This window comes from Diceros bicornis, unplaced genomic scaffold (assembly GCF_020826845.1).
Source record: "Diceros bicornis minor isolate mBicDic1 unplaced genomic scaffold, mDicBic1.mat.cur scaffold_241_ctg1, whole genome shotgun sequence".
NCBI classification, from domain to species: domain Eukaryota; kingdom Metazoa; phylum Chordata; class Mammalia; order Perissodactyla; family Rhinocerotidae; genus Diceros; species Diceros bicornis.
The window spans coordinates 403,744-475,832 of NW_026691121.1; the positions used below are offsets into that span (position 1 = coordinate 403,744).

At 43.8% G+C, this 72,089-nt stretch overlaps 1 protein-coding gene and 1 pseudogene across 2 annotated transcripts; one reads left to right on the top strand and one right to left on the bottom strand.

Moving 5' to 3' along the window:
• The first annotated feature begins 665 nt into the window (after nt 1–665).
• On the top strand, nt 666–1,922 carry LOC131402727 (actin-like protein 9; annotated as a pseudogene).
• Nucleotides 1,923–4,984: 3,062 nt separating this feature from the next.
• LOC131402735 (uncharacterized) lies at nt 4,985–29,081 on the bottom strand. 2 transcript variants are annotated; one of them, XR_009218925.1, is made up of 3 exons: nt 28,912–29,081; nt 26,751–26,950; nt 4,985–5,589 (listed from the first exon to the last, which is right to left on the bottom strand). XR_009218925.1 is itself a non-coding variant. In XM_058537307.1 (3 exons), exons 2-3 carry the CDS (start codon nt 26,797–26,799, stop codon nt 5,116–5,118), a joined length of 435 nt encoding a protein of 144 aa, XP_058393290.1. In that variant the 5' UTR covers nt 26,800–26,950; nt 28,912–29,081; the 3' UTR covers nt 4,985–5,115. The 2 variants fall into 2 exon arrangements, 1 of the variants encoding a protein (XP_058393290.1); XM_058537307.1 differs by having other exon boundaries at nt 4,985–5,501.
• Nucleotides 29,082–72,089: the final 43,008 nt, after the last annotated feature.

The following is a 72,089-nucleotide window of genomic DNA, read 5'->3' on the forward strand; positions in this document are numbered from 1 at the left end:
GCCTGCACTTAACCACTACACCTCTGGGCCAGCCCCTATTTTTTTTCCCTTACATAAGTTTTAAGTGGTAAGATTATGGGTGACTTCATTTTCTCATGCTGTGTTTTTCAGCCTGTTTTGAATTAAAAAGTAAAAATGACAACCAAGTTTGAATGTGATGGATAAGGCGCTGTTATTTAGTATATTTCTAAAGCCACACTAGCTGATCACCTTCTGATGAATATTCTAAGGATTAATATTTTAATATTCTAAGGAGGCATGTGGCCAGCTCTCCCATAGGACGCTGTAAATAACTTCAAGACAAGGCACCAAGAGAAAGATTCCTGGGTCTTACTGGGTTCTGGATCAGGGAGCTGGGTCAGACATGCCTCCTCAGGAACTCTCTATCCTCCTCCTTCTCCAAATTTGGCACTTTCAGGGGAATCCAGAATAGATAAGTGTCCTGGGAGCTTTCTGGGACAAGGAGGGGTCCTATCCCCACCCCTTCATTGTGACGTCTTCTAAAGGGGGCAGAGGGCAGGGTGATGTCACAGACCACTGGCCGGCCCCTCTCCCTCTCTGCCTGTGCCTGCCACAGGCCCGGCCTCACCTTTTCCCCCCACACCTCTGCACCCCAGAGGAAAGGGGTCAGCTTTGCCAAGCAGGCCACCCGGCCACCTGCAGCCATGGATGCAAATCACTCCACCCCCTTGGAGCCCCAGTCCTCTCCAGAGACCCCCAGGTCTGGCCTGACACCCTGCTCAACCCTGGGAAACAAGGCCTGCAGCAGGACACCAGCCCCCAGCACGGTGGGCGACAGGTTGCCACCAAAGACCGGAGCGGTGGTCATCGACACGGGCACAGGCACCTGTAAGGTGGGCTTGGTGGGGCAGGCGAGGCCCACTACACCGTGGCCACCATCGTGGGCTGCCAGCCCCAGAGGCCGGCCCCCACCGGGCAGCAGGCGCTGGAGACTTTCATCGGCGAGGCCGCGCGCGCGCGCCCCGAGCTGACGCTGGTGCAGCCGGTGCGGAGCGGCATCGTGGTGGACTGGAGCGCGGCCGAGCTCATCTGGCGCCACCTGCTGGAGCACGACCTCCGCGTGGCCAGCCAGGACCACCCGCTGCTCTTCTCAGACCCGCCCTTCAGCCCCGCCACCAACCATGAGAAGCTGGTGGAGATGGCCTTCGAGTCGCTGCGTTCCCCCGCCATGTACGTGGCTTCCCAGTCCATGCTGTCCTGTCCGTCTACGCGCATGGGCGGGTCAGCGGGCTGGTGGTGGACACGGGCCACGGGGTCACCTCCACGGTGCGGGTCTTCCAGGGCTACAAGCTGCCCCACGCCACGGAGCGCCTGGACCTGGCGGGCACCCACCTGACGGCCTTCCTGCCGGAGATGCTGCTCGGCTCCGGCGTGCAGCTGGGCCAGCAGGACCTGGACACCGTGGAGGACATTAAGCATCGCTACTGCTACGTGGCGGCGGACTTGCTCCAGGAGCAGGCCCGGCCCGAGCAGGAAGACCGGCAGAGGCTGGAGCTGCCGGACGGGCGGACGGTCACGCTGGGCAAGGAGCTGTTCCAGTGCCCGGAGCTGCTCTTCAGCCCGCCCGCGATCCCAGGGCTGTCGCCCGTGGGCGTCCCCACCATGGCCACACGGAGTCTTCTCAAGGTGCCCCTGGAGGTGCGGGCGGACGTGGCCCAGAACGTGCTGCTCTGCGGGGGCTCCTCGCTCTTCGCGGGGTTCGAGGGCCGCTTCCGCGCGGAGCTGCTGCGCGGTCTGCCCTGCGAGGCCCGCGCGGTGGTGACGGCCCAGCCCAGCAGGAGCTTCTCGGTGTGGATCGGGGGCTCCGTCCTGGCCTCGCTGCGCGCCTTCCAGTCATGCTGGGTCCTGCGGGAGGAGTACGAGGAGCAGGGCCCCCCATCGTGTACCGAAAGTGCTACTGACGCGGGGCAGGGGTGGGGAGTGTTGTGGGCAGTAAAGCTTCCGCTACCCAGCGGGCTCTGTCCTCCCTTCCCTCAGGGCCCGGCCGCGTCCACTCCTGGACCCACCCAGACTCGCCTTGCTCTGACCCCACACGCCCACCCCACCGAGATCTGCCTCCAAAGACATCCTTGGTTCTGCCCTCTCCTAACTCACCTCCCATGGTCCATCCCATGAGAGACCCCAGTTCTGATTCCCTGAACCCACCTCCCCCAGGATCAAGGCCCAACACACCACCATGTCCTCACCCTGTCAAACCCGTCTCCATGATCTGTGTCCCCCAGGGCACTCTCAGGTTGGGGCCCCACCCAAGCCCAACCCCAAGACATCCCCAGATTCTAACCCCTAATCTCCCCTCCATCATCTATTTCTTTTGATATATAGTGCCCCAAGATTCCTCTGGGCTCTAAGCTCCCCAATTCACCCCCTTGCCATGTCCATCAAGGATCCTCAACCACCCCCATACCCTGTTCCTCCCCAAGGAACTGCACTGGGCACTCCAAACCCCCTCCCAGAATCTTTCCATGAGTGTTGCAACCCCTAGGTGCACCCTCATAGTCTGCCCCCAATTTCTAATCCCCCCAAACATAGTCCCGAGATCCATTTCCCAAGACATCCCCGGTTCTAAGCACCTCAAATCCACCCCCTCATTGGTTTTCTCTTGTCTGTTTAACCAAAGTTCTCCTATACTCTGATAGTACGAGCACCCCCAAAATTCTCCCAAGTGCTGAAACCCCACATTCACCACAAAAATCCAAGTTCTGACCATCACGGGTCTCCCCTATAATGGCCCACTAAAGGATCCCTCGTCCAAATCCCATGCCCCAAGTGCCCCTCCCCCAAACTCTGCCCTCCCCTCACAGTTTGCTCCCCTAGACTCTTTCCATCCAGGTGCTCCCACAACCGATCCCCCATTCGTACCCCCAAAGAACACCATGTTCTGAAACCCCAAACCCCCAGGATGACGCCACTGCTCTCAGCCCAGCCCCTTGTTCTGCATCCCTCCGAAAATACCCCTGCATGGTCTGTCTCTCAGTGTACATCCTGACCCCAGTCCTCAGCCCTGGAATCCTCCCAGGAAGGCTTTGGCCCCCAGGACCATCCCATGATGACCCCACTAATGCCCTAGGTCCCTCCCCTGTGTTCTGACCTCCCAACTCCCTCCCCAAATACAGTCTCCCACGGTCAACTCATGATGAACCCCCAGGACACCCCACCCTGGGGTTTTCAGACTCCCACAAAAAAAAAAAAAAAAAAAGGATGTTAGAAGATATATGAAAAACCCAAAACAAGAACCCCCAAGAGGTTACAAAGTGATGAGGAGGAACTGCTTTTTCTTCTCACCAGGGGGCAGCGCGTCCAAGCTCAAGGGGCTGAGGGCTGCACCAAATTTAGAACCATGACGACTGCATCCCAGAGCTCAAAGCAGACCCACCCCGTACCACGGGGTCAGGGCGCTGCCAGCCACACACACACAGAAGGGATGTGGGACAAGCCGAGTCCCATATGCAACTGGAAGTGAGGAGGATGCACAAACCCCCACCACTCTTGGGCTGCTGACAAACCCAAAGGGCTCTCATTTAGACCAGACTAAGGTTTCCCCAGCCCCAAACCTTCCCTGGACAGAAATTTCCCCTAGAACTCTCCAGAAATGTGCCCCACCCATTTGCACACTCTCAGGGGTGGGGAGCTCACTACCTCAAGTCTGTTGTTAGAAATCCCACCTCCTTCCAGGAGTTGTAGGTAAACCTCTGTGCTCTCTGCTTGCCACTCCCCTACCCGGGGCACTGAGAGCACCAGAGAGGTCCCCCCACCCGTATTCACACACACCCCTGGAGTCTAGTCTCTCCCAAGCCCACCGTCCCCAATTTCTTCCACTTCTGGTTTTAAGTCATTCACATATTCATTCCACAAACATGCATTGACCACCCACTATGTGCCCAGCTCTGGGCTGAAATCTAAGGAAACCACAGTGCATCACTTGGGATGTACCATGGAGGACAGGACATGCGAAAGATGTCTAATGTCACTGTCTTACTCTCAGACGACATTTGAGGGACAGCAATTGTGTCTCCTTTATTCACTGAGTTTACTAAGTGGGGAGCAGGTGTCTGGATAGGAATCGGGAAAATCCAGTCTCAGCCAACAGTTACAGTTAAATCAGTAAATTCAAAAAAGAAAAGTGAATGGGGTGGCTTCCCATCCATCAGCTGTATTACTCCCTATAAAAGGTCTCAAAAGCAACCTCTGTGCTTTTTTCCCCCCTCAGCCAAGAAAAGCATCCATGGAGCTCAAGTTTGAGGTGAAACCAGGCTCAGGGTCCACCTGTCCTCGTTGATCCGTGGATTTCTGTGTGAGCAGGTGAGTACCGTGTGGACCTGGTACCGACAGGTTCCATCAGCCTCCGCTGTGCAGAAGACCTGCCAGTGGGCTTTCCTGGGCTTGGGTTGTCACCACAAGGAGTCAGGAAGACTTTCGGGTTAAAAATGAAATTACTCAATTTTTTATAAAATACTCAAATGTTTAAAATCTAATTAGAATTCTTCTTTGCATTTGGTCCAAAACTAAGGTGATATAAAAAGATATACCTTACAAAGTCTTGCCCTCACCTTCTTTTCTTTCCATCCCATTCTCCTTCCTCTAGCCACCTATAGGTAATTACTTTTATTGGTTTATCATGCATTCTTAGCGTTCTGGATTTTCTTTAAGTAAATGCAAGCAAATATATTTTCATTTCCCCTTTTACTTATACAAAACATTGTAGTACTCTATGCATTTTTCTCTGCCTTTCTTCCTTTAACATATACTGGAGATTATTCTATTATTAGTGCATAGAGTACTTTGCTCTTTTTAGTGGTAAATAGTCTTAAAAACCAAGAGCTGGACACTAGGTATGCTCAGTGCCTCTGGAGTATCATTGCTTCTAAGACCTTTCAGTGGATATAGTAGTGTCAACTTAAAAAGCAAATTTGCCTGTTATTTCATCTGAAATTGAATTTACTTGGGAATAGCCAAAAGAGTTGCAATTCAGGATATACATGCTATGGCAAACCACAGGCAAATCCAGAAAAGAAAGGAGGGGAGCTGCTTTTATAGAGAAGAGCAGGAGTAAGGAGGGGCTGTTCTAAAGGAAAATCCATTGGGAGAAAGTAAAGGTCAAGGCAGCAAAGGCTTCTCACTGGCTGAGCTGCGGCGTTTCTCGATGGCTGAGCTGCGGCGTTTCTCGATGGCTGAGCTGCGGCGTTTCTCACTGGCTGAGCTGCGGCGTTTCTCACTGGCTGAGCTGCGGCGTTTCTCGATGGCTGAGCTGCGGCGTTTCTCGATGGCTGAGCTGCCGCGTTTCTGGTTGGCTGAGCTGCGGCGTTTCTCGATGGCTGAGCTGCCACGTTTCTGGTTGGCTGAGCTGCAGCGTTTCTCGATGGCTGAGCTGCGGCGTTTCTCGGTGGCTGAGCTGCGGTGTTTCTCGGTGGCTGAGCTGCAGCGTTTCTCGATGGTTGAGCTGCGACGTGTTTCGTTGGTTGAGCTGTGATGTTTCTCATTGGCTAGGATGTTGTCAGGTGGAAAAAGAAATCTTGCTTCAGTAATAAAGCAGTTTTACTTCGTGTCCAAGACACAAGTCTCTGTCACTTCCTGCTTGGTGTAATTGACAATATGTGAGAGGGTGTGAGAGCTCCCACTACAGGCCTTCCTGACTTCAATTTAGTTAAGGTTTCTTTTATCAATTTCTGCAGCAGAGAATACGTAATTTTTAAATCATGAGTTTAACATGATATTTCTAATTCGATTTAACTTTACAATGGTTTTTTGCTTAATTTTCTTTGATTTTATATTAATCTCTTATATGTTATACTAAAAATATTGCCTCTGAATAGCATTAATTTATTTACTTAATGATATTCTCCTTCAGTGTATATAAAAAATTACACCCAGAAGAGTCGCTGTCTTTACGTAGCAATCTCGCTTCTGGAAATATACTCTGAATGTAAACCTCCCAAAATACAAGACCACATCTACACACGATGGTTATTCACAGAAGCATTATTTCCAACAGCAAAAGAAGAGAAACAACTCAAATGTCCTTCAGGAGGAAACCAGCTGAATTAGCAATATACTTAGTTTTAAAGTCCCGTGAAAGCATTCTTTTTCAAACTCTGTTGTAGTCATGTTTCCAATTTATATGCAAATTCGGTTCATTTAGTTATTTGTTTTCCATTCTGAGGATTGTGGTTGTATTTTTAAAATATGATTCTGAAGTCAAAACTGTATAATGAGCCATATTTAGGGAATTCTAAATTCAATTCCTGTCTCCTCTTCTCAATTATTGTCCTACCCTTCTTGGTTAACGTTTGTATTCATGTTTTATCCTTTCAGCGTTTCTTTTGCAAATATGAGAAAATAGGTGTGTGTATATGTAAAAATATACATATGCAAAATATGTGTGTATATATGTACATATATTTATATATATTATATAAAATACATTTGTATTTTACATACAATTACATACAATACATATACATATAAAATGCAAATGTATATACATTTATATGTATACATATACATATGTATATATCCTGGCCTTTCCCTTCTTTTAAAAAGGAATCATTCCATACACTTTTGTACCTTGATGTTTTTCTCCTTATATTTATTGGGGATAATTATCTCTACAACTACCTAGAGATCTTATCACTTTTTAATGGCTGCATGAGTCTTCACTAGGTGAATATCCCATAGTTTATTCAACCAGTTCCTATTGATGGTCATTTGTGTTGTTTCTACTCCTTTGCTGTTATAAATGTCACAATGAATAGTCTTAGAGGAATATTTTAGTATTTCTGTATCTTTGAGATGGATTCCTAGTAGTGGGAATGATGGAGAAAGGATAAATATTTTTGCAGTTTTGCTTGATTATGGTAAATTTTCTTCTGTAGGAGTTGTACCACAGCAGTGTATGAAAGTGCCTTTCCAGGCAGACTTTCCAACAAAGGATTTTTCTTGATCTGAAAGATAAGAAATAGTATCAGTATTTACCATCTACATCTCTGTTCTGTGACTAAGATCATTGATGATTCTACCAAGAGTGTTGTCCTTGAAATGGAAGTGGTGGAAACCAGAGTGTCCTGTGTTGGGGACATGAGGAAATGAGACAGAGAATGCAAACACTTTGGCAGTGATGAGGGAGAGAGACTGGGAAGTAACTGGAAAGAAAACTATGCTCTTAGGATAGGTTTATTTCCCCGCTACAAATACTGCATAGGGTTGAAATGGTGGGAGGAAGAGTCCAGGAGAGTGGGAGAGCTGGAAGGGGAAGGGTAGATAAGAGATCATCGATAGGCTTCAGATCCTAAAAAGGCAGGCGGGATGGAGCAAAGCACAGAGCTGCAGAGCACGGCCTTACAGAGAAGGGGAGACGGCTCCTGGTTTGTAACAGCAGAGGGAGGAAACCGTGGCGCAGGTTGTGATTTTGGTGACAAGACAGGAAAATGGACTCCTTAGGATGATTGCTTTGAGAAGTAAGAGGCAAGACCATCTGCTGAAAGTCAGAGTGTATTCATCGATACCTATTGCTGCATAGCAAATTATCCCAAACCTTAGTGACTTAAAACAACAATAACCATGTGTCATCTCACAGTTTTTGTGGTTCTGGAATTCAGGAGCAGCTTAGCTGGAAGGTTCTGTCTCAGGGACTTTCATGAGTTCACGTGAAGATATCAGCTGGGGCTGCAGTCACCTGAAGGACTGACTTCCAAGGTGGTTCACTCACATGCTGGCACGGTGGTGCTGGCTGTTGGAGGCCTCAGTTCCTCTCCACGTAGGTCTCCCCACCAGGATGCTTGAGTGTCTTTGCAACATGGCAGTTGGCTTCCCTTAGAGCCAGCAGTCCAAGAGAACAAGGCGGAAGCTACAGTGCTTTCTAAGACCTAGCCTCAGAAGTCACCTCCACAATATTCGGTTGGTCACACAGGTCAGCCCTAATTCAATGTGAGTGTGACAACCAGGAGGCTCGAATCATTGAGGGCTATTTAGGAAGCTGCTTACCATAGGGGAAAAGGTGAGCATGTGAGAGATTTAGAGACATTAGAGAAGGTATGATGACTAGGAAGCTTCAGAGACTTGTGGGATTGTCCTACAGGGTCAAGAGCTCTTTGCGTGGTGGAGACCATGTTTTTCTGGAGGTGGCAACGTGACATCTCTTGTGCAGGCTGGCCTGCCCAGATGTTGCCACGGAGCAGGCAGATTATTGGAATCATGCTTGGTTGGAGTTCTGCTGTGCCAGCGTGAAGATAGGGGGTAGGGATAAGGAAATATGTTGAAATGAGACACAGTGAAACACAAGTTGGGTAAGTATGAAGTGAAAAGAGAAGGTAGTAGATGGACAACAATAAAGTAGGAGAGTGGGTAGACTGGAGCCACGTGTGGTAGAACACATGTCCTGAAAGGAGGAAATGAGTGAGCAGGGTAGATGTTTGGGAGTTTGGGTTCAGAGAGAGAAGTTTCTGAACTATTGTTCTAGATGGTAGAGCAGTGTTAGGTGATGACAAAGCCTGGGGTGGTGCCCATGGAAATGTGTGGCCAAGATGGAGGGGGACAAACTCCTAATACTGTGAGAGTCATCCTCATGGACGCTGACGTCATCCAAGTGAGGTGGGACTGGAGGTTGAAATAACAATGGGAGTCAGGTGCCAAAGTCTCCGTGAACAGGGGTTGTAGCTGGGACTGTGATTGTGACAACCATGCGGATGGGAAGAATGTGCCCTGAGACTCAGGGAAGCCAAGGACTTAAAATGGGGGGAGCAGTAATGTATTGGTCATACCACTGGGGGCAGAAGAAGACAAGTTTTGCCATCACATGGCCCTGAGTTCATCACCTGCTAAGCAAAATAAAGGCCCAGTATCAAATATATTATGTTTGAAGGAGGACATGACGGACGGGCTAAGACAGATTCGTCCTCAGTAACCTAGAGAGGGAGAGAGGCTGTGAATACTTTGTATTTTCCCATTTATTCCAGGGCCCTGTCCTGAGTGCTCTGTGGGGATAAGAGGAGGAGCATCCTGGTTCTCCACTGCCCTGTTGTTCACGAACATTTACTGAATCACAGGATGGCGGCCATGGTTCTGTCCCCGACTTGTGGTAAGTTCTTGGGTCCTTACAGGCCTCAGAGTCCAGGCGCTAAAGGCCCCTGCACCACAGGGGAGGGGGCTGAGCAGGGGAGGTGGGAGTGGAGCCCCAGGATCCATGAGGTCACTGATATCTGATTATGTGGTTCTTGGGATTTGGGACTTCAGTGGTTTGAGTGTCTGTGGAGATGTCACCTGTGTGGTGACTGTGTGGGATCTCATGAATTTTACCTCTAATTCCTTCTATAAACTTGATGAAGTAACAATGATGTCCCTCCGAACCTCAATTTCTTTATCTGTGAAATGGGAATAATCTGTGAACAGAGGGCATCCCTGGATTACTGTGACTCCTTCCTTCTTCTCCAGCTCAGTCTCCCCTGTACCCAGCCTCTCCTCGGAGAAGATACACAGAGGAGGAAGGTCTTGTTCATGGCTTCCTGGCAAGCTGGTTACTGGTAAGTCAGATATTCCTTTCTCCAGATAATTATTCTTTTGACCAGAAATTGGACTTATCTTTTGTGGCCTGGAGCCTCACAGGCAAACCAGGTCCTCAGGCATCCCAGGATCTCCGAGCATCTGATGGAGGGTGAGGGGCTGCCCAGAAAATGTCAGCCTATGTCAACAATTTTTACATTTTCAAAGCTTCCTCCGGGGTCACCGTCTATATTGTGTTCTGCTGAGACTTTTAAAGGAAAGACATGACCGTGTTCTGTACTCAAGTAATTTATGACGGCTACTAGTGAGTATTTCTCTGTTTTCTGCAGTGTCCCAGCCTGTCAACCTTGGAGATTGAGAGAAATAAGATTACAGAGCCCACAGTCTTACTGGAAAAAGACAACCGTGTATATGGTGGACATGCATCTAACCTTGGGAGTGGCTGGAAGTAAGTAGACAGGAGACGAGCATTGAGGGCTGAGCCTGGAAGCAAAGGAGAGCAGAGCTCAGCACCTGCCCGGACATCGTGTGTTTTGGGTTCCTCTTCCCTAGTTCTGTCATCCTCGGCCCTTTTCCTGTCAACATTGGTGAGGGTGGTCCTTGGCTAAGCCATGATGTTTGTGATGGTTTAAGACTTGGTGACCTTCGAGGATGTGGCTGTGGAGTTCACCCTGGAAGAGTGGGCATTGCTGGATGCTTCTCAGAGAACACTGTACAGGGATGTGATGCTGGAAAACTGCAGGAACCTCGCATCTCTTGGTAAGCCTGACATCATTCCTGCATTTATTTATTGACTCAGGTAACAAGGCTTTTTTTAATTCATGTAACATTCACAAAACAGAAAGACTGACCATTTTAACTATTTTAAATATACAGTTCAGTGGCTTTTAATAATGTCACAGTCTTGCGCAACCATCATCACTCTGTAATTCCAGAACCCTTTTATCACACCCATGATCATTAAGTAGTTACTCCCCAGTCCTGCCTACCCCCAGCCACTGGCTACCACTAATTTACTTTCTGTCTCTGTGGATTTACCTATTCTAGACATTGTATATAAATGAATCATACAATATATGGCCTTTGGTGTCTGGCTTCTTTTGTTCAGCATGTTTTTAAGATTCATCCATGTTGTAGTGTGTATCAGGCTTCGTTCCTTTTTATGGCTGAATGTATACCATTGTGCATATATACCACTTGTTGTGTATCCACTCATCTGTTGATGGACATTTTAGCTATTGTGAATAGTGCTGCTACGAACATTCGTGTACAAATTTTTCCTTGAACAGTTGTTTTCAGTTCTTTCAGGTATAAACTTAGGAATGGAATTACTGGGTCATATAGTCATTCTATGTTTTAACTTTTTGAGGAAGCTCTAAACTGTTTGGCAGAGTACCTGTTGTCTTGACATGAGTACAGCCATGATTGGCCGCTCCGTTGACCTACAGCCACCAGCACAAACAGAAATACAAAGCTGCTTTCTGTGTGGTGGGAACTGGCCCTTCTCCCACAGAGTGAGTCACAAGTTGTAACATTTCAAGGCTCTTGGAGCGTCGTAGCACGGGATGGACTGGCCATCTGTGCCGGGCTGGGACGATAACCAAAGAGAACAATACACGTACACAACTACTGGGCTGGGATGTTACCCAGGGGGCTCAGTGCACGTAAGCCACTGATAACCATTTTGTGCATGGGAACACTAAATGCTTGCTCTGCAAACTCTGTAATTGCTTACTCTGAAAATTACTGATGGTATAAAAACTACTGGAGACTGAGACCCGGAGAGATTTCCACCTGTGGAAGGGACACCTTGCCCAGGACGTGTGATCCTTGCCCAGCCACGTCGATTGACAGGGCTCTCCTGGCAGTGGGGCGTGGATGTTGTGAGTAACTGATTTGATGTGAAGTAATTGATTTGATATGAAGCAATTGATTTGATGTGTTCTCTTTTCGGTCAACCTGGTGTTTCTCTTTCCGGTTGATTTGTGTCATTTCTCTTCAGCCGATGTGGGTGTTTTCCCTTTCCAGTCGGGCTGATGTTTTTTTTCCCTCTTAATATTTGACCTATTTGATCTGTTTGCAGACTGTCGCCTTTACTATCCTCTATATAATAAAATATACCTTCAGTCCATTTGTTTGGAGTGGAAAGTGTCTTTCACGTCTCCGATCGAATCCCCGAACCTCTCATAACACCTGTGCACCATTTACATTCCCTCCCACAATATGAGAGGGTTCCAATTTCTCCTCATTCTTAACCACACTTGTTTCTTTTCCTTTTTTTTTTAATTAAAGCCATCCTTATAGATGTGAAGTGGTATATATCTCAATGTGGCTTTTATTTGCATTTCCCTAAAGAATAATGAGATAAGAATCATCTTCTCTTATGCTTGTTGGCCATTTCTATATCTTCTTTAGTAAAATGTGTATTCAAGTCTTTTGCCCATTTTAGGGGGAACAGGGTTGTTTGTCTTTTTGTTGTTGAGTTGTAAGAGTTCTTTATATCTTCTGGATGCTAGACATTTATCAAATATATGATTTGCAAATATTTCCTTCCATTCTATGGATTTCCTTTTCACTTTCTTGAAGGAGACTTTTGCTGCATATAGAATTTGTGGGTGACAGTTTGTTTTCTCTCAGAACTTTGTTTATTTATTTTTTTGTGTGTGAGGAAGACCAGCCCTCAGCTAACATCTGCTAATCCTCCTCTTTTTTGCTGAGGAAGACTGGCCCTGGGCTAACATGCGTGCCCATCTTCCTCTACTTTATATGGGACGCTGCCACAGCATGGCTTGACAAGCGGTGTGTCGGTGCACGCCCGGGATCCGAACTTGCGAACCCTGGGCAACCGAAATGGAGCACGCGCACTTAACTGCTACACCACCGGGCAAGCCCCAATAATTTCTATCTTTTTGATGGTCTCTATTTGGTAAGAGTTCCATTTCCTTTAGTTCTTTGTACATGGTTTCCTTTATCTCTTTGAGCATACTTAAAATAGTTGATTTGAAGTCTTTGTCTGGAAAGTCCCTTCTTTGGGGACAATTTCTGTTAATTTCCTTTTCCTGTAATGGGCCAAGCACTTTTGTTTCTTTGCATGACTCATTTTTTTTGTTGTTGAAAACTGGACGTTTGGCATTATAGTCTGGCAATTCTGTAAATCAGATTTCCCCCCATCCCTAAGTTTTGTTGTTGTTGCTTGTTGTAGTTGGTGTTGTTTGTTTGGTGACATTTCTGAACTAATTTTGCAATGTCTGTATTAGTCATGTGTGGCCACTGAAGTCTCTGTTTTCTTAGCTTAATGGCCAGCTAGTGATTTGTCAGAGATTTCCTTAAATACCTAGAACCCAAAAACGCACAGTCTTTGCAAATGGTCTCTGTGTATATTTTGGAGCGGGCTTTCAAAACTCAATCAGGCGACTGACAACTCTGTCTTAGCCTTCACTTCCTGCTTGTGCAGAGCAGGAAGGTCAATCAAAGGTGAGGGCTTAGTGCCTTCTCAGGTCTTTTCGGAGCATGCACCCAGCCCTGGGTATGTGCGTGGTCTTACGTATACCTAGGAATATGTGGGAGCTTTTCGAAGCCTTTTTTGTCCGAAACATCTTATTCCCTGCTTTCCTCTTAGACTTTTTGGTTAGTCTTTTGTTTGGTTCAATGGTTTTCCCTTGCCCCAGGCAGCAGTGGCTAATACATTTAAATGTGTTTGGCACATGCCCCAGCCCTCCACCCTTCATAGCCACCTCAGCACTGAGAGAGTTTGGAGTTAGACAAAATAAAAGCAAGCCCTTTGAGCCAGTCATTCAGGGAGCCACCAGACAGGTCAAAACAAGCAACCACAGCTCTTTGAGAAGAAAATCCGTTCTGCTCCCTCCAGTAGTAGGAACACAGGCTGCTGTCTTCAAGGTGACTGCCATGGTGGGGAACAGGTGATGGGCCAGGGTCAGTTAAAGTGTCACAGAGCTCTCTTACCAAATTCACTTCTTTGTTTTGATTAAGCATTGTTCTGGTTGCTGTAAACTACTTATAACTTTCCAGTGTTCCAATCAAGTTGATTCTGACAGTTTTTACCAGTTTATTTGCTGGTGTTTTGTAGAGTGTTGGACTTTGAGAGTTACCTACTCCACCATTGTCACTGACATCACTTCTCACAAGTCTTTCTTAAGCACCTTTATGTTCCTGGGTCTGTGCTAGGAATTAGGAATATGGTGGTGAATGAGGTCTGTGCTGGGAATTGGGAATTAGGGAATTAGGTCCCTACCATCCTGGAGCTTGTGGTCTAATGCCTTCCCTATCAACTGAAGATCTACTCCTTGGCCTGACTTCATGTTCTCCATGGATAAAAGCTTTGGAGCTTTTAAGTCTGTATTTGAAACTGGGCATGAACTTCTGGGACCAGTTATCCCCTGTCACCCTGGATACTGACTGAGGATGCTTACATTTTTTTTTCTTGGTGAAAGATAGTTATACTATATTTGTTAGAATTTAAGGATAATTGTACTGCTGCTCCTAAAGTCACACCTGCTCATCTATAGAAGTGTGGGCCTCAGTTCCATGGTGAGGCTTCTTGTCCCATGCAGAGTCCCCTACATCATATGTCTTTTCTCCATGTATAGGGAATCAAGTTGATAAACCTAGTCTGCTCTCCGAATTGGAGCAAGAAGATAAAGTGAGGACAGAGGAAAGAGGAATTCTCCCAGGCACCTGTCCGGGTGAGCACTAGGTATATATGAGTCTTTGTCAGGAACCTCTCTGGCCTGTGGCTTGACAGTTTGGAGTATTACATTAGGAAATGTCCATCAGAGACATTTGTAAAATGCCCTTTTTTTCCGACAAGAAGGCCAAAAACGTTTAGTATGAGCCTCCTCGTGGACCTCCTTTGCTTTTTCTTTAACTTTCTGTTCATTATCTCATACTTTACTTTGGCCTCAGAGGGGGGAAAAAGATCTCTCTCTTCCTTCTTAAATTTAAGTCTCATATGAGCTCTTTGTCTAGTTCCTTCTCACTTTACATTCCTGACAATTCCTTCTTTCCATCAGCATCAATCTCAATCTTTCTAGAGTCTTCTTTAATACAAACCTAAAATTTTCACACTCGTGTCCCTTTCATTGCAAACCTCCTGAAAATCTCTAACCCCTTCGGGTCTACCTTCACTAACATCTGCATTTTACCTTTTCTTTCCTTTATCAACTTAAATTTCTTTTCAATTTGTTTCGGATTTGGAGACTCTTACTTAAAGTCCAAGGGTTAACTTCTAAGCAGCATGTTTTTAGAGAAGAACAATCTAAAGGTTTAAAAATGGTAAGATTTTTGATTTTCCACAGTAGGAAAATGCCATAAATTAGAAAAGCCACAAAGTTACCAAGGGATTCATTTTCCCAAGAAAAAGTTGTCCCTCTGGAGAGATACCCTGAAACTCTTGTGAATTTGGAGAGAAGCATAAGTTATCTCCAAAATGTTTTCTTCCCTGAGTGTTCACAAAAGTAAATGTTTCCATAAATGTGACTCAGATATTGAGTGTTTCAAACATAAATTTGTCTTAAACTTATCAGAAGATGTTCTGTGAATCTGATAAGGACTTATGGCAAAGCATCCATCTTTTTTAACTTCTGAGAACTCAAACCAGCAGACATCATATACAGGCACTCAAAGTGGCAAAAACACCAATTATAATGATGTTATACATAGCAGAATTCCTGGAAGAAAAATTCCTATGATAGCATTGAATATTAAAAATATTATAAATTATAGTTAGCATTCATTTCTTAATCAACAGGAGAGAAGTCATCTTGGAGTGAAACTCAACGAGTGTAATCAGTGTTTTAAAGTCTTCAGCACAAAATCTAATCTTATTCAGCACAAGAGAATTCATATTGGAGAAAAACCCTATGATTGCAATCAATGTGGCAAATCCTTCAGCAGCAGTTCTTACCTCACTGTTCATAAGAGAATACATAATGGGGAGAAACCCTATGAATGCAGTGACTGTGGGAAAGCCTTCAGTAATCCCTCATCCCTTACACTGCATGTGAGAATTCACACTGGAGAAAAGCCCTATGAATGTAACCAGTGTTTTCACGTCTTTCGCACTAGATGTATCCTCAAAAGGCACAGGAGAGTTCATACTGGGGAGAATCGTTACGAATGTAATCACTGTGGAAAGACTTCAGCATGAGCTCCTCCCTTACTGTCCACAATAGAATGCATACAGGGGAGAAACCTTATGAATGTCATGATTGTTGTAGAGCCTTTAGGAAAGCTCACATCTGACACAGCATGTGAGAACTCATACTGGAGAAAAACTGTGAGTCTAATGAGTGTGGGAAATCCTTCACCAGTAGTTTCTCTCTTACTGTGCACAAGAGAATACATTACAGAGAGAAACCCTATGAGTGCAGTGACTGTGGGAAAGCTTTAAATAATCTCTCATCTGTTAAGAAACATGTGAGAACTCACACTGGAGAAAAACCCTATGAATGCAATCATTTTGGGAAATCTTTCACCACTAACTCTTACCTTTCTGTGCATAAGAGAATTCATAATAGGTAGGTATGAATATAGTAACTGTGGGAAAGCATTCATTGATCTGCCATCTCTGGGGCATCTTCGGGACTCACATTGGATGTATAAATTATTTGTTTTGTAATAAATTATCCCTAAAATTTAGCAGTTCAAAACAACAAGCATTTATTATCTCACAATTTCTGTAGGTCAAGAGTTAAGGAATGGATTAGCTATGTAGTTCTAGCTCAGGATCTCTCATGAGAAGCAAGATGTCAACCAGAAATGCAGTCATCTAAAGTCTTTGGGACTGAAGGGTCCACTTCCAAGATAGCTTACTCACATCCCTGGCAAATTAGTGTCAGTTGTTGGCAGGGGTCCTTCAGTTTCTCCTTATGTAGGTCTCCCCATGGTGCTGAGTATCGTCACAATATGGCAGCAGGTACCCTCCAAAGGAAGTGATCCAAAAGAGCCCATGCAGAAGCCGTAAGTCTTTTATGACCTAGCCTCAGAAGGCCATATTCTCTCTTCATCTGGATTGTGTTGGTCACCCAGACTGATCCTGCCACAGAGTGGGAGGGAACTACACAGGATATGAATACCAGGAGACAGAGATCACTGGGAATCCTCTTGGAGTCTGGCCTTCAGTGAAGAAAAGCCTTCAGCACACCCTCATCCTTCTAATCTGATCAATATGGAGTAGCATTCAATAACCCACACGTTAACTCACTCTGGAGAGAAGCCTTCTAAGTGCACTGTATGTGGTAAAACCTTCAACACAAACTCTGACCCTACTGTGTGCCAGAAGATGACCTACTGGGGAGAAACCTAAAGAATGCAATGGCTATAGGAAAGCCTTTGGTGATAGCCCTAGGGAGTCACGTCACAATTTACACTAAGGGAAAACTCTATGAATATCATCAAAATGGAAAACCCTTCAGAGGACCCTCATCCCTTAAGACACACATGAGAAACACACTGCAGAGGAACACCCTGTATATAAGGAATGTGGAATGGCAAACACTGGCACTCTCCCCTCTAGTCTACGCTGCTCTGTGCTTGGGGAGGTTGATGGACTATATCAAAGAGCTCATTTGCCTTAGGCTTCTGTTTGGGTTGGTCAGTGGGGAGCCCAGTTAGGAGATCAGAGGGTTGGAGGAGAGTGACTCCATGCCATGACTATATCCCTGCAGGAGAACTGGGGTCCGGGTGTTACCCTTGAGCTCTTCTCAGCCCCTGTGGTGCAGCTGTCTCCCCTTTCCCCACTATGACCCCAGACTCACTCCCTCCCCTCCCCTTTTCTTCCTTGCTCTTCCAGTGACTGAATATGCAGTATCCCTCTTTGGTTTCCCTACACCCTAGTCCTGTTAACATGAATCATTCTGGCCTAGTGACACATCACTGCACGGAGAGCATAATGAAAAGTCTGTACCATTTCCTACAGGGGCCCCAAATAATCAGGATTCATCACATCACTGACCTCACCTTCCACCACTCTCCTATTTGCTCCATCCACTGTAGCCATACTGGTCTTGCTGTAGCTCCCTCACCCCAGCACAGTTCACTGTCAGGGTCTCTGTACTGCCTAGACTGATATCCCCCAATGTAGCCACATGGCTCACTCTCAGTTCACTTAGGTCTCTGCTCAAGTGTGCCCTGAACACAGAGGCTTTCATTCTCACTCCAGATAAATGAGCAAGTCTCCAATTCCCACATTTCTTATCATTATTGGGAGATATTCGTCTCAATAGCACGTATCACTTCTCTGTCTCCTACCTTTGAAGTGGTGCAGACTGTATCTCTCTGTATTTACCATATCCACCTGATGCTACAAATATTTAAGGCTAAGGTCTCTTTCTTGATTACAAGCTTCAGAGAAGAATCTCAAATTTTAGTATTTGATGGTATCTACCACACAGTACTTGCTCAATCATCTAAATTAAATAACTATCTGAGGACACAGAACTGTAGTTCTGAAAGCAGCAACAACAGAGATGTGAAATAGCTAACAGAAGGTTTTCATTAAGAAAAGAGCCCCCTACTATTTTTGTGCCTTATGCCTCAGCTCTGAGAGATACTGTAGACATTAGATCCCAAAAGCCAGTAGCGCGTAATTACCCAGAACTTTTTACGTCTGTGTATTTTAATCCCAAAGATAACTTAGATCTCACTTAATCTATCCACACCAAGGAAACTTTTGAACGCAGTTTAACATTTACTTAAAGCTGACTTTTGACTAAGCAGTCACCTCATATCACAGGGACAGATAATATACTCTTAATTATGAAAAGCAATTTTCTCAGTCATTCATACATAAGAACTTGATTCTGGTACAAGAGATTCCTAGAGTACCTCCTTAAAATCTGTGGTTCTGACCAGTCCATTCACACGGACTGTATTACACTCCCAGGGGTATCCCTCAATACAGGTAGCATTTATTCAGCTATGCTTCCTTTTTTCTCCTTCCTCCACCTGGGACTAAACCACACAAAAACTTCAGCAGAACACTGAATAAACCTCAGGGTAAAGAACTGCAAAGCTAGGATGTCCAACACACTCTCTTTATTAGGGAACTTGCACATCATTGTTGGGGACTATGACCTCTGTAAAAAACCTTCCTCTCCATCATGCCTCTGGATACCATTTGTTCTTCCTTCTTTCCAAACTACATCATTTCTCATCATTATCAAGAGGACAAAACTTAAAGAGCTCTGTGAAAACCTGCCATACAGCCCACTACTTTAGTCCAATAATTTGCCCAATTCTATTTTCTTTCACCTCACTTGCATACCTACATGCCCCATGAATTTGAATATACTCACTTCCTTGACTGTGTATTTAAACCTGGCTATTCCATTATCACCTCTAGGTCATAATATCTTTCTCCAAGTTAATTTATAATTTTAAAACATGGCAAGATACTGAATGACTCCAGGTGAATAGCTTCATATATATGCATATGAATTTACTATGCATACAAATCTCCTGGGAATATTGTTAAAATGAAAATTTTGATTCCATAAATCTGGGACACACAGGGGAACTTTTAGATGACGGAATCATTCTGACAGTACTGTGGCGGAGAATAAATGATTCTATGCATTTGTCAAAGCCCACAAAACCGTGTAGCACAGAGTGTATGTAATACGTGCAAGTTTAAAAAAAATCAACCCATGTGACTGAGTATCCCAGGATGGAATGCAAACTGTGACAAATGAATCTAACATTATTATAAATTTACGATATCACCATACTGAAGGGGGCTGGGGGGCAGAAGCTAACTTGAGTAACTTTGGAAAACGGGTGTTTTGACTAGAAACTGTAAGGCTAAATATAATAGGAACTGTACACTGTACGTAAACACTGTATTCTAGTTGGTAAATTTGTTTCTTCTGTGAGAATAGCCTAGAAATTCTGCACCTGCTTTACCCATATGCTGAGGGTGAAGAGTATGGATGGTAGGTAGAGGATGGTGGGAACCAGGTTTCTCTGTTGGAGATAGAAATTATAAAGGAGCAAGAAAGGAAGGTTAGGATGAATCCTGTAGTTCAGGATTATAGCTGGAGACATCAGTACAAACTCAAGTTTACCTTAATATGTATACAGATGGACAGATACAGAAAGAACTATAGATATGCCGACATACGTGGTTTACTATATACACATACGTCACTAGCTCTGTCTGCTTTGTCTGCTGAGAGGGCCTAGAAGTAGTGACACCTGAGTAGCAATGAGCATACCCCGCACCCAAATCTGCTTTCTAATACCCTTTTCTCCAATAAAAGGAACCAGAGCTCTTTGGAGAAATGAGTGACTCGAGGGCAAAAGAATGGGAATGTGTCAAAAGGACACGGAAGCCAACTCGAAAGAAAGCTCACAATGGGCAAGGCTAGAACAATTTGAGCAACAAAATAAATTTACTGGATTATAGCCCAAAATATAAAATACATATACATAAGTCCATGCTTATATAAATGAATGAGTGACTAAAGGGGGGGGAAATGACTTCTCTACAGAAGAATTCCATTATAATATATGCAGACACTCCCTCCCAGCAGGAGATGAACTTAATTCCCACTCCCTCCACCCCCTTGAGAGTGAGCCAGACACAGTCACTTGCTTCCGAAGAATACAGCACGGAAAGGGAAAAACAAACAGTAACTTTACAGTGGAGAAACCTGGCAAATACTACCTTGGCCAAGTGATGGACGTTATCATCAACAGTAATGTCACGTGGATATTATGCTCCCCATACGATGTGACTGGAAGAACACTTCATCTCTGTGATATTTGTGCTAAAAACTGATAACCCTAGTTGATCCTAACAAAAATATCAGACTAATCCAAACTGGGGGACATTCTACCCGACACCTAGCCAGTACTTCTGATGACTGTTAAGGAAATCAAACAAAGGCTAAGAAACTCTCACAGAACAGAGAACACTGGAGAGAGCTGACAATTAAACATAACATGGTACCCCGGGTTGAATCCTGGAATAGAAAGAGAGCATTAATGGAAAAGTCAATGAAATCCAAGTGAAGTTTGAAATTTATTTTTTTTTTGGTGAGAAAGATTAGCCCTGAGCTAACATCTGCTGCCAATCCTCCTCTTTTTGCTGAGGAAGACTGGCCCTGGGCTAACATCTGTGCCCATCTTCCTCCATTTTCTGTGGGACACTTGCCACAGCACGGCTTGATAAGTGGTGCATACGTCTGCGCCCAGGATCCGAACCTGCGAACCCTGGGCCACGGAAGGACAGCATGTGAACTTAACCACTACACCACCAGGCTGGCCCCAATAGCTTTTTTTTTTTTTTTTTTTTAATGGTTATAAATCTGGTTTCTCCTTCTAGAGAATGGGACTCATAATACTGTGAACATCACAGGAGTTTTGTGAGGATGAACTGTGATACATTCACATAATGCACCATGTACTGTGCACCATGCCTGGCTCAGTCAGAGTTAAGAGCTCAATGATTATTGGTGGCATTATTGTTTCTAGAGCAATGAAATGTACCCAGCCTCTTGATGGCAGGGCCTATGACACTGTTCTTTGGGAGTTCCCAAAAAATAAAAACGATGTATAACAACATCAGTAACAAAAAAAGCGGCAAGGTGCTGAATGAACCGCTTCATATATATGCGTATGAATTTAATATGAAGACGAATTACTGGAGAATCTTGTTAAAATGAAGATTCTGATTCAGAAGGTCTGGGCTAGGGGCCAAGGTTTTACATTTTGAACAAGCTCCCAAGTGACGCCAATGCTGCTGGTCCAAGGACCGAAATTGGGGCTGCAACTTTTGTATTTCTGCATGTTTTTAAATTTTCCTTAAAAAAAATACAAAAAAGTTTTCTCCATCTATTCTTTATCTCTTCACCACAAAAAATACTCTTATTTTTAAACCCAACTATATCATATGTAACCCACCAGTCGTCAAGATCTTAAATAAGCAACTATTTCAACAGTACAGTCTTCCCCGCTTATACGCAGTTTTGCCTTCCACAGTTTCAGTTACCTGCAGTCAACTGTGGTCTGAAAATATTAAATAGAAAATTCCCAACTTCATAAGTTTTAAATTTCGTGCTGTTCTGAGTAGCATGATGAAATCTTGCTCCATCCCACCTGGGACGTGAATCATCCCTTTGACCAGCGTATCCACGCTGCATAAGCTACCTGCCCATTAGTCACTTAGTAGCTATCTCAGTTATCAGATTGACTATCGCAGTATCACAGTGCTTGTGTTCTAACAACCATGGACATCATCTGCTTATGACATCCGACCATCAACATCATCATGGCTCAAAGATCCTCCTCATGTATTGTCAGAAGGTCAATATTAACCTAGCGCTACATCACAATGCCTAAATCATTCACCTCACTTCATCTCAACATGTAGGCATTGTATCATCTCACGTCCTCACAAGAGGAAGGGTGAGTACGGTACAATAAGGTATCTTGAGAGAGAGAGAGAGACCACATTCACAGAACTATTTTTACAGTATATGGTTATAACGGTTCTATTTTATTATTGTTGTTGTTAATCTCTTACTGTGCCTAATTTATAAATTAGACTTTATCACAGGTATGAATGCATAGGAAAGAATATAGTATATACAGGGTTCTGTATTATCCGCAGTTTCAGGCATCCACTTGGGGTCTTGTAACACATCCCCCGTGGATAAGGGGAGGCTACTGTATAAAAAAGGGGTAACTACACATTAATGTTTGCCCCCACATTATCTCATACCTATGTAGATAAAAGTAATGTCTTGCAAAGTCAAGTCATATACAATTCTCTTAGCCTTATCAGTTAAAAAAAGCCTAAATACTTTACAGTAACCTAGATTAACCACAATCCTAGGAAATTGTGTGAAAATTTTAATTTGGTAAATTCTATTTGGAAACAGAGTATCCTATTACTAAGGCTTCTGCTTAACGATTTATTGAGTTTTCAAAGGATAAGAAGCGATCTTAGATGATCTTAGATTTAGTAGCATATACAGGATATTTGAGAGAAAAAACAGGAAAAGATGAAGAAAGCACATACTGAACTGAGAAATAGGGAATAACAAAAAATGAGATGTAAAAGAGTCATACTTTCCTGCAATTAATGACATCACAGAAAATTTTAAAAACCAGTTTCCTTAACTCAATGATTTCTAGCCATTCTGGCTTTGTGATTTCACACTTTCCCATCCTCCTTAAAATGTTTCTTAACACAAACTTTGGAAATTTAAAAAATGACATTTTTTTTAAAACTCTGAGATAACTGCAAAATAAGCTCAGCAAACACCATTTTAACTGGTATTGACTTTAAAAAGTGTTCAAATTTATTTAGTGAAAGAAACTAACTGATTTTGATGGCAAGAAATCTTTCTGGTATGTGTATACATAAACACAATGTTTCCAAACACAGTATACCATAGTAGAATTCAACAGGACACTAACAGACCCATGGTGCAAACTGCGCCCTGTGTTCAAATTAACTCTGAATCGGTTTTCCTTAAATGTCACAGGTCATTGAGGCTCCAGGGCTTCTCAAAGCCTCTAAAAAGCCTTTAAACTCTGAATTTCTAAAAAGGAGGTTTTCATTGAGAACATTTCCAGTGATCATAGTCCCTATTCACTGCCTACCCACAACACTTTACAAGCTGAGATCCAAAGATTCTTGAACCATAAAATGATAATTAAAATATTTTCTATAAGCCAAGGAAATTGAAGTGTTACAGGTCAACAAAGCTCCATTGCCAGCTAGAGATTAATTCTAAATGGTTGAGACCATTACAGCACATCACTAACAACCTGCCTCACCCTGTAAGAATTTTTCAAGAGCATAATAGATAGAGACTAATTAAAGTGATTCAAATAAATTCTCAAATTTACATGGACAAACATATTATTAAAAATTTAATCTACAGGCAAGCAGAAAAATTCTTCTGAGTATTAAGCATGTATCAATCATCCAAAAATGAGCAAAATATGACAATATATTTCTGGTCTTTACCCATAAATCTAGTCCTGGAGTAAATCATCATTCAAGATAATTAAAAAAAAAAATATCTACCCAGGATTTGAAAAATTTGGTTGCAAATAACAACACATCCACACAGTGAGGAAGTGATGCTCTGAAATCTTCCAATAGTATCTTCAGAAAGCTTAACTTCAGTTACATAATAAACTTTGTGCTGAGCTGAAACTGATGTACAGGTGCATCCTGACCCAGATTTCTTAGTAAATAAGTTTCAAAACTGTCCGTTATAGCACAGCCCAAGAGACATTTTCCTATGTATTCTTCTTCCCTTCAGTCAATGGTTATAGAGAGCTTTCTACATGGAAAGAATCAAAAAACCATTTTTTTAGTAGAAAGCTAATTATACCAACCAAAAATGCTAAATGACTTCTTAAGTCTATTTCATTTCATAAACTTCATTTTCACAAAGGAAAAAAGAAACGCTAAAGCAAAAATACATTTAAAAATTCTAGCCAATAAAAATCAAATTTTACTTTAAAAACTATTTACAGTGTACGTTAATTTTAAAAGTAGAGCATATTTCTCCTCTCATCACTCTATACTAACATTCATAGTTACTGAAACTTTTGTTGTTTGCAAGAAAATCCCTATGTCTATAAAGTTCACCTCCTCACTCTTTTAACTAACTAGGCACAATCTCCCTTCTCTGTACTGCCTTGTTATAAAAGCTTTGGGGAGGGGGTCTCAGGGTTAGTAACAATGACAGTAGAGCAAAGGAAAAGGATAGCATAACAGCCGTAAGGAAGAAAATGAAAGCAAAATAGAAGCAGGTCTTCCTCCTCCTGATAAACACCAAGGCAGTTGAAAGAATTAGATAACTCGACAATCATACTTCTCAGAAGCACATACCTTGTATGGTAGAAATGGTGACTCAGAATAATTACAGAATATGCTTTGCAATTATTTTAAATGAGTATGCATTATAAAAGACTCCTGTAAGTAAATCTGCTTCCACAGGGTTTAACTTTTTTCAACTATACCATCTAATTTGACTTACTACTCACCTTTGCTTTAGATATGGCAGTAAAATATATAAAAGATTACTCGAACAGGTAAGCGGTCAGAATACAACAGCACGCGATCTCTCCGCATACTCAACAAGAGGATTTACTCTCAAGAGGCTTACTTCCTATTTTCCAGGTAGCTTTGTTCCTGTGTCTCCTCTAGGTATTTCTACCTATCAACCATTTCATTGCTCACTAATGAATAAGACAATGCGGGACAACGTGACTCTCCTATTCACTTACTATAGTCAATATACCTGTAGAGATCTGAATCAAAACTGAGATTCAAAAGTCTTCTAATTTACCTCTCAACTCTGGTGATTCATAAAGTTTTAGATAACAGAGTTTGACTAGAATCACCAGAAACTCTGTTATCTAAAATTTTATTACACATTGTAAAAGTGATAGGATGAAACTTCAAAATCATTTAGTTCAACTCTTAATTACTTTACAGTTGAGAAATCATTCAGAGAACTAGTTAGATGATGTCAACTCAGGTTTTGTAACTCCAGACCAACACTTGTTCTGCTAAATCATGCTGCTTTCCGTGTAACTACTCCTTCTTCTCTATGATGTTCTTGTTATCCAAACAGTGCACCTGTGAAAGCTGATAAACTCAAGTATTCCTAGAATGACCAGAAAATCCCAAGTCTCAGGTCAAATACATATACCACTGCTTCATTTTCTACCCCAACATTTTTTCTGAAACCCTCCTAACTGCCAAAACTTTCCTGTTTCTTGTCCATCACTTTTCTCTATCACTATAATTAATGTTTTAGTTATCTAGTACCCTATGTTACATAAAACATAATGCTAATCATAATAAGCAAATATTGAGTGCTCATTATATCAGGAACTATATTAAGACCTTTAGATGTAGCATCTCACTTAATCCTCAACTTCAAATAAGATAAATAATACCGTAATCCCCATTTCAAAACTCCAAAAATCAAAGCCTCAGAAGTTAATTTTTTCTTTTTCTCTCTCTCTCTCTTTTTTTTTTTTTTTTTTTGCTGAGGAAGATTGGCCCTGAGCTAAGACGTGTTGCCAATCTTCCTCTTTTGGCTTGAGGAAAATTCACCCTGAGCTAACATCTGTGCCAGTCTTCCTCTATTTTGTATGTGGGTCGCCGCCACAGCATGGCCACCAATGAGTGATGTAGGTCGGTGCCCAGGAACTGAACCCGGGCCACTGAAGCAGAGCACACCAAACTTAACCACTAGGCCATGGGGCTGGACCCAGAGGTTAAATAATTTGTCCTAATTCACAGAGCTAACCAGAAGTAGAACCGGGATAAGTAATCAGGCAGTCTCACTCCAATGTCCATATTCCTGATCTCTACATACAATGAGTATATATAACTACATGCACTTTATTATTAATATGCAGATAACTCAAAATTTGGGGGCTACAGAAGAATTTAAAGAGTCTTTGTATTTGAAGAGGCTTCTTTCACATTAAAATAGCTTAATATGGCTTAATCCCATAAACTATATCTTCCTTAAAAAGACATGGCCCAAGTAAGAACTCTTAACTCACTCATATATAATTAAAACTCAAATTAAAGAAAATAGGAGGAAAAAAGAGTTGCAACAATACTTTAACAAATATCCAGATCAGCACTGTCCAAAAGAACTTTTTGTAGTGATAGTAATGTTTTCTATCTGCACCGTCCATCATGGTAGCCACTAGCCACATGGGACTATTCAGTATTTGAAATGTGTCTAGTGTGACTGAGTAACTGAATTTTGAATATCGTGTAATTTTAATTAATTTACATTTAAACAGCCACATGTGGCTAGTGGCTACTATATTGGACAGCACAGGTAGAAGATAAAATGCCAGAAAAAGATGAGGAAATAAATTCTTATTGCCCTTATTTAGAGAGTGCACTAACAGTCAAATCAATTTAAATCTCTTTTCCTACTTGTTCTAGCTTCAGTTATTAACCCAAACAATATATACCTCCAAGGAGATTTAAGTAATCCAAACTTCTATACTTAAATTCTTCTTTGTGTATCTCAAAGGAAAAAAATAATTAAAACCTGTATTATCAACAAAGCTCCTTATATTAGAAACTTTTTACTGTTTGGATACCTAAGAGGAAGAATTTGAACCTGAAAACTGCCATCTACTAAGAAAACTAAAAAGAGTCACACAAGTTTTCCATTCTCTTCATAATAAATACTTGATAATAAAGTGCTTACCTTGATTCTCCACTACTGTTTCTAACACTTTCTTCATCACTGTGTCCATTCATTGTAAATATCAAGAAGTTTTAAAATAAAATATAAATCTTCCCAGTTTAAAAGATGAATATAAATACTGACTCCTCCTTGAATACCAAAAATTCACAGACGAATTTTCTTCAACATTCACAGGTTTCCTGGGACCCTTTTTGATTCACCTAAAGAAAACATATTAAGAAAATAAGAAAACTTCCTGTAGAGAAAAAGATAAGTCTATTTAGAACTTATACAAATCTACCTAGGCCAATCAGAAATACCTACGCTTCCATTAACTACATTCCTGACTACTTACTAGAATTTATAGCACACCAGTGCTTATTTTTGACAGAAGAAATCAGAATATCTGCTGAGTGACAAAACTTTTAGACTAACTGCAGCTGTGTAGCGATACATATATACACATTATGGATAACTAGCTAACTAAAGAAAAATGGTAATATATAACATATATATACCTTCCAAGAATAGAAAACGGAGTCTTATTAGATATTTTGTCAAACCAAGTAAGGGGGGAAAAGGTTACCTTTAATCAAACACTAATTCATATCACCAAGAACTTCATACACTTGAATGAGGCAAAGTTTGGAAAATGCTCACATAAGAACAGAAGAATAAAAGGGTATCATACAATCTTCGCAAAAACTGTACAGGTCAAAATAAATGTGTACTTTCACAGGTAAGCCGACAGTGGAATGATAAAATTTAAATAATATTTATCCAGGTTGGACTTGCGGAGATTCCATTAAAAAAAAAAAAAAGGTAATGGAATATACACTATGATTTTTTAAGTAACGGGTTTGGGGCAGAAATCACGGACCAAGACACAGCATTCCCACCTTTCAAGATTTCAGCACAACACTGGAGAGTCACCTACAAGCCATCCGCGAATAAACAAAGAGATCTCTGGCAGGGGAGGGAGAGGAAGAAGCGGGGGAAGGAGACGTCAGATCCTTCCCCAGCCAGAAAGGACCCAGATAGCCGACTGAGAGCAGAGCTGTCCTCCGACCTCAGCAAAGAGAATTCAGTCCTACGATGATCTCCATTCCACAAAAAAGAGGAGGAAAACAGGCTGTTGCCAACTTAATCACAGCAAACTCTACATCTAGATCGAGATTTTAATTCTCCAGAGACTAAGGTCCAGTAGACTCTTTGCAAGAACTGGTTATCCAAAAAGTAACTCTTCCACGCAACATTTATTCCTCATGTTAAAGATTAATTCCAACCCGTCAAAGAGCTTTACTGTTCAACAAGTCTTAAAAATCTAGGGACTCTAACAAACCGCCTCTTTCCCGAAAGTCTCTCTGCGTTGAGAAAGTTCACTCCTCTTCGTTCTTTCCTTTCCACCTTCCTTTCGCTCCTCAAAACGGCTTTCTCTGGACATTCTAACTTCCTTTTCCCCCTCATCTGCCTTCTCCGAGTCAGTCCTCTTTCTGAGGCCCTGCTCACAGCCCTGAGTTCTGCAGCTCCAGGCGCACGCAGCTCTCTCCAGCCTTTCCCGCGTCTCAACAATGAAGTCAAACCTCCCCAACCCTCCTCCCCTGTGCCCGGTCCTTCAACAGCTGCTCTGTTCCTGCTGAGTTTCCGAAGCGGGGCTCGAAAGGAGGCTGGAAGCCTTCCTCCTCCCTCCTCCGTCCATCGCAGCTTCGCTCCAGTCAGTCTCCCGGCCGGACGCACACTCCCACCCCCGTCCCTCCCAGGGCCTCCCTCCCGGTCCCCGAGTCTCTCTTCCCGCCTCACACTTCCCGCCGCCCCGCTCCGCGCCCTCCCGGGCTCGCCTGGGCCGCCGCCCCTCCCCCTCGCCGCCGCCCCTCCCCCTCGCCGCCGCCCCCCACGTGCCGGGACGCCGGGTCGCGGCGGGGGCGACGCGCCGGCCAAGCGCTCGCCGCTCGCGCTCCGCGGCTCTGCCCTCGCGGCCCCGCCGCGCCCACGCCGAGGAGGCCCGGGCTCCGCCGCCCGCCGGCGCGCGCCACTCACGCGCCCCCCGCGCGCCGAGCCCGGCCGCCGCCGCCGCCGGCCCTCGCAGAGCCGCCCCGGCCTTCGCCCGGCGCCCCCGCCCTCCGCCCGGCCGGCTCCCGGCCTCCCCGCCACATCCTGACCCGCAAGCCGCCCCCTTTCTTACCGGCGGCCGTGCAGGCTTCGCGGGGGCAGAGGGAGCCCACTCAGGTCTCCGCCGCCGGGTGAGTCCTCGGGCTCCGGGCGTCTGGGGGGAAGCAGGAGTCCGTGAGGGGGAGGGGGAAGCCCCGGCCCGCGGCTCCCACGCGCGACCCCCTGTGGAGCGGATCCCATAATCCATTCATGATGGAAGCACCAACTGCGAGGGCAGCTAGAGCGAGAAGGAAGGAGCCGTCGTCGTCGCCGCAGCCACGCGCGCGCTCCCGCTCCCGCCACTTATCGGCTCCCGGCAGCCGCCATAACGCCGAGAGAACAAGCGCAGCCGTCTCCGTCGTAGCCGCCGCCTCCTGCACGACGTAAGCCCCCTGCTCACTCCCTTTCCCCACTGGGCGCGAGGAGGACTGACTAGGGCGCAGGCGCGAGCACGCCAAACCGCTCCTGCCGGCGCGCGGGCGGTGGGAGGGGCTACGTTGTGGAGTCGTGGGCCGTAGGAAGAAAGCGATTGGTGCTGAGGTGGGGCGGAGAGCGAGTGCGCGCACGCGCGCCGATGGGAGCCGTACGCCAGCCGCGCGGAGGCCGCCGGACTCTGGCCACAGCCGCGGGCCGCTGATGCTGGCTCTGGTGCCCTCCCTCACCCGCCGCGAGTTGAGTTCCGGGAAGTGGCAGCTAGAGGCTCGCTGCGTGCGGGTGTGGACGCTGCTGTCGCTCGGGACAGTTGCGCAAGGACTTTGCGGGGGAGAGACCGAGAGGAACCGGGGAAGCAGAGGGATGACGAGATGCTGAAGACTGTGTTGGGGCTCGGGGAGCCGCAGAAGCGCCGCGCTGGATAAGCCCAGGGGGCCGGGTCGTGCGTGGGGTCCGGTCGCCCAGGCTTCGGCCCGCATCTCTCTCCGGCCTCCGACCCCATCGGAGCGCCTGAGGGGAGAGGTGGAGAGGGGCCCGCTGCGTCACACTGGGCAGCCTGGGACCCCAACTGTTGGGCAGCTGTGGTCACCTCCGGCCGCCTCCTACGCCTAGGCGACCTGCGACAGAGGCTGCCTCGCGGGCCCGATGGCCCGTGCGGGCGGGGCACCTGAGGAGACGGAGGGAAAACAGAGACGGAGTTGCTGACATCCTGTGACACTTCTTGATTCCTTTGTGGGTTCAGGAGAAAACTCTTACAACCTTTCTAGGTCCCTCCCTGGAGGACGGGAGGAGGGTGCGCTGCCGAATGGCGACAAAAAAGCTGCTCGAAGGACGTTGATAACTGGCTTAGCGTAGCGTGCTGCCACTTAGTGGACGGTTTCTTCCTGAACTGTGACTGCGGGCCTCAGTTACAACCCTGGAGATGTGGCGATGGAAACACTATCTTTTCAAGCCTGGGGATGTCCCGCTTCATTCTTTTTGAAAGCATTTTTTTAATCATTTCTTTTACACTTCATTTTTTTTTCCCCTCGTCCACAGATCAGTCTTGAATCGCTGGAGGTTAATGATACTTTTTGAAACTTTCTAACCCCATTCCTCAGTTATTTGATTTGGTGTAAAGGCCAACCTTCCAAGTCAAATGACTTTGAAGGGGGTAGCTGCATTCCCAAAATAGTTCTTTTCGCGTGTGGGGATTTCAAGTTTTAGTCTACCAGCTGTTTAAACAGTTTGGGTCAAAGCCTTCAAAAAGATCTCAAAACATGACTCCAGGTATGTGTTCGTTTTGTGGAAGAGTATATTCACCCTTGGGAAGGAGGTGGCGGCAAACAGGTACACTTGGTCTACTCCAAAAAAAGTCTGTCTGTGACCAATGAAGAGTGAAACAAAATGGAACACTACCACAGTTTGCAAAATGGTCTGTGCTCCACTTCTTTTTTTCTTTCCTTTTTTCCTAGTTATTAAATAGCTGTAACGCTGGGTTGTGAGGAATAACAAGATCATACAAATCTCCATCTCTGAAGGCCCTACAAGTAGGAACCAAGTGCTAATTTTTAATTTAAAAATATGATAAAAGTGCCTTAATGATAGGAACTTCCCGTGCCTCTGATTTCTTTCTTGGATTACTGGAGTGGTAAGTGAAAAATAAAAGCCCCTGGAAAACAGTAGCCACGCCAGATAAAGAATTTTGTGATCAGAAATATAATTCAGATAATAAAGTCCTCAATTATACTACACTTTATAATTGTCTTACAAAAAAGAATTACCGTTATGTTCTTAATCTATTTTGTATGTTTTCTGAAAGCCCACGTCAAACCTTTTTTAACTACTGACTTGCCATTTGGATGTGATTGCTACATATAAACTCTAGATCCTTTTTTTGCGGGAAAAAAATCTTGCCAAAATTGTAATAAAATATTGCATCTTGGAGATTTATATTTCTTGTTGAATCTTGGAGGTTTATGTTTCCTGTTGAATCTTGGAGATTTATATTTCTTGTAAAATCATTGTACACTTTAAGACTCCACAAAATTTTAGAATGACTGTTGACAATGTCGAGAAATACAAGTAAGTAGAAAATTGGAACAATCTTGCCAGTTCAGCTTTTAAAAAGTCACTTGATAAATAAGGCAAAAGTATTTGTTTGACCATTTGTTATCTGCATAGTTAAATTCTCAGTTTCACTTTGTTTGAATAAACTTGGTCTTTGTCTCTACCTATGGGTACTAAAAACAATAGACAAACAGTTGATAATCTCAACACATGACTAGCAAAAATCCCTGAAAAATAACATCAACCAGAAGTTTTTATTCCTATCTAATTTCCCATTTGGGACATTTCATATTCTTTGCAAACAATATTACTTTGACAAAATCTAGGACAGCTCTTTGTGAGTCCTTACTTCTGATATGCTCTTCTAGGGCTGGAAACCCATGAGTTTCCTTAGGTGGGGATAGATTGAGAACCACTTATCCAGAATTGTGAGATGTGTACCATAAAAACAATGATAACTCTTGCTTTCTGTTAATGTTTTGGATGCCAAGTTGGGGTTTTAATTTCATAATTATGTTCTTGTTAATTAGAGGATTTGCATATTAGAAGCTGCTAAAACAATCAGGACAGTATTAAAATACCCTAGAATCTCAACCTATGACGTCATCCCCCAGGTCCTTGCCAAACAGGAAGAGCTTTCCAAATATACTTAAATTTACAAAGTCCTCTATAAATAGAACACATGAAATCCTAAGTAACCTACACAGAAAATTTATTGTACATTTTCTGTTTTCTTAATCATAAAAATTCTAAGAGAGGAGCTGTGGTTCCCAGTGTTGGGCAGGGAGCAGGAGTCAGTCACCTAGGAAATTTTTTCCTAATTACACATGCCTGACATTCTCATTCCTCCCCTCTTCTGATATGCAGAATTTCTACGTTCTAGGTAGTGCTTGGAAAAATATCCTAGATTGTTCTGATATCTACCAATAGCTCATCCAGCTTGTTTATGGCCACTGTATTTGGAGATTTTTACTGATAAATGCTTGAATCATAATAAATTTTAAATGGAAAGTTCTTAAAGATCTTGCTAAGAGACAACTATGTATAAAATTTAATAGGCATTGAAGTGGATACAAAGATTTTACTTCCTCTACTGACAAAATTAAGTGTGCACACAGTGTAAGAAAAAAGTTAAGTAGCTAACCTCAAAATATGAAATTGAGGGCCGGCCCCGTGGCTTGGCGGTTGGGTGCGTGCGCTCCGCTACTGGTGGCCGGGGTTCGGATCCCTGGTGCGCACCGACGCACAGCTTCTCCGGCCATGCTGAGGCCGCATCCCACATGCAGCAGCTAGAGGGATGTGCGGCTATGATGTACGGCTATCTGCTGGGGCTTTGGGGAAAAAAAAAGGAGGAGGATTGGCAATAGATGTTAGCTCAGAGCTGGTCTTCCTCAGCAAAAAGAGGAGGATTAGCATGGATGTTAGCTCAGGGCTGGTCTTCCTCAAAAAAGAAAAAAAAGAAATTGGTGTGTTGATGCTATGTCACTCTTTCCTCTCCCCCAAGTCCTTTATTTACTGTCCATTTTATCTCATATCTGTTGTCTTCAGCCCTTCTTCTTAATCCTCACTACTTTGTTTACTTAGGCCCTATTTTCTCTATATCTTTCCCTCCAGCTCACCCTGTAGGCTCCTTTCAGACCTGAAATCTAATGAAATCACTCCCTTGCTCTAAATATGTATATTTAAATATACTACATACATTTGCATACATGCATAATATTTTAATTACTTAGTCTGTTCAAAATCTGACCCCAGCATCGCCTCCCATCATTCCTAGCAGACACTCGACACTCTAGCCACGTATTTCTTCAGGTCATTGGAAAGGTATCTTTCTCACTGTTAGTGGATATAGTCCATCTCTCCTATGAACAAACCTTGTAGGTTTGTTTAAGTCAGTCATCAAGAACTGACACAATTGTACTGACACCATGTGAGATACATCAGGCAGCTCTCTTACCTCCCTTTTTGGATATCAAATTGTGTATTCTGTAAGTGCAGCATGTCATTGTAATAAGCCATTTGTTTCCATACTACATTGTGAGCTCCTTGAATACAGACTCTCTGTGTTCCTTATTTATTATATTGACATTCATTCAATAAATTGCATACCGACACTCTGCTGGGGTGGGGGAGGCGAATTAGAGCAAAAACATACTTTCAAGAGTTCAAGTCTAGTGCAGAAAACAATCACACTGCAAAATCATAACTGAGAAAAATGGTATGAAGAAGCATATAGCGCTGTGAGGATTCACAATGGAGAACCATAGTCAGAAAAGTCCTGGAAGGAAGTGACTTGGTCAGAGAACTGAAGAATTATATAGGCAAAAGGGACATGGAGAGCTCCTTTCCCAGTAAAAGACACAACATGAGCAAAAATTCTAGGGCCAGAAAGATGGTGTCAACTTAACATCCCAGTTTGCCAAGGATAGACTTTTTGCACTTTCAGAAGTGGTTTGGGGGGCCGGCCTGGTGGCACAGGCGGTGAATGAAGTGCACATGCTCCGCTGTGGCGGCCCGGGGTTCACCAGCTGGGATCCTGGGCGCGCACTGGCGCACCACTTGGCAAGCCATGCTGTGGCGGCATCTCATATAAAATGGAGGAAGATGGGCACGGATATTAGCCCAGGGCCAGTCTTCCTCAGCAGAAAAAGAGAAGGATTGGCAGATGTTAGCAGAGGGCTGATCTTCCTCACACACACACACACACAAAAAGAAGTGGTTTGGGTGATAAATTACATTGCCATCCTACCTATAAGGGACTGCAAGAAGCTCAGTGCTGCTAGAGCAGACAGAACTGAGGAAGATGAAGCTGCATAGGGGCCAGGCCATTCAGGGCCCAAAGGCCAGGAAAAGAAGCAGGTTCTTCCCTTGGAGCAATGGGAAACCTTTGAAGGATTTTGAACTGGATGGTAATGATGAGATTTGCAAATTGAAAAATTTACCTTAGCTGTAAATTCCAAAAAAGGATTAGAGGCAGGTCAAAGTAGATGCAATATTCTTAGATGAATTAGGCAGGTACAACAGGTAAAAGATTAGAAATAACTTGATGAACCAGGGTAGTGTTATGGAGGAGGAGAGAGTAGCTGTGGAAGGAAAAGCCCACAGGATTTGTTGATGCAATTGGATTCAAGGTTAGGAGGAGGAGGGAAGCTGTACATACAATGGAATGGAATGGAGCTGACTGATGACATCCATTTGAAAGGTAATATGTTTGGAGATGAGTAGGTGTGGAGATCATTGGTGTAGGACTTACTGAGTTTCTGATGCCTTTGAGTCATCCAAGAGGCTTTTGGATTGAAGTCTAGAGCTGAGAAGTAAGATCTAGACTGAAAACTAACTGTTAAGTATGTAGGGAGAAATTAAAGTCTTGAGTATACATGAGATAGACTTAGCAGACAACCTAGGAGTGTGCAATGAAGAATTTAAATTAATTTTTGGCTAGGTAGAGGAAGATGAGCTGGCTAAGGAGTTGCAGATATCAGATGGGTGTTGTGCAATGGAAGACAAAGGCATAAATAATTCAAGGAAGGAGTGGTGAGTAGTGTCCAATGCTGTTGAGAAGTCATGTGAAATAAGGCCTGAATAATATCCATTAGATTTAGTAACATAAGGGTCATTTACCTTAGCAAGAACTATTTTGTTGGAATAATAGGACCAGAAGCCAGATTGGAGTGGGATGTGATAAATGAAGAAATGGAATCAGTGAGTCTAAATTTCTCTCTCAGACAGTTGGACTTTGACTTGAGGGTGAATATGAATTTTTCTGTTTGTTTTTTTGGGGGGGCTTGTGGATTTTTGTTTGTTTAGGTGAAAGATTTAAGGTGTTTCAAAGACAATGGGAAATATCCCTTTGAAAGAGAGGTCGAATATATTAGAGTTAGCTGTAAGAATTAACACATATACCTTTTTTTTTTCCAATCGGGAACAGAACACTAGATATCACTGTTTATAGTTATGGGCTATAGACACTTAATTGGTGTAATTTGAGAATTTCTGTGAGTCTTTTACTCCCCAGATACATGCCTCATGCTCTACTAATGTTTGAGAAGTCCTTGGTAGAAATCTATTTGAAAGCATATATTCCTGGGAAGAGTAATATGTTAAGAAGGTAGTTCTCAGCTGTGCCGAAGTTTAGAATTACCTAAGGAGCTTTAAAATAAAAATGCTCAAGGGGCCGGCCTGGTGGTGTAATGGTTAAGTTCGCGCAGTCTGCCTTGGTGGCCTGGGGTACGCAGGTTCAGGTCCTGGCTGCGCACCTATGCACTGCTCATCAAGTCATGCTGTGGTGGCAAACCATGTACAAAAATAGGGGAAGATGGGTACAGCTGTTAGCTCAGGGCTAATCTTCCTTAGCAAAAAGAGGAAGATTGGCAGCAGATGTTAGCTCAGAGCTAATCTTCTTCACCAAAAAAAAAGAAAAAGAAAAATGCTCAAGACTTACCTTAAGAGATTTCATTCCATTGTTCTAAGGTGGGGCCTTGGCATATGCGTTCTTTCAAAGCTCCCCTTTTAAAAAGATGATTCTAATGTGCCATTAGTATTGAAAAACTATGGACATCATTGTATTAACACTGCATTGACTCATGACATTTGGTTTAGATGAAGTGTGGAGAGGCCAGAATATTTACTTAGAAAATAGTGGTTATTAACAGGGCAGTGGTGGGTGGAGATTTTGCACCTCAGGGGATATTTGGCAAGAATCTGGAAACATTTGTGGTTGTCACAATGAATCGGGTGGGGGCTGCTACTGACATATATTGGGCAGAGGCCAGGGATACTGCTAAAGATCCTACAATGCACTGGCCAGCCCCCCACAACAGAGAATTATCTGGCCCAAAATGACAATAATGCCATTGTTGAGAAACCCGGCTATAAAGAATGGCAAACTAGGTAGTATCTTTTAGTGAAATCTCAGTGGGTGGGGGTTGTGGTTTGGTAAGGGTGCTAATGAACGAGGAGGATCTATTCTACGTAACAACTTAGCCTAAAACTAAGCCTTGCTTGTAACCAGCAACAAAAGAGCCTCAAATAAAATCCGTTTGCAGAACTAAGAAATGTGACTAGCACAATAGACTGATTATATTATTTTCCTTGGTTAAAAAAAGATTATAGTGCAACTGAAAGTATTATTGCTGGTGGGGGTGTAAATTGGTTACAGCCACTTTGGAAAATTCACAGGCAGTGTACATTGTAGCTAAACTTATGCCTATCCTATAACTCAGCAGTTTCACTCCTGAGTGTATATCCAAGAGAAATGAATGCAGGTGTCTCCTAAAAGCATTGTATAAGAATCTTCCTAGCAGTTTGATTCATTTTGGCTTCAAACTGGAACAAAGTGAAGTATATTCATACAATGGAATATTACCCAGCAGTAAAAAAGAATAAATTGCTACAAACAATAATTTATGTTGAGTGAAATAGACACAAAAGAATTCATATTATATAATTCCATTTATATGAAATCAAGAACAAACAAAACTAATTTATAATGATAGAAGTCAGGATAGTAGTTACCTTTCTGGGCATGGGTATTGACTTGGAAGGGGCATAAGGAAGCCTTATAAAATGATGGGAATGTTCCATATCTTGATCTGGGTGGATATGAGTGTATATGTATGAGAAAGCTCATCAAGTCGAACATTTTAATTTTGTGAACTTTACTGTGCATATGCTATACCCCAATTTTTTAAAATTAAAAATTAGGAAAAAAACCCAGGAAACCTAATTTTGAATTACTCGAAGTCTTGCATCTCAAAAGTTTGGTTAAATACAGGGTCAGCTACTTAGTATGGTCTCAATAAATATAAACAACTCTAATGCATTGTTTAGTGAAAATAAATTTTGGATTTGGAGTCAGACCTAGTTTTGAACCACAGCTTCATTATTAGCTATATGATACTGAGCAAGTTACTCATATCAGGACTTTTTGTGACTATGGAAGAACAGAATAGCAGTGAGTTGAGAGAAGTACTGAAAAATCCTTTTCTTTTTCTTTTGGAGGGGGGGATTTTAGCTTTGATTTGTGATCCCCCACCACTGAGAAATATCCACAGACGTTTAGGGGTGGGCCTCAGCAGGTGTATAAGTGTTAGGTGACTTAACGCCTCTGGCTTTAGCAAGGATGAAACCCGGAACCCTATCTGGACCAATCAGATTGTCCTAAGAATTTAAACTTGATTGAGAAAGTTTATCAGACAGCTGATCTGTTCTAAGAAACCTATAAATTTAGGCTAGGGTTGCCATGTTTGGTAGCAGCATGTGGAGATTTAGAGGTGTGTTGTAGAACAAGAATACTCTCAGATCACTTACCACGTCACTCCGTGTTCTAAGTGTTGTAACTCTGTGAGGTTGGTACTGTTATCCCTACTTTATAGGTAAGGAAACTGAGAAGCTTGACTAGATTAAGTAAGGGCTAAAGCTAAAATAAAACTCAGGCAGTGTGACTCCAGAGTCTGTGCTTTCATGGAGCAGTGCTGACATATCAGACACGGATCTGATAGCTGCCTTTGTTCCTGATAGTTTTACCGTTCCTGATCTCAGTCCTTTGAGAAGGTCGAGTCTGCTCCCTATCTTTGAATTATTTATCATAATTTATCCTTATAATACAATGTCATGTCTTTGCTTAAACTGGTTTAAGTGAATTTCAGCCAATTACAACTGGAAGAGTCCTGCTCCAGTTTGACTGTGAATGGGGTTGGAAATAACAAACCTCAGAGAAAGTGAAACTGGCTAAATCAAGGTGGGGTAGCAGGCAATAAAGACTTTCCTGCCCTAAAATGGGAACTTGTTTGTGTGTGTGTTATGCAATAGTAAATCATTTACACAGGCTTTCTCCAATAGTGTCTTAGAACTCCAACTATATAGTCACTGAGGTAGGGCTTTAGAGAACTTGGTAGGGAAATATAAAAAATGTCAAGTGTGGCAGTTACTGTACATGGAGTTTTGGAAACTACATTAGGAAAGAGAGGAATTCTAAACAAAGTTCTCAGATGAAAGTAGATTGGAGCAAATTTGACAATTATTGGAAGCCAATTTGCCTTTGGTCTGAGAATATATAACCAGATCAGGAAGTTACTGAAGAAGCCCATTGCATTGCAACATAATTTTTTTTTGCCACCTTGTGTCTAACACCAGAGTTTTTACATTGAATGCCAGAAAGTGAAATTTTAGTCATAAGAATGGGACTCACAAGGAGGAGCAAATGACATTAAGGAACTCTAATTCCTCAGCTCCCTCCAAAAAATTTTCCACTGCCCATCCCCTTCCATGCCTCACAAAAGTGTGACAATCCTTCACGTTGTCTGTCAATATCCACTAGGATTCAGCATCTTGTTACTCCACGTGTCCTGCAACACAAACGGCGGCCTATTGCTCTGAAGAAACAGTGTACTAAGAAAACAAGGAAGAGGCTGCAGAATATGCTGAACTTTTGGCCAAGAGAGTGAAGGAGGCCAAAGAAAAACACCAGGAACAGATTACCAAGAGACGGGGGCTGTCCTGAGAGCTTCTACCTCTAAGTCTGAGTCCAGTCAAAAATGAAATTTTCTAAGAGTAACAAATAAGATCAGATATCCAAAAAAAAAAAAAAAAAAGAAGAAGAAAGAAAATCTTCATTAGACAAACACCATAGTGATAATTATCAGAGGCAAAATATATTGAAGGATGCTAAAATTAGTGGGTAAAAGTTTGAGGAGAAGCAGGATATTTGCATAGTCTCAGTATTTCCCCTAAGATATTTATTAATGACAAGGGAAGGGGAATAATTACATGGAGAAACTTGGCAGAGACCACCATGTCTCCTGACTTTATGCTCTGAGAAGGGCACAATGCCATTTCTGTGGTGTTCTTGCCAAAAATGCATAACCTTCATCTAAACATGAGAAAGCATCAGACAAACCCAAATCGAGGGATATGCGACAAAATAACTCCACCAGTATCTCTGCCAAAGTGTCAAGGTCACGAAAGAGAGAGAAAGACCAAGGAACTATCTCAGATTGAAGGAGACTAAGGAGACTTGACAACTAAATGCAATGTGGGATCCTGGATTAGATCCTGCATCAGAAAATGGACCTTAGTGGAAAAATGTTTCAAGTCTGTAGTTTAGTCACTAGTATTGTACCAATATTAATTTTGATAACTGTACTGTGGTATGTAAAATGTTAACATTAGAGGAAGCTGGATGAAAGGTATATGGAAACTACTATTTTTGCAACTTTTCTGTAATTCTGAAATTATTTCAAATTTGAAAAGTCAAGAGGGCATTTATAGCAGTTCCCTAAATAACTCTGCATAGGTGGTGGGAAAAGAAGATTTTGATGGCCTTGAAATATCTGGATAATATATCTTTCCAACTCAGTCCAATAACTCTTTACCTGGGCATATACAGTTTGAGAACTTTACCTCTTTTAAACGCATAGAAGATCATAGCCTTTTTCTATATGAAATACTCTATTTTTTCCTCATATGACATAGGCACTCAAAAAATATTTGTATAAAATGGAAATAATGATTGCTGTCCTGCTTTTCCCTGCTGAACTTACAGTGTGGTTATAAAGTGTAAAAAAGATATAGGAAGTGGAAAGTATTTTGCAAGTTGTAAGCATTGTACCGGTGTAAGGTGTTATTTTGATTATTGATGGAAAATTGTCTAAGGTATTTTTGTAATTTATATATACATCGAATCAGTTTCTCATCTTACTTTCTCTTTACTCTAATCATATTTCCACATGTTTACCAGGCTTAAAATTTCAAAATTGCCCTTGAAAATAAGGACTGAAGGAGAGGGGATGGGTGTCAGTTACCAAAACTCCGGCTAGTCATCTTAAAACATGCCCTTCACCTTTGTCCTTCACTTTTATTCTCTTCTATGCCGTAAGAAATTATAGACAAAAAAAGGAAAAAATTTAGAGCAGGGTAGGGCCCTAGAGTAATCTAACTCAGTTCTCTTAAACATACCTGATTATAAGAATCACATAGTGAGGTCATTTCGAATATGAATTCCTGGAACGCTGCAATCATAATCTATGGGAGGGAGCCTCAAATCTGTATTTCAAAAATGAGTTTCGGCTGGTTATTATTGACAAGCAAATTTAAAAGCACTGTCATTTTATAGATAGAGAAATCGAGACAAAATGACCAAATTTATTTAAAAAATAGCATACACTATCTGGTAGATATTAATTTCTGGGATATAGTCTAGAACAGGAAACAATTTTGTAAACAACTCTAGTACATAGGGGACCAAACAAAGCTGAATGCAACTAATCCTTCCTTGGGAGGAAGAGGATCAGGAAAGCCACCAGAGACTTTTGTAATACTGCACCTGCTGGGTAGACAGCAGAGGGTGAATATTCCAAGAAGAAAGGACAATATGCAGAGACACATACATGTGCATGGCATTCTCAGGGACTGGGAGTGGTCCAGTGGCCTGCACTGTGGTGTGCAGTGGCGTGGTGGTGAAGCTCAAAGAAGAAAGGCAGGCTGGGGTCAGAATTTGAAAGCCGGGAATACCTTGCTAAAAGGTTTGTTCTTACATATCACCAGAAGCACAGGCAACAAAAGCAAAAATAGATAAGTGAGACTGCATCAAACTGAAAAGTTTCTGTGCAGCAAAGGAAACCATCAACAGAATGAAGAGGCAACCTACAGAATGGGAGAAAATATTTGCAAACCAGTTATCCAATAAAGGGTTAATATCTAAAATATATAAGAAACTCATAAAACTCAATAGCCGAAAAACTAACAACCAATTAAAAAGTGGGCTAAAAACTTGAATAGACATTTCTTCAAAGAAGACATACAGGGGTCTGCCCGGTGGCGCAGCGGTTAAGTGTGCGTGCTCTGCTTCGGCAGCCCGAGGGTTTGCAGGTTTGGATCCTGGTAGCGCACCGACACACAGCTTGTCAAGCCATGCTGTGGTGGTGTCCCATACAAAGTAGAGGAAGATGGACACAGATGTTATCCCAGGGCCAATCTTCCTCGGCAAAAAGAGGAGGATTGGCATCCGATGTTAGGGTGCCATCCGATCAGGGCTGATCTTCCTCACAAAAAAAAAGACATACAAATGGCCAACAGCTATACGAAAAATGCTCAACATCACTAATTATCAGGGAGATGCAAATCAAAACCACAATGAGATATGACCTCACACCTGTTAGGATGTCCATTGTCAAAAAAACAGAAAATAACAAGTGTTGGTAAAGATGTTGAAAAATTGGAACACTTGTGCACTGTTGATGGTAATTAAAATGGTGCAGCCACTACGGAAAACAGTATGAGGTTCCTCAAAAAATTGAAAATAGAACTACCATATGATCCAGCCATCCTACTTTTGGATATTTATTTAAAAGAATTGAAAACAGAATCTCAAAGATATTTTGCATTCCCATGTTCATTGCAGCATTATTTACAATAGGCAAGAGGTGGAAACAACTTACATGTTCATTAACAGATGAATGAATAAAGAAAATGTGGTACATACATACAATGGAATATTATTCAGCCTTAAAAAAGAAGGGAATGCTATCATATGCTACGATATGGATGAACCTTGAGGACATTATGCTAAGTGAAATAAGTCAGTCACAGAAGGACAAATACTGCATGATTCCACTTATATAAGGTATCTAAAGTAGTCAAACTCACAGAAACAGAAAGTAAAATGGTGGTTGCCAAGGGCTGATGGGGGGTGGGCTGGAAGTGGGGAGTTGCTGTTCAATCCTGTATTTTCTATTTCCATTTAAATCATAACAATTAGCTAGTTTCTTGAAGTTGAATTCTCAGAATAATCTTGGACCTCTCCTTCAAGATTTTCCTTTTCTTCATTTGTACCTGCCTTCTTTCTCTCCTTGTTTCCTTCCTTTCCATAGTTATTTGCCAGGCGCTGTATTAGTCATTGATAGTACTAGTGAAAAAGCAGATGCAGCCCCCATTCCTCATGGAGCTTATAATGTAGTGGGGAATACAGATAATAAACATAATAAATGAATAAAATAATTACAGTTTGTGAGAGGTGCCATAAAGAAAATGTATAGGGTAATATGATAGAAATTTGCTAAGATAAAGGAGCTGGAGGAGCCTAATTCAGGTAGGCCTCCTGAAACTGAGTCTTGAAGGATGAGAAAGCCAATGTCAAATGCTGCCAAAACGTGAGCAATTATAAACATTAAAACTTTTTGTTCTGAAACAATCACGGTTAAGAGAAGGAAAAGATAAACCTACAGACTGAGAGAAAATATTTAGAAGTCTCATTTCTGACAAAAGACTTCATATTCATTGCATGTTCATTGCAGCATTATTTGCAGTGGCCAAGACATGGAAACAACCTAAGTGTCCACTGATGGATGAATGGATAAAGAAAATGTGGTGTATATATACACTGAAATATTATTCAGCCATAAAAAGGAATGAAATCTTGCCATTTATGACAACATGGACGGACCTTGAGGGTATTATGCTAAGTGAAATAAGTCAGACAGAGAAAGACAAATACTGTAGGATTTCACTTACACGTGGGATCTAAAACAAACAAACAAAAAAACAAGCTCATGCCTACAGAGAACAGATTGCTGGTTGCCAAAGTTGAGGGGTTGGGGGTGGGCAAAGTGAGTGAAGGAGATCAAAAGGTACAAATTTCCAGTTATAAAATCAATAAGTAGTGGGGATGTAATGTACAGCATAATAACTATAGTTAATACTGTACCGCATAGTTGAAAGTTGCTAAGAGAGTAAATCTTCAAAGTTCTCATCACAAGAAAAAATTTTGTAACTATGCATGGTGACAGATGTTAACTAGACTTATTGTGGTGATCATTTCCCAATATATACAAATAGCAAATCATTATTTTATACACCTGAAACTAATATAATGTTATATATCAATTATACCTCAATAAAATAAGACTTTTATTCAGAATATAAAGAATTCACAAAATTCAACAAGAAATAACTCAAAAGACAGAAACATAAGTTTTGAACTGACACTTTACTCAAAAAGACATATTGATGGTAAATAAGCATATGAAAAGATGCCAATACTCATGATGGAAACATAAAGTAAAATCACAATGAAACACCACTATACGTCTATTAGAAGGTAAAAAAAAAAATCCTGACACTACCAAGTGTTGACAAAGATGTGGAACAACTGGAATCCTCATGCTTTGCTGATAAGACTATAAAACAGTATGGCCGCTTTGAAAAACTGTTTAATAGTTTTTTTAACAAACAAATTTAAACATATACAGTGCTTATATGTTTACTTATTCTTATATGGGAGTAGCAGTCTTACTCCCAAATATTTACCCAAGAGAACTAAAAACTTATGTGCACACGAAAATCTGTACACGCATGTTTATTTCAGCTTTATTTTTAATTGTTAAAACTTGGAAACAACTCAAATGTGAATAAATGAATAAACGGTTTGTGGTATATCTATACACTGGAATACTACTTAGCAACACAAGGGAGAAAGTAACCCTGATGGATTCATGCAACAACATGTGTGAATCTCAAAGGTATTTTGTTAAGTGAAAGAAGCTAGAACCCAAAGGCATCATATTGTATGACTCCATTTATATGACATTCTGGGAAAGGCGAAACTATTGAGATAGAAGACAAATCTGAGGTTGCCAGGAGTGGGGTGTGGGAAGGGGTTGATCACAAAGAGGCAGCAAGCAGGAATTTTTGGGGTGATGAAACTTTTTGGATCATGACTGTGATGGTATACACAGTTCTATGCATTTGTCAAAATCCATAGAAATATACATCACAAAGAGTGAATTATGTAAATTTAAAACATGTAAAGTGTTGTTATTGATTTCTAGTTTAATTCCATTGTGGTCTGAAAGTAGGCATTGTATGATTTCTATTTTTTTAAATTTGTTAAGGTGTTTTATGTCTCAGGATGTGGTCTATCTTGGTGAATGCTCCATGCAAGCTTGAGAAGAAAGTGTAATCTGCTATCATTGGATGAAGTGCTCTATAGATGTCAATTATATCTAGTTGATTGATGATGCTGTTGAGTTCAACTATGTCCTTACTGATTTTCTGCCTGCTAGATCTGTCCATTTCTGAGAGAGGGGTGTTGAAGTCGCCAACTATTATAGTGGATTTGTCTATTTCTGCTTATAGTTCTATCAGTTTTTGCCTCACATAGTTTGACACTCTGTTGTTAGGCACATGCGCGTTCAGAATTGTTATGTTTTCTTTGAGAATTGACCCCTTTATCATTATATAATGCTTTTATTTATCTCTGATAACTTTCCTTACTTTAAAGTCTGCTCTGTCTGAGATTACTATAGCTACTGTTGCTTTGTTTTGATTATTGTTAACATGGTATATTTCTCTCTACCCATTTACTTTTAATCTATATGTGTCTTTGTATTGAAAGTGGGTTTCTGGTAGACAACATATAGTTAGGTCATGTTTTTTTGATCCCTTCTGACGTTCTCTGTTTTTTAATTGGCACATTTAGATCATTGACATTTAAAGTGTTTTTTGATATAGCTGACATATATTTGCTATATTCATTACTGTTTTCTATTTGTTTCTCTTGTGTGTTGTTTTTTTTTTGTTTGTGAGGAGGACTAGCCCTGAGCTAACATTCGATGCCAATCCTCCTCTTTTTTCTTGAGGAAGACTGGCCCTGGGCTAACACCCGTGCCCATCCTCTTCTACTTTATATGGGAGTCCGCCACAGCATGGCTTAGCAAGCGGTGCATTGGTGTGCGCCCGGGATCCGAACCTGCGAACCCCAAGCTGCCGCAGCAGAGCATGCACAATTAACCACTGCACCACTGGGCCAGCCCCTGTTTCTTTTGTTTTTTTGTTCCTGTTTTTGTCTTCCACTCTTTTTCTGCCTTTTATGGTTTTAATTGAGCATTTTGTATGATGATTCCATTTTCTCTCCTTTCTTAGCATATCAGTTACAGTTTTTTAAAACTTTTTTAGTGCTTACCCTAGAGTGCAATATATATTTACGACTAATCCAAGTCCATTTTCAAATAACACTATACTACTTCCTGGGTAGCATAAGTATTTTATAATAACAAAATAATCCTAATTCCTTACTCCCATCCCTTGTATCATTGCTGTTATTCATTTCACTTATATGTAAGCACACATAAGCATACATATTCGTAAGCGTACGTAATCAAATACATTGTTATTTTAAACAAACTGTTATCTGTTAGATAGATTAAGAATAAGAAAAATAACAGTTTTTGGTTTACTTTCAGTTATTCCTTCTTCAACTCTCATCCTTTCTTTATGTAGATCTGAATTTCTGACCTATATTATTTTCCTTCTCTCTAAAGAACCTCTTTTAACATTTCTTGCAGAGCAGGTCTATTGGCAACATAGTCCCTCAATTTTTGTTTGCCTGAGAAAGTCTTTATTTCTCCTTCACTTTTGAAGAATAATTTCATAGAGTATAGAATTCTAGGTTGGTGAGTTTTTTTCTCTGAACACTTTGAATATTTTACTCAACTTTCTACTTGCTTGCATGGTTTCTGAGAAGTTAGATGTAATTCTCATCTTTGTTCCTCTGTAGGTAAGATGTTTTTATACTCTGGCTACTTTCAGGATTTTTTCTTTATTTTTGGTTATAATTTGAAGATATACCTAAGTGTAATTTTTGGGGGCATTTATCTTGCTCAGTATTCTTTGAGATTCCTGGATCTGTGGTTTGGTGTCTGACATTAATTTGGGAAAATTCTTGATCATTATTTTTCCAAATATTTCTTCTGTACCTTTCTCTCTTTTTTCTCCTTCTGGTAATCCCATTACACGTATGTTACATCTTTTGTAGTTGTCCCACAGTCCTTGGATATTCTGTTTGTTTTTTTTTTTTCAGTCTTTGTTCTTTTTGCTCTATAGTTTTCAAGGATTCTATTGATATATCCTCTAGCTCAGAGATTCTTTCCTCAGCCATGTCTGGCCTACTAATAAGCGCCTCAAAGCCATTCTTCGTTTCTGTTACAGTGATTTTTATTGCTAGCATTTCTTTCTGAATCTTTCTTAGGGTTTCCATCTCTCTGCTTACATTACCCATCTGTTCTTGCATGCTGTTTATTTTATCCATTAGAGCTCTTAGCATATTAATCACAGTTGTTTTAAATTCCCAGTCTGATGATTCCAACATCCTTGCCATGTTTGATTTTGATACTTACTCTGTCTCTTCAAATTATGTTTTTTGTGTTTTGGTATATGCCTGGTAAATTTTCTTGATAGCTGTATATGATGCACTGGGTAAAAGGAACTGCTGTAAATAGGCCTTTAGTGATGTGGCAGTGAGGTGTTGGGGAGGGGAAGCATTCTATAGTCCTAAGATTAGGTCTCAGTTTTTCAGTGAGCCTATGCCTCTGCACTGTGAACTTCATGACTGTTTCTCAGTTTTTCTTTTTTCCCCTTAGGTGAGACAGGATGGCTAGAGTGGGCTGGAGTTGCGTATTTCCCCTCCCCTAGGTCAGTTAGGCTCTGATAATACTCCAGTAGGTTAAGCTGTTGTTAGGCAGTTTTCCCTGAGGGTGGGCCTTGTTAAGAAGAACAGAGTGCTCTGGAGTGAATGGTTCCTTTTCCCCTCCTCCTGCCAGGAGCACAAGGGGATTTTTCTCAGATATTTACTGTGGGAACCTAGTCAAGTTCCTGGAGGTAATCTCACAATGTTCTGGGGGCCCCTCTATGACTGGATCACCCCAGAGTTCTTCACTTTCAGAGTTGTCCACACTGAGCCTTCACCAATCTGTCCATTACAGTTCAGGTTTTCCTACCCTGGCCCTGGTTCTGGAGGTGGTTTCTGCGCGCGAGTCTCTGCTCTGGTCAGCTGCGGCTTTCTGTATTTGCCTGTCCATCTCTCCACTCTTGGGGGCAGCAGTTTACCCTGTGTCCTCCCCTGTCTTATGGATCCAAGAATAGTTGTTTGTTGATTTTTCAGTCTGTTCAGCTTTTTACTTGTTATCAGGATGGAGCGGTAACTTCCAAGCTCCTTATGAGCAGAACTGGAAACTGAAAGTGAAAACGTATAAATTTTTTAAAAATCAAGCAAGATAAGGGTCAGGAAAAAACTTGTGGATTTTTAAAGTTGTGTGTGTCATCAGTGACTGAGCAGTTTTGATGAAGTGGAGCTCATTGAATCCAAATTGCTTTATGTTTAAGAGGAAGTGAGGTGAGTAAATGGAAACATGTAGTGTAGACAACTCTTTCAAGATGTTTGGCTATAAAGTGGAAAGGGAAATAGCTGCATGAGAATGTGAGTCCATAAAAGTTTTAAATTTTTTATGTGAGACCGATTAGGACTAAAACTAACAAAAATGTACTGACTTCTACTGGGAAAATTATAGAATTTAATAAAAGATATAAAATGGCCAAATAAGTAGATATATCATGTTCACTGATGGGATAACTTAATGTTATGAAAAATTTCTGTGTTCCCTGAATTAATTTATAAATCCAAACAATCTCAATAAAAATGCTAATAGAATTTTTGTGTGTGTGGATTTTGCCCAATGGATTCCAAAATTCATTAGGACTAGCAAATATATAAGAATGCCAACATATGGGGCCGGCCCAGTGGCATAGTGGTTAACTTCTTGCACTCTACTTCAACGACCTGGGGTTCGAGGATTCGGATCCTGGGCGTGGACCTACACACTGCTCATCGAGCCATGCCGTGGCAGCATCCCATACACAAAATAGAGGAACGTTGGCACAGATGTTAGCTCAGGGACAATCTTCCTCAAGAAAAAAGAGGAAGATTGGCAATAGATGTTAGCTCAGGGCCAATCTTCCAAAAAAAAAAAAAAAGAATGCCAAAACAATCATTGAATATATTAGGAATTGCCTTATCAATTTTCAAGACACATTATAAAGCTGTATTAATAGAAGCAGTTTGGTACTGGTGCAGGAATAGATATTCGAAATTGAGATGTGAGTGGGGTCCCTTTGAGGAAGAATGCTATAACCCTGCCAACATAGTATACTGTAAATCTTCCTCTTTGCCCTTCTGAAAGTGACCTGGGACCCTTTACCAAGGTATCTGTGCATGGGAAGAGGGAAACAGCCAGATTTTTTTGGAATGACTAAGATAGAATTGGAGTTGATGCTAATTCCTGGGGATCCCAAATGCTTTTTGGTCAAATAGTCAGAGTGGAGATTGAGAGAGATTAGATGATAAATAGTTCTTTGGTCTGATTCCTTCTCACAGTGGGCCCAGTGGGTCCACACATACAACCCAATAGGAATTCTCTTTGTATCTAAATTTTACCTGAATTTATAGTTCTCAAGAACACATTTGCAAACTAGCAGACTCTTCACACTGGCTCCCTGCCTGTAGAACAATGGCTTATATAATAGGAAAGACCAACTGGAAACCACTGGAATTTCCCTGTTCAACCAAAATAATAAATCAAAAGCAATATTGCATCCCTGAGGAAGTCTGTGGAGAGTAATGCCACCATGCAAGTCTTGAGAGATGCAAGTGTGTTGACTTGGCCTGTATACATGGTAGTGGGGTTTAGGAGAGTGGTAGCAGATTTTCATACACTTAATCAGGTGGTGATCCTAAATGCTGCTGCTTTTACAGATGTAGTCTCCTTACTGGAGCAAAACAGCACAGTCTCTAAAAACTGGTATGCAACTATTGTTCTGGCAAATGCTTTATTCTCTCTACATCAACCAAGAAGTAATTTGCTTCCACATGATCGGGTCAACAAAACATTCACTGTTACTTTTGGCTCTAGCCCTCTCTGTCATAATCGAGGCTAAATAATCCATGAAATCATGCTAATAGATTTGTTGGGCAGGAAGTAGCAAATACCCTGGAAGCTTTAGTAAGATATATAAGTGGGAGATAAACCCCATGAAGACTTGGTGGGTTTGTAGGGCTCTAGGGTTCTGGGGCATACTGAGATCCCTCCTTCAATGTGAAAGTTAAGTTGATGTATCTTCCACCTATTAACATTAAAAAAGATCCAATGCTTTGTGGGCCTCTTTGGGTTCTGGAGCCAATATGTGTCTCATTTGAGTGATTTACTTTGCATATTTACTGAGTTTCAAATGGGGCTCAGAGCAAAAGAAGTCTCTGAAGCTGGTCCAGGGTACAGTATAAGCTATTCTACCATTTAGGCCATATGAATCAGCAGGTCTTTGGCATTTAGGGTTGTTTTCGGGATCTTCTGGCAGGCCTCCACAAGAGAATGACAATGCATACACCTAGGATTTTAAAGCAAAACCATGCAGATATCCATTTTCCTTTTGAGAAATGGCACCTTTCTTGCTACTGGGTGCTGGTTGGGACTAAATACCTAATTATGGGACAGTCTGAGATGACTGTTATGAACTGGGTATTATCTGATCCATAAAGCTCTAGAGTTGGGCGGGAATAGCAGCACTTCATCATAAAGTGACATGAAACAAGGGGGAAAAGGACTTCCAAGGGCATGGGCCAGGATCCCAGGAGGATTCCAGTCTAGGCGAAGGGTGAACAGGGAGCCCTAGAGGCGGCCTGATGGGGGTGTCCTGTCGGCCCTTAGTCCATCTGCACATGGTCTTCCTCTGTCCTTGTCCGTTCCACATGCAAACTTTTATCTTTTTACATTTTTTCCTCATTTAGTGTTGATGCGAATCCAGACACTGATTAGAAAACGGCAAGTTCCAATATCTGATCAAAGAAACCTCAACAAGAGAAGCAAAAAACATTCCTTCTTCCTGGAAAGCTGTAGAAAGACAGCCGCTGTCCTGGGGAAGGACATGGTCCTGGTAAGTGCTATTTGAAAGACACCCACATTTCAGTGGTTATTGTTTTGCCTGGGAAAGTCCCTCCAACCTCTACATCCAGGGAGATCTGAGGGGCTGTCTCTGCTCCTGGCCCAGGTGAACCACAGTGAAATGCACCTGTCCTCTGAGGAAGGGGGACTTGAGGGTTTCATTCAGTAGCCAGGGAGGAGGCTGGCCCTCCTCCATTCTCCCACATACAATAAGCTGTGACGATACACAAGTTCTTCATTCAAGGAGGAAAGTGAGATTCTGTGTCTCATTTACATGAGCATAAGAAGTGAAAGAACCACACCACAACACCCAGGCTGTGAAAGAAACAGGATATAATGTAAGAGTCAAATCTACCATTTACTGTTAAAGAAATAATATCACTCCTTCCCAATGGGTTAACAGTGGCTGGTGTGGTGATGTCAGGGAGAGGGAGGGGGTGGTGCCCTCCCTCTGGGGATTTAGGGGAAACCAGGGGAAGTCTTAGGATGTCCTCGTTCACTCAGGGTGGGAAGAGCTGGCCCGGTGCACCCCGAGGGCGCCAGTGTCCCTGCTGGTCAGGAGGAGCTGCACTTGTGGTCTCCAGAGTGTGATGGCTCATCGCCAAGGGCATGGTGGCTGAAGAGAAGAAACAGACTATTTTGGGGATCCTTCCTGAGAATCATGGCACAACTCCCTGTTCCCCTGCACTCTGATCCAAACCCTGTACCGAGTGCTCAGTCCATCAACAGCACCTCGTTTGTCCCTGATGAAGGAGGCATCATTTAGCATCACCCATTTCAGAGGATGCAACTGAATCCCAGAGAGGAGAGGGGAGCGGCCTGTCCCAGGCCTGCTCAGCAGTGGAGCTGGGATCGAGGCCCATGCTTAGCCCGAAGCTGTACTGAGCCCCTGGAGTCAGTCGCTCCTGGTCCCAACACTCACTCGGCCCTGAACTGGAGGATGTCCGGTTCCTCTTCCTCATGAAGAGCCGCATTTTGCTCGCCTTCTGGTGTGCGGGCTCCAGCTGGCAGGAGACCCAGTAGCTACAGGACAGAGTGGCCTGTGAACTACCAGGAGCCACACCTCAGGTGCCCCTCCCAGAGCCTGCCAGCAGCTGAGTCCTGGTGCCCCATGGGTCACCACGCTACGAGTTCTGTGGCTGATCAGCGAGCCAGGCCACAGGCTCTGGAGCTGGCCATCAGAGAGAGTCTGCCCTGCCCTCACCCAACTCCTGTCCCCCTCACCTCTCATGGACACTGATGGGCTCCATGGCCTGGAACCAGGCCCCAAATCGCTCGTCGGGCTCCAGGTCATAGGCATTTGCAGCCTGCTGGAGCAGCTGGATCCTCTGGATGAGTTTGAGTTTCTGGGAGGAAGGACAGGATGCACACAGGGCATGGGTAGGGGACGCTGCCAGGGACTTGTGCAGAGTGAGGATCTGGTCTGGGGTCTGTGCTCACTCGGGAACCCTCCTTCCTTCCCACTCCATTCAGGACTTGCCTGTCCTCACAGTTGGCTTGAATTACTTCCTCATCCAGGAAGGTGTCCTTGATGCCAGCCCCTCCCGCACCCGCCAACGTGATGGGATCCCCAGCTTTGTGGATCTGACTCTCCCAATAAATGTAAGACCCAAGGGATGAGGCCAGAGAAAGTCTTGCCAGGCGAAGTCTCTGATTTCCACATCCCCACCCTCCCCATAGCTGCTCACCTCACACCATTTCTGGAAGTTGACCCGATTTCCCTGGAAGGGAGACAGCAAATGTCCATCAGAAACAGCCCCCTAAGCCCGTAACCAACCCCCATCCCACCCCTTCTCAGGCTGCAGGAATGTCAGGGCCCAGCAGAGGGCAGACCTTCCACAAAGAGAACTTGACACTGGGCCAGGCTCTGGGCTCCAGAGCAGGAGGGACAGGGGAGCTGAGGCCAGAGACCTTCTGTAGCACACCCTCTCTGATGACAGACGGGGAGACTGAGGCCTCAGGGAGGAAGGGACAGCTGGAACACAGAAGTGCTTCCTCACTTGCAGGGGCTGATGGCACTCCCCCAGGGGCAGGGCCCGAGGGGGAGGCTGAATCCATCTCAGACACAGCCTCCTGCAGCTCTGCAGGCAGGCAGCTATGAGCTTCACCAGCCCAGGTAGACTGGTGTGGGGCTTATGCAGAGCGTCTATTCACGCATTGCTAAGATGTGCCTGACTCCCCAGCTCCCAGGGGTGGCCATGGGGCTCTCATGAGAGGAGGTTTGCCAGATACTGAGAGCTCAGGTCCCAGTGCAGGGCTCTCGCCTCCGAAACCTCAGGATCCTGCTCCCTGTCCCCACCTCCAGGCTCACTCACTTCCAGGTCATCCTCCATCCCAATGTCCAGCAGCTTCAGGTGATAGAGGAACATGCCCAGGAAGGGGACGACACCCTGTGAAATCAGGGTGGGAGTGGTGAGATGAGTCCCACCTCTCAGGTGCCCCCATGGACCCTCCCCCAAATCCCTTCACCCCAGCCTCCTGCCCACCACAGACTCCCACAGAGAACAGCCTAGCACCGTCAGCGGCCTCCCCCCAGTTACCCCCTCCAGGACCACCCAACTTCCCCAGTCACCTCCCAGGGGCGGCTTTTGGCAAATCCCAGGGTATGTGGTCCCTGCCCCTCCCCACCCTAACACATCCTGGGCCCAGCCCTTCCAGGCCTCCTCCTGGTCACTTCCAGGGCAGGCCTTTCAGGCTCTTGGGCTCCTGGAGCTGGGCTGGAGGAGGAGGGACCCCTCTCTTAGGGAGGCCTCCAGCCGTGAGGTGAGTGACCCCTCCTCTGACACCTGGACCCTCCCCCTCAGGCCACCTCACCTGCTGCTGCTGTCTCTCCTGGGCTCCCTGGGGGTCAATCTGTAGGGTGGCCCTCACAGATATCACCTCCTGCAGGGTCAAGGACAGGCTCAGGGAGGCCATGCTACCTTCCCTGTGTCTCCCAGGACCCTGATCCTGGACCCTGGACATCTGGTGTCTATGGCTGCTCCCATTCCAGGGTGCCCTGATTCTAGATCACTCCCAGCTCCAACACTCCCTCCTCTGTGCCCTCAGGCCTGCCCAGGACCCTAAGCCTCTCTCCTCATCAGGAAAGTGTGAGGAGGACTCCCCATGCCTCCCAGGGTCCCCTGAGGACTCAGTGTCATCTGACTGTCACCAGTGCTGTCCCCTCCCCCCTCGAGGAGGAGGAGCACAAAGCTCCTGCACATTTCTCTCCCCCTTGTACCTCATCACACGTGTGAGGCCTGCACCACAGATCATCTCCCTCTATTACCCAGATGAGGAGACCGAGGCCCACAGAGGGGCAGTGACTTGCTCAGGGGACCACAGAGGAGACCGCTCCCCCTCCCAGCCAGAGGCCCTGACCCTGGCCTTCACTCCTCCTCCAGACACACCTCGGACCAATGTCCTGTCCTCTGGACTCTCGGGGTGTGTTGAGGCCCTCAGTCAACATGAGCCATGGATGGAGAGGCACAAGGTGTCTCGGGGTCCCATGCAAGTGGCTTCTGTGTTTTCCAGCCCCCTGGGATTCTCTGACACCAGGCTGGACCTGAGGCCATGCCAAAGTCCTCAGCTCCATGGATCCCCTCAGGATAGTCCCTGCACAGACCTCCTCCTTCACTCACTCAGGAAGGGAACCCCTATGTGCCACATCTGAGTGAAAGTGTAGGGGCTGACCATGGCACTGTGTAATGGTGACATTTGCATCCTTTTTCACTTGGACATTTCTAATGTCCCTTCTCCTTTCTCAGCTCTCATGTTTGAAGTCTGTGGTCTGAGCTTTTGCACAATCCTTAGGCCCCTCCTGCCAGGGCCTCGATGGAGGCCATTAAGAATCTGTCAGGAAGGTCCATTAAGAATCTGTAGGTTCCTCGATAATTCTCATTGCCATCTGGGGCGTATCCTTGTCGACAAGGCACCGGGGGAGACTCACTGGTTTGTCAGCAGTGACCACTATCGGGCTAGAGTGCACAGTCCCAGAGAGCACACAGTTCTGTCCCAGATCCACCATTTGGCCCAAGGCTGTGCAGCCCCTGTGTCCACAAGGCCTGTGTGACCTCACAGTGCCCATCCCTGGGACAGGCAGAATGCCCTCCCCTGTGAGGTGCAGTGAAGACAGAAGGAGCAGGAGGGGCCTGGCTTCCTGAGGACAGACTGGGTTGCTTTAGGAAGAAAGGAACCCCCACCCACTCCATCCACCCGCCAGCCTGGAGGATGATGAGGGCCAGCTGATGGGTCTGCATGGAAGCCAGACACCTGCTCATTCTGCCAGCTCCTCACCTCTTGGAACAGTCCAGGCGACACCACTGTATCCCATGACCAAGGCCTCCTACCCCAAACAGTCCCCACCTGCCCCTGCAGCTCACACTCCCGCTTCCTGTCCAGCTGGACAAGACAGACCGTTATTTCTCGGGGAACCTTAAGTGAAAAACTTACCAAAGCACATCCTGCCTGGTCCCTCCCCACCTCACCTCCCGTCCTTCCAGTTCTCCAGCCTCCACTCACCTCCTTGAGAAGCTTCCTGCTCTCCCGGTGGCATGTTTGGAGGATGTTTTTAAGCATTTGACAGTTCTTCCTGAGGAGGGAAAAAAGGAAAGAAACGCTGTGGAGTGGTTTGAGGGTAAACCCCTTTTGTTTGAAAACCCAGAAGATCCAGACATCCTGGGTGAGCATTTTCACCGTGTCCTCTGAGCCCTGAGGTGTCTGGGACTGGGGAGGGGGCTCTCCTATTGTCACCTGGGGCCTCCATTCTCTTATTTTCTCAGCAGATGTGTTTTAAACAGTCTTAATTTCATGTGGACAGAGAGTTCTGTTGCTGCAAACACTTGAAAATCTTCAATTTGGTTCAAGCCATGATCTGTCACTTAGGGAAACTGATTCCTGAAGCAGAACCACTGGCCTAAGTTTTCAGAAAGACTTCCAGCCTGCCAAGCAGGTCAGACCCTATCCCCAGGGTTTGCTGTCTCCCAGGAGGTCCCAACTGATTGAAGGGCAATGCCAGCCCTGTGGGGGGTGTCTGGTCCACCCAGGTGGTGCTCGCATGGAGAGAGGCCTACCCACCTGGACACCTGTCTCCACATCTCTTTTAAACGTTGAATGGAGGGGCCCTGCAGAGCCCAGAGGATCGCATGGAGAGAGGAAAGGTTCCTCAGGCCTTGGCATTCCTGGGGAAGGAAAGAGAATGAGCTGTGAGGGGGAGCTGGAGCCCTGCTTCCTCTGGCTTCTGTCGCCTCATTGACGTCTCCTATCGTGGATGAGACAGCAGCTCAGGGACCCGGGAAATGCACAGCTGGAACCTGATGAGGAATACTTCCAGGGAGGAGGATTTCAGCTCAAGCCAAGGAAGGAACCCAGGAAGGGATGAGCTTCCCAGCACAGGGACCAGGAGTCAGGTCATCGAGGCCTGGCAGGAGGGGCCTGAGGATTGTGCAAAAGCTCAGACCACGGACTTCAAACATGAGAGCTGAGAAAGGAGAAGGGGCAGTTCCCCCGACTCCAGAGAGGGGCTCCCAGGGCCTCCCACATCTTACCTTGGCCACCTGGATCCAGAGCTCCACCACCCTGGCCCTGTCCTGGGCTGTCATGCTCGGGTCCCCAATGCAGGTGGTGATGACACATTCGACCACTCTGTTAAAGTGCGTCGTGGTGGCATGGATGCTGGGTGCCAGGTGCTCATTGCCCCTGTTGTCACACTGGGACCAGATGGAGTCGAGGAAGTCGTGGGGCCTCACTGTCTTGAAGAGCTCCTGGGGAGGACAGCGAGTGTCACCCAGCCCTGCCACAGCCCGGCTCAGCATCTGCAGCCCCAGTCCCAGGCCAGGTCAGTGGTGAGAGCTGGAGATCAGGAAGCTGAGAATGTGGCCTGAGGCTTGTGGGAGTCCCTGGGTGTTGCCTGTGTCCCCTGAGGGCACCCAGCACAGGATGACCCAGGAACCCATACTGTGGCACAGGGAAGTGGCATTTGCTCGTCGCCCAGTCTCACTTCCTCCAAGCACCAGAACTCAGCTCCTTCCTGACCATCTCTAGGGGCATCTTCCACCCATTCTGACCATCCTGGGGTCTGGCTCCTCTTTCAGATGCACATTCCCCCAAGGCAGCAACAACCACGGGCTTTGTTTGTCTGCCTTGTAGTCATGTACACATTAAGTGCCTAATTAGCGTTGAGGCTGTTGAGGCCTCCTGGGCAAATGAGTGAACTACCCAAGGACGAGACAGCACTTCAGTGTGCTCCCCTCCGCCACCAAAGCGCCGACTCTGCCCAACTTCCTCTCTGCTCCACCTCATCCACCTGCACAGCCACTCTGCATGGCAGCTGCTCTCAAAGTCCATCCCTACTGTCCACATGAGGACAGCAAAGGCTTGGGAGTTAAGAAGGCTGCTCAGGTCACATGAGGGTAAGTGGGGAAGCAAGAGGTTGCACCGAGATCATGGGATTCTGGATCAGGAAATGGCAGGTGTGGGGCAGCTGATGGCACAGGGAAGGCCTGCCCCACCTGCCCTGAGAGCCCCGCTGCTCACCACATCCATCAGTGTCAACTGCTCTGCCACCAGCCGGGGAGGGAACTCCAAGAAGTCAGGCTTCTCCTCCCTCAGCAGGTTCTTGGTGGTCACGTCCCAGGGGCAGGCGGGCTCTGGGGCTGGATCTGGCTCTGCTGTTATCTCTCCAGGTGGAGGGAGGATTCTCCCTGGAGCCAATGGTCCAGCTGGCTCCAGCTCAGGAGCTGGCACTGGGGCTGGAGCTGATGTTGGTGGTGGCTCTGGCCCTGGAGAGACTGGTGGAGGTGACACTGGCTCCAGCTCTAGCACAGGTGGTGGAACTAGAGCTGGAGCTGGATCTAGCCATGGAGCTGGCCCTTGCTCTGGCTCTGGAGCTGGAGGGAGCTCTGGAGATGGTACTGCAGCAGGAGAAAGAAACAGTGTCACTCAAGTAGCTGACTTCCCCTGTGCCTGTCAAAGCCAGGAAAGGCCCCACTGCCTTGAAGTGAACCAGGCCTCCGAACACTCTGCAAATTGTCATCCGAGACTGCAGTCGCCTCACCTTCCAGCTCTGCCTCAATGGGCCGTGGATGCTCCAGCTGGACCTGGAGAAGGTAGGCGTGGCCCTGCAGCTCCGAGCCAGGCAAGCTGAGATGCAGAGAGGCCAGCTTCATGCTGAAGCAGGGATAGTGCAGGAGCTCCCAGAAATCCTGCGCTGGGTCCAGGCAGGTTCCCACCAGAGAAGAGATGGCACTGGGGGAGGCAGTTGGGCAACAGAGTCAGAGGCCTGGCCTTTCCCTCCACACTTCTCACCCAAGACACCCTGGCTTGGGACTGGACCCTATGCCTGCCCCTCTCCATCCAGGTGAGAGCCACATGGCAGCCCTGACCCCTACGAGGCTGTCCTGGCAGTGGCAGGCCTGCTTATCCAGCAGGTTGACACAGAGTCTGTTGTGACTCTCTTCCCACTGACACTCTTCTCCTGAAGGTCTGGGACACAGCCCACCCCAGCCCTCCATGCACTTGTGCAACTGGATTGAGCACTGAGACAGATTTGTGACCAGGTTGCTCACACACCTCCTGTTCTGGGCCTGGAGGCGGTGGTCAGAAGAGGTAGATGTGGAGAAGGGGAGGCAGATTCAAATGGGTCTGTGGTGGGAATGGGTTTCTAGGGGAGAACTCAGCCCAGCCACCCCTCTGGTTCCCAGGGGTCCTGGCACCCATCCATAGCTCTTTGACTCCTGTCCTCCTGGAGTGGAAGCCACCGGGCCTCTGCCTTCCCATGAGAATCAAAAGATGCGTGAGATGCGGCTTCTGACAGGCTCCCCTCAGCCACAGCCTCCATCTCTCCCCCCACAGCTTGTTCTTTAGAGACAGGAGGCCGTCCTTCTGCACCCAAAGACCACTCACTTTTTTAGGTGGTCCTGCGCTCTGCCCTCCTGGCTGGAATAAGGGGAGATGCCTCCAGATGTAAAGGAGGCTATGAGGGCATCCCTTGGGATGGACGGTGGATGACAAGACCTGCGAATGATGTCTAATGTCAATGTCTGACTCTCAGACGGAAATTGAGGCCACGCACTGTGTCTCCTTCATTCACTGAGTTTACTGTCTCCAAATGTCCTGCATGCAGTAGGTGCTTAATCTACATGGTTGAATAAATGTAGTCCACCCAGAACCATCCCAGACACCTGAGTGGGCCTAGGGCCTCTCTGCTGCCCCAGAGATCCTTGACTGGCTAATCCAAGGAAAAGGACCAGGACAGGCTGAATGGAATCTCCAACTCCTTGACAGGGTGGTTTCCATGTGCTTTTCCAAACTCAGAAAGGCCGCATCTCAGAGATGGGTGAGGCAGACTACTTTTGACGGGGAAGAGAGAAATAAACACCATGACAACCACAGCACGTCCACAGCCCTCTCTGCAGAGCCAGGCACCATGTAAGCACCTGCCATGGCTGATCCCATGAGTTCCTACAAGATCCCCATGAAATTTATCCTTTCCCACCCTACTTTTCTAGGAGCAAACTGAGGCTCAGAGAGATTTGGTGACACTCCCAGGACACATAGCTGGCAGGGGGCAGAGTCACCACTGTGCTGAGGTGGGAGTGGCCACTCACCTAGTAAACAGCTGGTCCTTGACTTGGTGGGATGTGTCTAAGGCCGAGTAGTTGACCATGAAGGTGGTGAAGCTAGAGATGTTCCTCCTCAGGAAAGCTGGTGCGATGGACTCTGTCAGCTTCTCCATCATGCCTGTCTGGAGGGCCCGCATCCTGCAGGCCTCATTTAAATTCACGGTGGACTCATCCTCACACTGAGGGAGAAGAGGAGGTACATACACTCAATGACATCATGGTGAACCAGCGGGAGGATTGAGGTGACTTTCTACCCTCCTGTGTAGCTGGTGGGAAGGAGTGGAGGTCCAGATTCCTTTGGGAGTGGGACTGTGGAGCACTCTAATGAGAAAACCCTGGGGGGTTCCAGGGGAGACTCAGATTTGAGTCTGCATTCTAGTAGTGCCTTGGTCATCTCAGAGTCCTGGGTATGAAGACCCCTCTGCACCCACACTCACCTCAGACCAGCCCTCTTCATTGATGGACTGGTGCACCTGTGTCCTCTCCAGGGAGATGGCGAACTGGAAACCATCTACCAGCTCCTCAACCATCACTTGGGTGCAGCTCTGCAGTGATAGTGCCCAGAAGTCAGGCCAGGAGGCATCAGGGGCCTGCCTGGACTTCGCCACAGAGGGAAACCCCACCACAGTTCAGGCACAGAGGGGCATCTGCATAGTCTCCATCAGGGAAGGAATGTGAACACCTCGATGGCCTGGGATTCACATGTGGGTAGAAGAGCTTGGTCCCCAGCACTCACCATCCTCTCCTGCAGCCAAGATCTTCAGTGTGAACATGACACACAACCAGATCTCCACCATTTAGCTACCTGCTCCTGCTCAGGGTGGTTCCTCCTCATACTAACTTCTCTAACTCCACCTCCCACATACACACACACACACACACACACACACACACACACACAATGAGGGTCAAGGGGTGTGGGGCTGTCCATTTGGGATCACACTTGTGGCCTGACTTAGAGTGGCCTGCGCTGGGCTATGCTGTTACCTGATGGTTCCTCCTGCCAAAAGGCCACAGACATTCGAAGTGAGGGCTGAGCCAATGTCTAAAGCCACTTAATATGCTCTCATTCTTGGCTTTCCGGGGGCCAGAGCCTCGGAAAGTCACGGGACAACACGAGAACATCCTGCTGTGTCGAGTGTCTCCACTCAAATGAACTGGACAGGAGGCTGTGGTTACAGTGTGGGTGCCTGGTAACCAGAGTTCTAAGTTCTGTTGGGGGCTGTCACCAAGGAAGTGAGGTCACTTCTTCAAGGTTCTATTACTTGGCCCCTTCCTTCAATCAGACCCACCCAAAGCCCCCGCTAGGCTGTTGGCTACTCTCCCTCCTTGCCCATGTCATCTGCGTCACTGTACACAAATATCCATCACCACCCTCCCCACAGCTCCTTGGGAGTGGAAGCAGTGGCCAGCTTTGAGGAGACAGAGCTGAAGTCACACCTCTTTTATCCTACCAGTTCTGTGTCCTGGAAAAGCCACTGTGCCTCTCAAGATCTCCCCAGTCTCCCAACTTGCACAATGGGGATGGTGCTAAAAACAGCTTTCTAGGAACATCGTCAGGTGTATATGAGATAATACCTACAACACCTGTGGATTGGTGTCACGTGTCTAATGCTGAACCTCCCATCTATGTCAGTTCCATCTGTGCAGCCTCCACAAACCCCCACTCCATACTTCTTGTCACACATCATTGGCCTGAATTTGGTCTGGTCACTCTTATCTGCAAGAAGGGTTAGGAACTTTATCTTTCAGTTTGTTGAATTGCCACCCAAAATAAAACTGATTCTCTGTTCTGAATATTAAGGGAGAAGGTGAACAGTGGAAACTACCCGTGCTCTCTCCCTACACTAACCTTCAAGTTGAAGGGGAGGACATGAACTTTTCAGATGAATCAAGCATGTATTTACCTACCACAGGCTCTCTTTTCTTGTTGTTTATTCATCCACAGAGAACAAGAATTCTTGCTTCCAAACCAGAATGTATGAGACGTCCACTGCCCTCTGTTCCCAGCAGAATGACCAGAACCAATTTGTTGGCTTTTATTTGCCTGGCCCTTCTAAGTAGATCTGAGAACATTCTTTCTATGTCCTTCATAGAGTGGGTCTGGGAGAGTCTGAGGTTGTAGAGAATTGTAGGCAAATAGCAGGCTCCTGAAAAACTGAGTCAAATTGAAATCTCTATAATTCAAAGGAGAGTGATATCAGCGTCATGGTGGAATAAGACACCTCCTGTTTTTCTACTCCTGCACTAACAATGCTTTGGCATCCATCCATAGACAAAAGTGCCTTTGTGGGAGAAGTGGGATCTAGCACCATATGCCAAGGGACCCAGAGGGAGTCTCACCCAGCCATGCATCTGGTAATAGGCAGACAGACCTCGGTCCCAGCTCTGGACCCTGCAGTGGCCCGTTAACCAGCTCAAGCTCCTTTCAGCTGCTGCATGGAAACCCCTGAAAACACTGTCTTAGATCATGACACACAGAGGAGAGGGCCTTTGTGGAAGTCCAGGTTTCAAGAAGAAAAGTTCCAGCCCTCTGTTGGAGCACAAAAATATGAGTGTGGATGGGTTGAAGAGTTTGGGGGCATTGGCAGATAGGTACTCTTAGAGGGCTTTAAAGGATGTGGATCCTGTAACTGCACTGAGCACTCCATCAAGAAGTCTCCCATGACTTGTGGGGTATGCCTCACCCATGGATCTCCCCAGCTGGCCCTTAGGCACCCCCAGTGCTCTGCGTGCCTCACATACACACACCTCCACCCTAGGGCTTCTTCCTTGTGTATGCTCCCAACAGTGGTGGTTAGAGTGAATTTTGGAGAACAGCTAGTGAGCACATGCAGAAACTTGGTCCAAATCCGCAGGCCAGAGAGATACCACAAACTTGAGGTTTGTGGAATACAAAAGGCAGGCTGTCAGCGCCCATCCTATTACATCACAGCATCAAGAGAATGCATACAAGCTGGAGAATTCTGCCATTAATGAACAAATTAAAAATGCTGGGATTATACTGGTATAACACATTAAAATACAAATGTATTATTGAAACATATATTAATTTTAAAAAAATGACATTTCAAATGTTGGAAAAATTAAGTTTGAGAAACCTTGTAGGTGGTCAGTAAACATCTGTCCCTCCCTCCCTCTCCAGAGCAGCCGTATGTATATGTATAGATACACACACACACATATATATACCCCCTATAAGTTCTATATAGAGAGAGAAGCATATGTGCGTGTGTGTCCACAAACACACATATATATAATGCATGTACCTATGTATATCACATACATGTATGTATACATGATAGAATACTCACATGCACATGTGTATATCTCTACAATTTCACCTTCAATAAGGTAAATTTCCGGTTTGTATTGACTCTAAATAACTCTGCATTTTAACTTGTTAGGTCTGTTTCGGTTTGTTTTCCCCAAACTTTCTGGTTAGTCCTCTGGGCACTTCTCAATTGGATAACTGTTGTGTTTTTCATTCATTGTTGTGCTTTCATTTTCTCTTTTTAATAAACATATTTGTTGAAATATGACATACAATCAGAATAGAGCACAAATCCAAGTGTAAAGATTGATAAGTTATCAAAAAGTGTACACATGTGTTAACACCACCCAGGCCAACAAACAGAACATGACCAGTTCTGTTTATAGTAGATTATACATGATATATATAATAGATAATAACCGCAGTTACCCAGATTATTTTTTCTCCTTTTTCAGGAAGTAGCACACTGAATGGCAATACTTAAAGCAAATTTGGTCATGATGTGGCCTGCTTCAAATATGTAGCTGGATTTGGAAGGTTAATTTTTTTTAGGAATACATGAGTTTAGTTCCAGAAAAAAAGAGGCTTGTAAATTTCCTTTCCTGTAATGACCTTGTAAGATTTTTGTAGCAAAGTTAAGCTATTCTCATAAAATAAATCAAAAAGTTTTCCCATTTTTCCTGTTCTGTGGAAGAGCTAGAGTCAATGTGTATTATTTCTCTCCTGAATGTTTGGTGGAATTTGCCAGCAGCGGTGTTGGCCACGATGAAATGTGGGAATGTTTTAAACTATGGATTCAGTTTCTTCTTTAGATATGGGACTATTCAGATTTCTCATTTCTTCTTGAGAAAGTTTTGCTAACTTTCATTTTCCTGGCAATTTGTGAATTTCATCTAAATGTTCAAATGTATTGACATGTTATTTATAATGACAGGTGTGTTGTCAGGGAAGGTCTGGGGTGAGTCTCCTGGGGGCAGAAGTCAAGCTCAACTCATGTGTCCCCGCAGCTTCAGGCACCTGGATGCTGGAGGGAGAGCTTTTTCTCATTGCAGGACGAAAGGCTAAATGCTTTGCTTTTCGCCCTCTGCTCTCCATTCACACCAGCTCAGGAGACCTTGTTCCTGGCCAAATTGGCGTGCAGGCAACGCCCCACGTAAATTCTTCCAGGCCTGGTGGATATTTGGAATTTTTTTCTCAAATGTTCTCTTGAAACCACATGGCCACATTTGTATAATATTCTCTCTTTATTTTCTTTTCAGTCAGTTTTGGTAATCACATTTTCAATTTTTAAACTGTACAAGGCTGTGTCTCTTAGACTCCTAAGTGTTTTCAGTTTTAATTCCTTCAAACTTCTCCCAGATGTTCCTGCTTTACGGTGATTCCTTCTTCATGGGAACTCTGAAGCTCTTCCTAGCTGCCTGGTTGTTGACAGTGGCAGATACACGAGTTTCAAGGGGCAGAAATTTAGGCAGTTTGATTGCCAGCCTTCTGCTGCACCATTCTCAACCCACAGATGCCGTGCTTCTCTGCTTGTCCCAGAGCCTTCAGTTGTAATTACTCTTCATCCCCAGGGCTATCTCCAATCTCATGTTGATATTATTGCTGTTCTCTGAAGCATTTGATGATGTGTTCAAATGAACAAGCATTTTGGATCCTGAACCAAAGAACCATTTACAAAACGCACTCTGAATGTGATCTGCTTTTCCATTCATTAAACTTTTCTCATAAACTTCATCACTTTTCTCCATGTGTGTGGAATTCAGTAAGGATGTTCCAGAGCCCAGGTGATGTTACTTGATTTAGCTATAAATTCTAAGGCTTCAGGAGAGCTGTTGCCACAGATGGAATGAGTTGGCTGGGCATTCTTCCTTAATTAAGTGATTACATTGGATTTGAAGATAATTGTGGTTTGAGTCTTTTCCCTAAGGAGCCCCATCCGTCACAGCAGGTTTCAGTACAAGAACTATAAGTATGTTGTGGCCTTGGTTTTTGCCATTGAGGAAATCAACAGAAACCACCATTTTTTACCCAACATATCTTTGGGAGTTGATCTCTATAATGTCCTGCACTATGAACAGAGGACACTGGAGAGTTCACTCACTTGGCTCTCAGGGCTGGGCAACGACATCCCAAATTACACCTGTAGGAGAGAGAGCAAGTCTCTAGCAGCCCTTACTGGAACAACATGTGCAATTTCTGCCCAGATTGGAACACTGCTGGAACTATACAAATTTCCACAGGTAAGGCTGTGTGGGATGGGGAGACATGAAACCATGTCTACTTTGATGCCATTCTCAGGTGCCTGAAAAGGAAGAAAGGAGGAGACTGTGTTTATGCATCTCTTACAGGATGTAATCTCCAAGGATGAGTGTATAGAGTCTTGGTGAGGTATGCACATTTCCTTTATTTGGTATTCCTAAACTTTATTTGGCAGCCCTAAGCACTATGATTTCATCCATGTCCATTGATAACAAGGTTCCAGGGACCATCTGCTCTTGGCTAGATTAGGTCCCAAGCCTGAGTCAACAAGCCATTTGCATGAACAACCTCTGCAGTGATGCAAATGAACTGCATCAGAGGAGGCGATGTCAGGTGTAAGGTGAAGGTGACAGACAGGGCCCATGTCACTCAGGGCTCAGACAAGAACAATCCAGCATCAATGCCTCCAAAGTGCAAGATAGGGAGGGACAGACTCACACACCCAGGGCCCAGGGCAGCCACAGAACATTCTGTGTGTGACCCATGCATGGCTGCACACCAATCATGAGTGCAGAAACACCACAAACCCATGAGTCCCTGCCTGGGGAATCAATAGTCATGCTGAATTTATAAGATTCCAAATCAGTAACTCAAGATCAATGCAGAAATAAAGTTGCATTTTGATTTTCTAAAAATTGACCTCCTTTCCTTTTCCTCAGTTCTTTTAACCATGTTAATTCCGGGATCAATATGTTGTGATGATCCACTTCTGCACCCTCAACATTGGTTTCCTCCATTATTAATGCTGTTGTGAGAAATTCCTCCCTTTCCTCACCCTAAAGCAGAGGATACTAGCTGGAAGGAGCCCCTGTATTCCCCATCACCCCAAACATCTATGACTAAGACAAAGGTCACACTTACACACCTCTATGGCCCTGGAGCAAAGGGGATTTTAGGGCAGTGAAACCATAGTTCTATATGATTCTGTAATGGCGGATACATATTACTATGCATTTGTCAAAACCCGTAGAATGTACAACACAAAGAGTGACCCTAATTCCAACTATGGACTTTCATTAATTATAAGGTATCTGGACTGGTTCGGGAATTATAACAAATGTACCACACTAAAGTTAATAATTTGTAGTTAATAATGTTACAGTAATAATGTTATATAAGTTATATAGATTACTAATGAGATGTTAATAATAGGGAAACTATGTTGGGGGGGATTAGGGTATATATAGGAACTCTCTATAATTTCCACTTAATTTTTCTGTAAACCTAAAACGATAAACCTATAACTGTAAAACGTTATAAGAAATAAAATCTATTTTTTTAAACCATATTTTCCTATCTGGTAGACTCTAGCTGCATGTCACCATTGAGCATTTAAAATGGGGCTAGTCCAAATTGAGATGTGCTGTAAGTGTAAAATACACAATGGGTTTCAAAGCTTTTATATAAAAATATGAATGTATAATACCTCAATGATAATTATATATTAACTACATGTTGAGATGATAATTCTTTGAAGATGTTGGGTTAAATAAAATATATTAAGATAAAAAAATGAAAGGCTTACATGGCTACTGACTTGGGAATTGCAAGATGCACAACTACACACACACACAAGACTCTGGCTGAGGCAGAGTCTTCTAGGTTTTGCAACCACCTCATAAACTTATTGTCTCCCACACTCAAACCCACCTCTCCTGACTTGGAGCAAGGCTATTGCTATGGGTTGAATTGTGTCTCCCAAAAGATATGTTGATGTTCTAATCCCTGGAAGCTGTGAATGTGACCTTATTTGGAAAGAGGGTCTTTGCAGATGTGATCAAGTTAAGATGAGGTCATTAGTGTGGACTCTAATCCAATATGACTGGTTGGAGAGGAAACAGCATTTCATGACAGAGGCAGAGATTGGATTGTTGCAGCTGCAGCCAATGAACACCAATGATTAGCGGCCACCACTGCAAGCTGGGGGAGTCAAGGAAGGGCCTGCTGCTACTTTGATATCAGATTTCTAGGCCTCAGAACTGGGAGAGATTGAATTTCTTTTGTTTTAAGTCACCCACTTTGTGCTATTTTGTTACAGCAGCCCTGGAAAGTCATACAAGTATAAATGGCAGAGCTCATGTCACACAGGAAACATAAAACAGAGGCAGAAAAAGGGGGATTTATTCTCTTCCTTCCAGGTTGGAGTGGTTTCCAGAAAAACTGGTTGCTGTAGCAGAGGTCCCTGGTGTCACTGTGGTTTTTCTGGGGCCACAGGAGCTGGTGAAGATGTTGGGCTGTTTGAGGAGACAGAGATAGTGGTATGCGGAGCTCTAACTATTATGCTGGAAATTTTGGAGATATTTGTGATTCAAGAGTCCTTAACCGGGGAAAAGGCCATCACAAGGTTATTGGAATCAGGTCCAACTTGTCCTTCCCCACTGATGTCTGAGAAAAATGGGACCTTGTCCAATTCATGATGAACCAAAGAAGACCTTCCATGTAAGCTGATTTATAATATTGAAAATTTTCCAAACTCTTAAGTGTCTGTTGATAGGATGCTGGTTAAAGCTATTATAATAAATTCAAATTAAGTACTCTAGACATTAAAAATCAAATCGGAGTCTATTTTTGAGCAAAAACTAAGTTTAGCTATTATAGGATACCAACGTTGTGAAATGAAATTTTTATGTTTATCTACATAAGAGGAAAATTGGCTGGAAGACAAAGCACCAAAATGTTAATAGGGAATATCTTTGAAAGATGAACTTACAGTTGACTCAGTTTTCATTTTTTTTCTCTTTGCTTACCTGATTTTCTGCTAAAATGATCATGCAATTTTGGTAATAAGGAAAATTGTGTATTGTTTTACATGACTAGACCATCATCGCTGAAGATTCTATGAAACAGGTGGGAGAAATAAGGGATCAGGTGTGTCTCTGACTTTTGTCAGGAAACAGCGCTCAAATCTCTGGCTACAAGAGGAGTGCTGCTTTTCTGCGGTAAGGGCTTAAACAGCTTATTCCCTCTCCAAACAGAAAATGATCTAACGTGCAGTTCAAGCCTGCAGATAAACTGCTGAACCTAAAAGACAGTTGTCTTCAGATCACTGTTATCATCTCATCTTCTTTTAGTCTGCTAAGCTGCAGCATCGCCTTATCCATCCTGTGTCATCCATGTGCCCCTGTTGTTGATGGTGGTGGTGGTTGCGTGTGTGTGTATGTGTTTGTGTCGAGGTAAAGGTGAGGGGAGGGAAAAGGTCAAGGAAATAATAATAGCAAAGATGGCATCATAAAATTGAGACTTCACAAGTACTAGCCACCAGTCTTAATCTTACATGCACCTTAAAATCCTGTGTCATTAAAATGTGACATTGATGACAATCCCAACTAAATAAGAATACACCTCTAATTGTTGACTCTGTTTCACTCTTGAGTTTCTGTCCAACTTTCGTGTTTTGCTTTTTTTTTGGCAATACTTTATTTTCTAAAGAATGAAACTCCTAGGAAACAGTCCCTTAATAAACATCGAATCTGATTCCCAAGGGCCAATTATCCACTCTTATAATGGTCTCTCCACGATCAAAAATGTGAAAGGCCGTTGGCTAGAGTGGAAATCTTGGAGTTATGCCAGTGGCACACTGTATTTCCCTAATTGAACTTCTGCACCTGGTTTGGCGGAAACTAAGAGACAGTACTGAACTCTGCAATGTGCAGGATGGCAAAAAAGGTCAGCCCCAGGCCGACTCCAAGACCCAGAAGGCATTTGTGGATGCCAGCTATTAACCTAAATTATCTTTGTTCTCTCTCAGGACTCTACTGCTTTCTTGCTTTCATTGAGATTCAAAAGTGTTCAACCCAAGGTTTGTTGATGGTGAAGGAAGTGGTTAGTACCTCTTGCATTTCTACATCACTGGGTTTTCAACACAGTCCCTGTGTGTGATTTTATATTATCCTACAACCATTTGGAGGTAAGAAAGACAAACATTGTCCTCAACCTGTTTCCGATGGAGAAAGTGTGGCATAGAGATGGTAAGTGAGCTTCTTAAGTAATGAAGAGAATATCATACAGAGAATGGAGGCCAATGTTATTTGATCTACAGGTAGACAATCGTGAGTTTGAACCTCTGCTCCCATAGATCCCAAGAGATGACCTTGGGAGAATATAGAACCTCTCTAGGTTGCTTCTTCCTCAACTTGAAATGTGAATGATAATATTTACATGATATGGCTATTTTGAGGAAATGCAATAAAATAAATAGAACATCTGAATGACATTTTGTGGGATGCCTTATGTGTGATAAATGCTTAGTAGTGATAGGCGTTATTGTAATCAAAGCTTCATTTAACTAGATTCTTAATGGCAAAATGAGATAAGGCAGATTGCTTCACTCCTTTATTAATAAATAACTTTATTACAAAATAATGCAAAATGGCATTTTGTCCATTGTTTCCATTATGTAAAAATCATGACCCTTCAAATGCTTCTGATACTCACTCTTTATAACCGGAAGAGAGGAATCTCACTGTTTCCTCACTTCCTGCGGCCATAGAGGGGCAGCTACAATAGGTAACATTTTTGCAATATTTTGCAGAATATATATGGCTCTTTTGTCTACTTGAATATACTTCTTTTTTTCCCTAAAAATAACACCTTAATCAAATGAGCATGTATAGGTTTTCATTGGAATGTAAATCTATGATATTTGCATTTGAGTATTCCATTACTCGCTAAAATGGAAGCTGATTTAGATTCAGAAAGGATGTGGATTTATAGCTGTTAAGGAAGATAAGAGGGTGCAAAATATTTGTACATAATTTGAAAATTACATGGAATCTAAAGACCAGAATTATCCATCAGTAGTTTCTCCTGGGAAAACCTAAAATGAGACCCCATTACAACTGCTGTTGTGTGTCCACAATCATGTACGTGCACATTGAAACATGGTGCTGTAATAGCCTCCATGAAGGTTTTTCCCTAGTATGCCAGACTCTATCCGTCCTGCAATCTACCAGCTGGGAGACCAGGGGCAAGTGACTTCCCTTCTTTGAACCTCATTTTCCTGGTCACTAAAATGGCTTTAAGAGTTACTGTACGAAGAGGCCTGCTTCAATGATTAAGTAAGATAACTCCAGTAAACTGCCTATTTCAGTACTCGCCAGAATAAGTGCACAATAAGTGTTGTTTCTATTTCCTCCAACTCAAACACTGATCATAATGTTGGAAATAAGATGACTTCTCTATTGCACACCAGCAATGAAGAACACTTCTTCAGAGGCCTGCAGAAGCAATGCATTAGTGAGTTCAGGACTCAGGGCTTACATAGGGGCTCAATGGATTCAGATCATTTCATCCTTTCCCCAGGTGGTTGGTCAAAGTGAAATGTCAGAAATCATACAAAATGGTATTCAAAGTGTTGTTTCTTCTTCAGTTGAAGATGGTATGTCTTTTATTTCTTTTCAAAAATACTATTTGGAAGAAAAAGTGAAAATGAGGTGAATTTTCTTGTCTTTCTCAGTAATAAAGTCCAAGGACAAAATGTATAGGTGTGAAGAGGGAGGAAAAAAGGAAGAAGACCAGAAAAATAAAAAGGAAAATAAAAGGAAGAGAAAAGAATTAAAAGATATTATATGGAGTGATTTTGTTCAAATGAGTACATAATCTCCCAGGTGAACAATTTAGCTGCATGTTTTGGCACACATTTTAAAAAAGTTTTATTTACTTTATCGTATGTTAGAGGATGAATCTCTTTCTTTATAATTTTATCTCATTTGGATTAAATACAAAAGTTTCAATATCACAACTAATGAAATTAAAAGTAATTTAAAAATTAAATCTTAGACAAATAAATCTGCCCCCTGAATCATAGCCATCTGCTTCCAGAGATGATGGAGAAAGGGTGTGAGATAGGACAATGGATAAGAAGATATGGAAGGGACTTGGATCTTGGGAAAAGGAGAGGAGATGGAGGGGATTAGAGAGAAAGCTTCATGAGGAGAGAGAAAATGAGTAATAGGTTTGGTGAGGTGATAAAGAAGGAAGAACTAGAAATAGAACTGGTGTTGAAAACAATCTGAGGTTTAAGAAGTCCAATATGAACCTGGGAATTTTGGCTGATGGAAAACCATGGCTTTAAATAGTGACAGGGTGACTCATGACACCTCACTGAGTTGATGTAAAAGAATGAAATAAAGGTCAAGAAATTCTAAATCAAGTCTTCTTAAAAATTCTTAGGGTTTTCATCAGAGAACTCTTTTATTCTAGAAGCAGCTGAGATGCAGAGGTTCTCAAGCCTGAGCATCATCGTCATCCCCTGGGGAGCTTGTTCAAACAGATTCCTAGCCCAGGACCCAGACTTAGATTCAGTAGGGCTGAGGTGGAGCCAGGAAATTTGCATTTGTAACAAGCTCCCGGGTGATGCTGATGCTGCTGGTCCTGAGACTATACCTTGAGTAGGACAGTTCAAGAGGATTGCTCCCATGTTTTCCAAAAGAGTTTGAGTCCCTGCTGAAAGAAAAATTTTTTTTTCTAATAACATAAGCTGGCAACACCAATCATGTTCATTGATCATCCATTGAACAAATGTTTACAAAGTGAGTACCACTTGCCGAGTGTCACACTCAGCACATAAAAGGATTCAAGTAACCAAGACTCAAGTTGACTTGAGGCAGCCCAGGGTCTAAAGAGAGTTCCTATCCTCTCCTCCACTCTAACGGTTGTTGTGACTGTGAAAATGTCTCCACTACTTGTCCCCCAAATGCAACGTGCAATAACATCACAAAGGGTTATGGATGTACCACTGACACAGGATTTATATCATGTCCTGGAAGGGAGAATTTTACAAACGGCAAAGAAGATTGCAACGGTAAGTCCAAATAGAGTAACAGCCTTCAAAAATCAGAACAGAATTAGTTGCAGCAAAATTGAACCAGTTCCTTAGAATATGACGTGAAATTCTAGAGAAAACCTACCGAAGTGAGCAAAGATGCCAGGAAGAAAACAGGTCATAGAACCGAAATGTGACACCAGGCCTACAATTGATTTTTCTCTTTTATTGGTTGCTTTAAAAAAATAACAGTGAATGTTGAAAGTAGTCCACACCTTAGAGTCTTAACTCATTCTGCAATAACAGCCTAATAGACCAGGGTTTTCAATCAAAGCCCAAGGCCATCCATAGTTGGAAACGTTACTAAGCAGATAGAGAAGCCTGTGCACATTATCAAATTAAAACCCAGGAAACAAATGGGAATCGTAACAGCATAACAGTTGACTTTTCCCATTTATCCAGTCTCTGTCCTAGATGTGGACATTGTATGAACAGGTTAGTCTTCTATTTCCATTTTGATTATCTCTATGATACTGGAGAATTATTGCCTCTGTGCACAGCAGGCTGTTACTGCTAAGAATTCTCCCAAAGAATATACACTCTGATAATTTTTAAGCTCTTAATATCTTAGGAAAATCTCTTATCTCTTCAGTCCAACTGTCCTTATCAGTGGCTCCCAAACCTGTATGCTGAATGAAATCACCCAGCGTTTTTCTGAAAACATCAGATTCTGAGTCCCAACTTCTCTGAAATTCGTTTTACTGGGTCTGAGATTTACTTTGGGATTTATATTTTCAACAATTATCTCTAAATATTTCTGATGCTGTCAGTCCACAGAAACGTCTTGGGCACCACTGCCAATGGATAGGTGGAGTGTATACATTCAGCTGGTTTGATTATGAACTGTTCGCTCCATTCCACAGATGAGGATGAATGCCACTGACTGACCACCCCAAAATTATTGGATCTATCCAATTGGAAGCTACCTTCGTACCCCTCAACCTGGTTTGGCTCCAAGTAAGGGAAAGTCAAACTTCACACATGAAGAGGAAGAACGCCCGGTAAGTATTG

What these genes read in the sequence shown, in the direction of transcription:
- LOC131402735 (XM_058537307.1), bottom strand. Translation starts at nt 26,799, where the DNA reads ATGGACACAGTGATGAAGAAAGTGTTAGAAACAGTAGTGGAGAATCAA. An exon ending in AACAGTAGTGGAGAATCAAG is followed by an intron (nt 5,502 to 26,750) that starts GTAAGCACTTTA and finishes ACAACATCCTAG; the next exon opens with CCAATGAGAAACATCACAGC.